Raw genomic sequence first — 72,089 nt, 5'->3', positions numbered from 1 at the left:
CTACGATCGCGGGGGCCATTACCTAGAACATGACTACGGTACCGCCTATGCCATCTATGCAGCCTATTGTGGCTATGAATACAAGCGACTTGTTTGAGCGCTTTCAGTGCTTCCGTCCTCCTACTTTTGCGGGTACTCATCGACCTGAGGAGGGAGAGTTTTGGTTGGATCATATATCCAAGATGCTAAAGCCACTGCACTATACTAAGGCAGAATAAGTGGAGCTAGTTATGTAAATGTTTGAAAAGGAGGTTAGTCTCTGGTGGGACAGCATCCTACGGACCGTCCCCACAAGATACGTGTGGGCGTGGGATGCGTTTGAAAATCATTTCTACGGAAAGTATTTCCCCCTCACTTATCATAATAAAAAGGAGGATGAATTTCTCCACCTTCAATAGGGGAAATGACAGCGGTTGAGTACGAGAATCTCTTTACATAGCTAGCTAGATATGCACCATTGATCCTAGTGGACAAGTCGATGAAGATGCGGTGATTTTCAGAGGGTCTGCGGCCTGACATCCGCACAAAGATGTGTTGCACTAGCATTCCCAACTATGCTGAGCTAGTGAACATGTCCCTGTGAGTTGAGTAGGATGGAGATAGGGTGACACAGACACGTATGCCGATGGGCCCAAGGCCTCGACCCGAGCTGCCAAATCGACCATTCCTCGGCAAGAGGCCCCGTGCAGATTCGCCTCCCAGGCTAATGGCTCCATCGACCTAACCGAGGCGATCAGATCTTTGGCGCACCTACTATAAGAGGGCGGGCCATACAGATACCTATTATTTTACTAAGATGAAGGACAACGACTTTATGCCGCCTCAGAAGATCAACCGCTAGCTGCCACAGGCTATTTCAGCTCCACCCCTACGATCCACACCAACAGCATAACCATTCTGCAGACCACCTGTACCTCGAAATAGGCCGCCTCAATGACGTATGGCAGCACAACCTAATCATTCTCAATAAGCATGTGTACAGCTGAAGCATCTGAGTCAGCAACTGCAGTGCCTTTAGCCTTCGAAGTCACTGCTCACATTCAAGGTACGCCTGTATTTCTATTGGTGAACACTAGGTCCACTATTTTGATAATATCGTACTCTATAGTTAAGCGCTTAGGGCTGAACACTATCCCTATGGTTGGGGTGAGAGTCCTTACCGCAACAAGGACCTTCTCTGATGCTACTAAGCTTTGTAAAGGTTGCCCGATAGACTTAGGAAGCAGAACGGTGTGCATTGACCTGATCATCACCCCGCTGTATCATTATGACGTCATCCTCGGCATGGATTAGCTCACCAAAATGAAGGCAGAGATCGACTGCGAAACCTGATTGGTGATAGCACATGGGCCTAAGGGCACGGCCTTTACTTTTCCAGTTCAGGTTAATTGGCCCTACCACATAAGTTGTTATGCTTCCTTATTGCAGAATGTTGATGGTCTAAGGCTTGGGGACATGCCTGTAGTCCAAGATTTCATAGACGTGTTTAGAATGATACCTGGACTACCTCCTCGGTGCGAGATCGACTTTACTATCGACTTTGTGCCTGGTGCGATGCCCATTTCCTTACCAACATACCGCATGCCTCTGTGTGAAATGGATGAATTAAGGAGGTAGATAGATGATCTGCTGGAATCAGGTTTTATACGGCCTAGTGTATCCCCTTGGGGAGCACTGGTATCGTTTGTAAAGAAGAAGGATGGGTCGCTACAATTGTGTATTGATTATTGTAGGTTGAATCACGTCACGGTCAAGAACAAGTACCCTCTGCCCAGGATAGATGATTTGTTTGACCAGTTGAAAGGGGCATGATATTTCTCTAAGATCGACCTGTAATTAGGGTATCATTAGTTGTTCGTCAGGGATGAAGACGTGCTTAAAACAACATTCAGAACCAGTTTTGGGCACTATGAGTCTTTTGTGATGTCATTCGGACTTACGAATGCACCAACTATGTTCATGGACCTCATGAATCGGGTGTTTCGGCCGTATCTGTACCGATTCATTATCATGTTTATAGATGACATTTTAATATACTCAAAGAGTTGGAAAGATCATAAAGAACACCTGCGAGCAGTCTTCGATACTCTCAGGAAGAATCGGTTGTTTGCACAATACCGAAAATGTGACTTTGGAAGGAGGAAGTCAAGTTTCTGGGACACGTTGTGTCCAAGGAAGGAATTTTCGTGGACCTTGCCAAGGTGACTGCCATGCAGGGCTAGGAGTAGCTCGGTTTCGTTATAGAAGTGAAGAGTTTCCTCGGACTTGTTGGCTACTATCGTTGCTTCATTAAAGACTTTTCCAAGATAGCTAGACCGTTATCGCAACTCACTCGAAAGGATCTTAAGTTTTCCTGGAATGAGAAAGCAGAAGCAACCTTTCAGGAATTAAAGAACAAGCTGACGTTCGCACCCGTGCTAGTATTGCTAGAGCAGGGGATCAAATATACTATATACACCAACGTGTCTCGCGCTGGTTTAGGTTGTGTTCTTATGCAAAAGGATAGGGTGATTGCCTATGTATTACGCCAGTTGAGGAAACACAAGGAAAACTACCCCACACACGACCTGAAATTAGCGACGGTCATTTTCGCATTAAAAGCTCTAGAGACATTGCCTCTATGGAGAGGAGTTTAAGCTCTTTTTCTACCATAAGAGCCTCAAGTACATCTTCACGTAGAGAGACCTGAATATGAGGCAGTGATGTTGGATGGAAACCTTGAAAGACTTCAAGTTTGAGGTCTCCTACCATCCTGGCAAGGCCAACCTTGTGGCCGACGCTTTGAGCCACAAGAAGGAGATAGAATTTACAACTCTGCTGATGATAAAAGAATGAAATATGGTAGAATTTGTGCAAGACTTCAAACTAAAGCTTACAGTAGAGGAGCTATTCGAGAGCGTCGCGCACATCCATGTACATCTACTTATTGATGACTGGATCCTTGTGGCTCAGAAAGCTTGGTTTTTGGTGAAAGTTTCTCCTTAGAACTTAGTTTGTATCAACCTCTCAAGGCTAGTGCATTTGAGGTTGCTATTTAATTGTGCTATCTATCTTTGTATTTCGTATTTCTCAGCCTTTTCAAGTGGTATCAAAGCCTAATAGCTCATTTATTTGGATTCATTTGCTGAGCCAACCGATCTCGAGCTTTTAATATGTCAAATTTTGATAGCCTCTCAATTACTAGGCCTCCACCTTTTAATGGCTCTAATTATGCTTATTAGAAAGAAAAGATGAGGATCTTTTTGAGGTCCATTAATGAGAGCGGGTAGCAAGCCACAGTGACTAGATGGAACCCACCCACGTCTGAAGTTCTATGCACTAATGGAATTAAATCGGTTAAAGTTACACCTTATTATTCATGGACCACTCTTCAGAAAAAATGAGAGTAGTGTCAATGTCAAAGCTTTAAATGTAATCACTTGCGCACTATCCCCAAATGAATTCAAAAGAATTATATTTTGTGATACTACAAAGCAAGTCTGGGATATCTTAGAAATAACACATGAGGGTATGACTATCATCAAAAAGTCAAAACTTCAAATCCTCAACACTAGGTTTGAGGAAATACGTATGTAAGAAAGTGAAACATTCATGGACTTCTATACTAAATTGAATGACATAGTCAACTCAATGTGGGGTCTTGGAGATAGAATCCTAGAAAGTAAAGTTTGTGTAAAGATACAACGCTCATTGCCTAAAAGGTTCAATTCTAAGGTGACTTCCATTTAGGAACTTCGTGACACGGATAAATGAGGGTTGAAGAGCTTGTCGATTATTTACAAACTTATGAGTTAAATTTCAAGTCTCCTAAAGGTAAGTCCATAGCCCTTAAGTCATTTAAATATATTTCTTAAGATAATACTAGTAATTCTGATTGTGAAAATTTAAAGGATGATATGACACTATTAGCCAAGAAGTTTTATAAGATTTTCAAAAGCAAAAAGAAAGTTAATTTTCAAAAACCCTCTGAGAATAAAAAGAGTAAATCTAAAAGTTGAAAATCTCATAAAGACAGCCAATGCTTCAACTGCCATGAATACGGGCATTTGGTAAACAAGTGTCCAAAGAGGGACAAATTAAAGAAGAAAGGTATGTTGGCTACATGGGATGAATCGTCTTGCTCTGAAGCTTCTTCTGAGTCAGATGATTTTGAACCTGAATCTTTTAATGAGGTTAAGGCCTTAATGACTCTAGACAGAGTCACTTCCTTAAATAGTTGTGATTCAACTTATGATGAAAATCTGAAGAGTGACCCAGAAAACGATGAAGATTTACAAGATGCCTATAATGCCTTATACAGGGAAAGTTGTATGATAGCTGTAAAACTTAAACTTCAAAAAGAAAAGGTTTTAAAGTTAAAAGAAGATTTTGAAAACCTAGTTTTAGAAAAATCACATCTTTCTAATTGTGTTGAAAAGACTAAAGGTGATTTAGATTTCAAAACGTCCTAAATTGAAAACCTAAAATCAGAAAATGAAAAACTAAAAATAGAAGTCTCTTCTCTCTTGAGTTCCAAGGATACTTGGAGGTATGCCCAAGGTGATCCTAAACTAGAAAAATTGTTAACCGGATCAAGGAAATGTGGAGATAGATCTGGTCTGGGCTATGATAAAAATACGCCTCTAAAAAATAAGTTTACTCCTCCTAAGTTTGTTAAAGGAGAGTCCTTCAACTCAAAAGGGAAAAGTCTTAATCAAAATGGTTTTAAAAATTCTAAAACTTTTCTACCTATAAAACCTAAAAACAACCATATCAACTTTAAAAATCAGAATCATAACCCCTTAACTAAGAAAATTGTGGATTTACTCAAGGAGCTTCTAAATGTAACTTAAATGGTAGAACTTATAACAACTACAAGTGTAGAAAAACCAGCAGTGCTCTAAAATAAAAAATGGTAATGAAATGGGTCCCTAAGGTTACTTATCTAGTTTCCCACACCCCTTTCAAGGCTTTGAGTCAACCAAAGTAGTACCTAGACAGTGGTTGCTCTAAACACATGATAGGTGATAGAGATTTGTTCACCAACTTCAAAGATATGACTGATGGTTCAGTCACATTTGGTGATGGTAGCAACTGCAGAATAATTGGCCAAGGTGCGGTTCAACTCTTCAATCTTCCTCCTTTTGTGAATGTTTTATTTGTAGAAGGTTTTAAACATAATCTCTTAAGCATTTCTCAAATATGCGATAATAAACATAACGTTAAATTCACTAACCAAGGATGTGAGATTTCTAATGAGAAAGGTTTTGTGATATTGACTTGTCGTAGAACATTTGAGAATTGCTATATAGTCAGTGACTCTAGCTCATCTAAATTATCATGCGACTTGGTCCAAACCAATGAGACCAAATTATGGCATAAACACCTTGGACATGTTCACTACCGAAATTTATATAGACTGAGCAAAGGCGAGTTAATAAGAGGTCTACCCAAATTAAAGAAAATGGACAAAATTTGTGGCGAATGTCAAAATGGTAAACAAACTAGGAGTTGTCACAAGAAAGTGAACTCCAGTGTCACATCTAAACCCCTTGAACTCCTGGACACGGATCTCGTTAAACCTACTAGAATGGAGAGTCGAGGTGGAAAGAAATATTTTTTGGTAATTGTGGATGACTTTACCAGATATACATGGGTAGTTTTCATGAGAGAGAAGTTTAAAACTCTCGATGAAGTGAAAAGGATACTCAACTGTATCTAAATTGAGAAGGAATCAAATGTTTCGAAAATCTAAAGTGAACATGGATTGGAATTTGATAAAAATAATTTTGAGAAGTTCTATAGTGATCATGGAATATTGCATGAATTTTCTGCACCTAAGACACCTCAATAAAATGAAGTCGTTGAAAGGAAAAACCATGTGCTTCAAGAAATGGCCAATGTTCTCAAAAAACCCGAGTGTTAACCTTTAATGATAGTTAAATTCAAGTAATTTTTTCTTTTTCTTTTAGAGTTAGCAGTTTAGCGAAAGATGGACAAAAAAAATATAAAAGAAAATTTTATTTGCATTTAGAATATACGAGCGGCTGCCCATAATGACTTTTACAAACCAATGTCTCTATATTAAGAAATACAAGAATTATGTATTTACACATGACAAATAATAAAATGCATATAAATTTGAGCCATAAGATTGGGCAGCTTCTCTTGGCAGATACAGCCATGCATCTCTGGCACTTGTACCCTGCTCCTCATCAAGTCTGAACATGCATATCATTTAAGTCACCTATACGGTCATCCAAAACAATACATGATGCAGTCTTATTTAAATGCATGGATGTGTGAATGCACATCGACCTAGGGATGCTCATCCAGTCGGATTTGGGCTCATCACCCATGCATATGACCGGTCATCAGCGCAACACATCACGTGCATACATCACGTACATCATAATGACTAAGCCATCATACCTCATGTACATAGGTCGATAGTCGATGGTCAGGGAGCTAGCAAAATGATATCCCACTAAGCCTAAGGCCACATGCTACAGCATTCAGAATTAGCCACCCGTCATCGCCAGTATGCTATAAATGCATGATTAACCCATCCATTATTATTCCGATTACAACCAACCAATTTAAGAAAGCTCAAATGTCAATACGGGGGGCTCGTCACCAAGCGTAGGCTGACAGCTCAAGCATAATGTCTCATTCCCACAATCCCCAGCTCATGAGACTCCAACATTAGGATGTATAATGGTAATCTCCACGACTAGTGGCCAGTCGTAGTGCAACAAATGGATCTTACCATCACATAGATGTACATGAACAATCCATCAAGCCACTTAGGGAAAAGATCATTTCGAAGCTGCAAATGGCAAATATTATATCAAAGCCGCAAAGGTTAATTATCACATCAAGGGCGCAAAGGGTAAATATCACATCAAATGCATAAAGGGCAGATATCACATCAAAGCCACAAAGGGCAGATATCACATCAAATGCACAATATCACATCAAAGCCACAAAGGCACAAGGGTCTGCAAGATGGTAAGTCCATAACTACTTAGCTAAAATGGCCACTAGGTCGGGGGTCCATTATAGTCACAATCATCGAGTTAGATCCCAAGTATGGGTGTACATATACAAGTGGGGTTTCCCACTGATAGAAGTACTAGTTTAAGTTCCATAGGCAATCCATAAATAATCCACAGGTATGAGAAAGTATATAAGTGCAATATACATATATTTATACAAGATAAATGTTGAGCATATAAGTTAGAAGTCAAATCCAACAACTAACGTAAGTAATAGAGATATCAATTATCAACTAAAATTTAAAACAAAAACTATCACTTAAACTAATAGGAAAGTGGAAAGCTCGAGGAGAAGAAATCATCACCTCACGAGTCGAATCACCAACTAATGTTGCTAGGAAATGCATGCACCCTTAGAATCAAATCCTACCATGAATTATAAATTTGTACATGAGATAAATGTTTTATAAAGTATCTATGGTCAAGATTAATATAACTTAGGGCTTAGATTAGTTATTTTCAGGGTTTTGATGTAGAACTAGGTTTTCATCCTAGAGTTTAGTTCTAGGCTTAGATTTTAGGTTTTGAATGCTAATTGATATATAGTTGGTCGCGGTGTTGATTATATTAAAAATAAAAATAATCATCATCAATATTAATGATATAATTAATATTTGCTATCATGATAATAATAATCATTATGATGGTCATGCATAGTATGACCTGCTATTACCAATAATATTTCAGAGCAATGAATATAATATAAATATCTCTAATAATCGTAACTTTGTTTATAACAACTAATATTAGCGTAAATAGTCTATTAATGGCTAATCATGTTTGTATTAAAAATTATTATGATGATAGTAATAAGGATGATAATAGTAAATCGAAATACTTCTAGTTTGAGAAGAACATGTCGACTTACCATAGTCAACTTGATAACTCAACCCGGCGACTTGACTCAGCCTCGATTCGAGCTTCGAGCTCTAATGCCAATTGACTAAACCCAACTGAAATTATCTGAACTCAACCACATTGGGTTGAACTTGGTCGAACTCAGTTGGACTCGCGTGATCTTGACAAATCAACCCATCAAGGTTGGCAACATTGATTTCCTTCTTCTTCTTCTTCATTCTTCATCATTGGGATGTCAACAGTTCTTCTTCTTCATTCTTCATCCTTGGGCTGTCAGCAGGGTCTAAACTTAACTAGACAACCTCACATTGTTGGACTCAGCCCACCAACTCGACGACGCTTAACCCAACTCGGTAGCGAGTTGTCATAGTGGGTCACGAATGGCCGAATAAGAATCCCCACTCCGACTTCCTCCTCTTTATATCTCTTCCTTTCTCCTCTTGCCCTCCCTTTAAACTCAGCTGAATCTCAGCTCAGGAGTAACTCAGTGAGTCAGTTGCCCCACAACACGATTTTGACTCAGCAGTGCAAATCAGTGAACAGACTGCACCCCAACACTAACCAAAATCTCATCCATCTCAACTTTTCTTCTCTCTTAAGGGGGATGTGGATGTGTTTGGGCAGCACCTCAACCCAACAAGAACCAAACCAAGTCATGCCAATGAGTTCCGAGCCAGCAACTCAGTGAGACACTGGATCGACAGAAATGACTTCTCTTTCTCCCTTCTCTCTCCTATTTCCTCTCTTATTTTCTCTCCTTTCTCTCGAGCTTTCTCTCCTCATTAATCCCTCTGTCTCGACTCGAGTTGGAGTTTAACTCGGATGGGTCTTGCGTGGTGGGGCACCACCACCCGCCCGATTCTCACTCCCTCTTTCCTCTCCTATTCTCTCTCTCTCTCTCTCTCTCTCTCTCTCTCTCTTTCTCTCTCTCTCCCTTTATCTTTCGCTTTCCCTTCCTGGATATTTGGTGTCAATCCTGAGAGAATAGGGCTCGCTTTATAGGTGGAGAGTTTCCCTAGCCGTTCCAGTGAACGGTTGAGATTGATGCAGTCCTACACACGATCCCTCTGATTCTAGCTTTCATGGGTCCAATCTGCCATGAGGGATGAATTTCCATCATGGTGGCCCACTAAAAAAGCACCTCTGATCCAAAAATGAGGCCCATGCCATGATGGTGGGTCTTTGGGTTAGACAGAGAAGATGGCATGGCCTCTAATGGTGTCTTTTTGTTGGCTAGTTAAGGTGGCAATCCAATCCTTCTGGATGGATCAAATGGGGCCTCTGATCACTACAGGGCCCACTTATCCCATCTGTAATTGTGATCTCGATAACATCTCACGAGAAATTCAGCCGTAACTGCATCTCGTAGGATAAGGACTCGCTTTTGGATAGAGTCGTTGTCGCCCTAGTAGGGACGATTGGGATTGATCCACGGGGTCTGGCAGGAGGTTTGGATCGAGCTAGCAAGATTTCCTGAAGTTGAGCTGGCTCCCACACCTTTCGTTCCATAATGGGTGCCTGCTCATTCTTGGCAATAAAGGAAAGGCGCAGATCATCACTCCAAAGGACGGTTGGGATGGAAAGGAGGGGTGTCACGCCCCAAACTCGGAAACCGGGCTCACATAATTCTCGATCGCCGAATCCAACACTGACAGCCGCCGTAGTACCCCATTCTCAGCTCCCGGCACCCATATGCCAGGTTTCGATCCTAGGATCCTACAAGGAGGATTTTGTATATGATTTTTTTTAAAGGAGCATAACCACAAGCATAACCAAGTCACCAAACAACATTACCACATATCCACTATAATAAATCATTTTAGCACAATGTGGAAAGGGAAATACATAAATAACAAAATCTCCAAAATGATCTGCCATAAACTCTTGCCTTAACGCTATTGCGACCTAGCGTCACCTGCATGCAACGGTCGTATATAAGCTCACAATGAAGCTTAGAGGGTGGGTGCGTATGTGTGCAATGCATGTACTAAACATACAATATCAGAGTAAACGAAAATACTGGCAAGTCCATGAATGCTATCAGACATACTAAGGCTATGTGATGCATGGCCTACGTAACCAAATATCATATGCAAGATGCAATGCATGCATGCCAGTCCTCATCAAGCACATATATCAGTACAGTTCATCACTGGGATATCACCGGGGTCAAGTACACTCCACACTAGATTGTCGCCCCAACTGGCACGCACAACCATGCAAGTGGAAAAGACCTCACTACCCGCCTGCCAATAGACTGCCAATATCTACCCAGCTCATCGATAGTGGACCCATTTACAAGTTGGTCAATCTCAGCCTAGCTTTGCCTCTACCCTCAGGCGAATAAGCCACACCTCCTTCCAACCAACTACGATGTAGTAGGAGACGCGACCTACTGGTATTCAGCACTAGTGGGCCCATGTATCCACTCGGTCTCGATGTTGGAGCATCTCCTAGTACTAAAAGGGTTCTGGGACTTTCACCTAAGGACATTCTAAGCGCGCACAATGCTAGAACTATATATTTTCGGTATCCAATCTGACCATCCACGATGTGTCTGTGGAGGCCATAGCCCTGATATCGCTAGGGCGCCAAGTGATAATGTCACACAAAACGCGAGATGCATGAGTCATACCATCCAGTCATGCATCAAACCTGCACGTACCGCGCGATCATGTGAGGCAACTTCTCGCACAAGGAATTCCCTAAATAACTCAGCCTAACAGTAAATGTTATGATCAATCATTCCTTACAACAGGCATACAAATGATGCGTATGGGCATGTATCATGATGTAATACTAAGCATATTCTCAGTGTGTCCTACTAGACTAAGTACACTAGCATGATTATCAGATACAAATAATAATCGGCCTAAATACATGGTGAGGTCCACAAAGGGATGGCGGATCTAGTCTAAATATCCAGATAGGCTCTAAACAGTGGATATACCAAATCTGATACCACATATTCTTCCATCTACGGCAAGGAGTGATGATGTACTAAACAACCAGGTGATTGAGGGGGTGAAACTATATACTACAAGTGGGCTTCCTCACCCTCTCTATCATGCAATAAACTGGGCCTTCTTATGGGACCTGATCCGTACACGAGGTGGGCTCCAAGGTTTGGATAATTCCTACAAGGCATGGTGGGAAGCACCATCATCAATGAGGGCCCAACGGTTTGGGTTAGCCCAATGGGTATCACTAACATAGGCGGGGACCCAAAGTTTGGGTTAGCCCAATAAGGTAAGGGTGGAAGTGGACTTAACAATAATAGGCCCTAGGGAAGTTTACAGCAGTGGATATTTAACCACCATTGTCCTTAGGTGCAGTCCATTTAGGACTAGAATCGGAATCACAACGGGGCTCTCGGCCCTTAAAATTTCTAGAAGGACGGATGGATAGTGCGTGTATTGCACATACATCATGATGGGCCTCTCAAGGCAGCCCTTTATTGGGCGTATAACTCATACATCATGGTGGGCCTACATAAGGTGGTCCGTATAAATGAATGGATAGTGTGCATACAACACACATCATGGTGGGCCTCACACATCACAATGGGCCTCATATATACAATAAGTGGGCCACATGCATCACAGTGGGCCTCATTCATACAAGTGGGCCACATGCATCACAATGGGCCGCATGCATTACAATGGGCCGTCTAGTGAACGGCTAGCCCACCAGCAACTGGGCCTGCTGGGCAGCCCACTGATGGACGACCTATATAAAACACGCACGTGGTGGGTCCCACAAGGTGTGGACCACCCAGAAAGATGGGGCGGTTGCTAGGCCACTCACAATCATCACAATGGGCCTAGAAGATTTCAATGGTGGGCGTCAGTCCATTGTTGTCCAGCAGCATGGGCCTGGATCAATTGGAGGGTGTGGATAAAACATCATGGTGGGTCCCACCATCCCACATGCCGGACGGCGTTCAACGATGTGGATACAACACACATGAGTAGGCCACCCCACCCAAATCAAACGATATTTGTGTTTTCCCTTCGTTTAGGCCTGCCCAAAAATGCGCAGTAGGGTGGGTAGCTGGATGGTCAGTCCAACAACATGGTGGGCCATGCCTACTATACGGATGGCGTGGATGGGATACATGACATGATGCGGTCCACAAATGGGGCCCACCAGATGGGGATCAAGCTGATATTTGTATTTTCCCCCTTATTTGGGCTTGTTTGGCCGACCGGCCAATGAGCCCAAAACAGGCAGCAAGGTTGGGCTGGCTGGATGGTCCCACTTGATGGACAGTATGGATATATCATACATCAAGGTGGTCCACAACAGGGAAAGGAGAGAGAGAGAGAGAGAGAGAGAGAACGTGTGTGTGAGGGAGGAGCTCCGCCACTATGAGCTCCCTCTAAGCATTACAACATAAACATCAATTGGGTCCCACCACATGTGGGCCTACAAATATGCAATCAAGGTGGGGATACCATCCCCACCACAAGATCAAGGGTTTAGATGACCATAATATGTTGGCTATTAAAATAAGCATCACGGTGGGGTCCATGGAACATCGGCGACGATGCGGTCGTGGGGGTATAAGTTTCGAGTTAAGTCGACTCAGGTCTTCAAGATGCGACTTAAGGTCGTGCGCAATCACTATCTATAGGTCGCCTGTTGCCAGAATTCGATGGGGAGGATCGCTAGAGTTGGTAGAACGGTACAGTATCAGGAAACGAGCCTTACAAGGGGACTGACGCCGATCGCCCTCATGGCAATGTACGACGCCCGTTATTCTCCTGCTTCCAAAAGGCTTGCTACATGTGCTAGCCCATCACATGAATGACTGTGCTCATGAACGTAAGAAGGCAAGGAGAGGGTTAGGGTCCATTCGGATTTGGCCCACCGACGCAATGGACGGTTCAGATCAACCTCCAGATCGAAGATAGTGGGCCACACCTCTATGCATGGCCACTCGTTTCAAACTGTGTCCTAGTCGGGAATGAAAAAGGAAATGAGAGAGAATTTCTCTCTTTTATTGGGTCAGCCTCTGTTTGACCTGACTGGCTGAGCCTATGCGTGGCGACTGAAGATGCTCCTGGTGCACATGCGCTTCAAGTGTGGGGCCCACAGAGTTGCTTCTGACGAATCCATTCTATCCATTTGATTTATAGAGCTTTATTATGATCATACATAAAAAAATGGGTCCACTTTACAGGTCAGGTGGGCCACAATATCGGTTTTACGCATCTAAATGGTGATACCCGATGATCTTTGAGTGTTTAACAGTTAGATCTCTTCCTAATATAGTTTAATTATCTATTTGGGGTCCCAAGGGCTGATTACATGGGACCTGATAATAAATTTGATGACCAATCCATTACATTAAAGTGGGGATTGTGCGTTTGGACAGCTTGATGGACAACTGAAGGTCATTTATACCGTTTTGAGTTAAACTAGAATCATTCACTAGTTAGGTTCATGAATACTCTAATCCATGCTTTAATGGTAACACCCAAGTACTAGAAAGTACATGGTGTAACAATCTACCCCCTTAAAGAAAATCTCATCCTTGAGATTTGGTAATAAGGTGTACCCTATTTCGAGTATGCTTATGTGTGAAATTTCAATGTTATATCCCAATTTACCACAACCCTTAACTCTCCAGTCTAGCAAATCAATTGATGTGTTTATGTTCCACTAAAGGTTAGAAATCATTTCAGTATTAACTAGAACTAGGGAATCATACTAATGCATATCAACATCAAGATTTCTTATAGCACTTACTAAGATTAGTGGCTAATACCAATATCTTATCTTTCCTCTTCCCAATATCTAAAGTACAATTCAATTTTCTGGTTTCCTATATTTAAGCTGTCATGAATAGATGGTTGTAATAGGTTGGAGCCCGATGCAGGATCCTTTGCGTACGTAAAATAGAGGATTTACTATATCAGTTCCTAATCCTAGTAAATGTCCATCTTCTGCCTGATCAGGGCATTGAGATCATTAGATTTTGCTAGGATATGAAATTTGGTTCAAATAGCACAACCTCGCTTAAGTATGGTTCCATCAACCCGTGATCTTGATTATTCTAGACTCATCGGAAATATCATGTAATCTTTTAATTTTTCAATAAGAGCACCTGAAATTTATGTGAATAGACGTGAATGACCATCATGCTTCTAGCGTGCACTCTGCTCACCTAGTGCACTACTTAAAAATTTCATGACCAAAATTCCTACATGGAAATTTGAGTTTAAAATTTGCTGAGTTCACCTAGGGTTTTAAATCTAGCCTCGACATGCTCAACCTATGTTTAAAAATTTACCTAGGATTCTATAAGTTCACCTTTAACTAATTTTTACGTGCTGAAACTTGTGATAAATATTATTTCTAAGTAAAAAGATGTATTGAAAAATCTAAATAACAACTCCTAGTATGATTCCTTAGATTTAGGAAGTGCTTAGGGTTAATCTAATGTACAATGTGGTGGATAAGGAATTTCTTATGAAGTCTAAGTTCGATCCATTTGCTGATTATTGTGATAGTGTTATTCCTAAATATGAAAATTTTGGAAAGTTCATATCATGGATTTTTAGAAAATTTTCGTTTGGAAGTCAAGTATAAGGAATGTTCTTGTTTAGTCTTTTACACATCATAGTAGATATTTGTTTTCCAACGATGCCTAGGTTTAGGTCCCAAGCTTAATGACTAAACTTGAAATTTTCAAAGGGACCTAAGATCATTTCTAAGTTCTATAGTTATCCAAACAATCTTTCAAGGAGCCTAACATTTGAGTTTCTATATTCTCGTTTCCTCCTAATTCTAAGGGATTTCTACTTAAGTTAAAGTCCAAAGGTCTAAAAATTTCAAGGGAGCCTAAAGTTTGAAGTATCTATGTTCTCAAATTTTTCTTTGAAGGAAACTTTTTATAACTTCTAATGACTATTCTAATAATTTCTAAGGGGACCTAAGTTTGGGTTTCTTCATTATCAAAATTTTCCTAAGTCCAGGGGAGATTCACTTAGGTTCAAACTTCTAATTTCAGCATCCTAACTTGAGACATTTAAAGTTTGTAAAAGTTCATTTTCCCAAGGCATGGTATGTCTAAACTATGCTTTAATACCAACTATAACGCCCCGAATTTTCGGAACCCATGTATATGACTCGTTCTCCAAAAACCCGAGTGTTAACCTTTAACGATAGTCAAATTTAGGTAATTTTTTTCTCTTTTTTTCAGAGTTAGTAGTTTAACAAAAGATGGAAAAATCAAACATAAAAGGAAATTTTATTTGCATATAGAATATACGAGCAGTTGCCCATAATGACTTATACAAACCAATGTCTCCATATTAACAAATACAAGAATTACGTAATTTACACATGAGAAATAATAAAATGCATATAAATTTGAGCCGCAAGATCACGTAGCTTCTCTTAGAAGATACAACCATGCATCCCTGACACTTGTACCCTTCTCCTCATCAAGTCTGAACATGCATATCATTTAAGCTACCTGTACAACCTGTGCGGTTATATACTTGATGAATGAGTGACCAACTTAGCGTGAATTCCCCTTAAGATTACACACCACCACATTAGTCAAGCATAGTTTTAAAAAATAAAATATCCAAAATAATACATGATGCAGTCTTGTTTAAATACATGCATTCGTGAATGCACATCAACCTGGGGATGCTCATCCAGTCAGACTTGGGCTCATCACTTATGCGTATGATCGGTCATCTGCCCAACACATCACGTGCGTACATCACATACATCATAATGACCAAGTCATCTTACATCACATATGTAGGTCGATAGTTGATGGTCTGGGAGCTATCAAAATGATACCCAACTAAGAGTAAGGGCATGTGCTAAAACATCCAAAATTAGCCACCCGTCATCGTCAGTATGCTATGAATTCATGATTAACTCATCCATTATTATTTTGATTATGACCAGCCAATTTAAGAAAGCTCAAAAGTTACTACGGGGGGCTCGTCACCCACCGTAGGCCGACAGCTCGGGCATAGTGTCCCATTCCACCATCCTCGGCTTATAAGACTCTAACATTGCGATATGTAATGGTAACCTCCACGGCTAGTGGCCAGTCGTAGTGCCATAAGTTGATCTTACCATCGCATAGATGTACATGAATAATCCATCAAGCCACTTAGGGAAAAGATCATATTAAAGCTGCAAATGACAAATATTATATCAAAGTCACAAAGGTTAATTATTACAACAAGGGCGCAAAGGGCATATATCACATCCAAGCCACAAAGGGTAATTATCACATCAAAGGCACAAAGGGCAGATATTACATCAAATGCACAAAGGGCAGATATCATATCAAAGCCACAAAGGCACAAGGGTCTGCAAGATGGTAAGTCCACAACTACTTAAGTAAAATGGCCACTAGGTCAGGGGCCTATTATAGTCACAATCAGTCAAGTTACATCCCAAGTATGGGTGTACATATACAAGTGGGGTTTCTTGCTGATAGAGAGGTTCTTGTTTAAGTTCCATAAGCAATTCACAAGTAATCCATAGGCATGAGAAGGTATACAAGTGCAACATACATATGTTTATACAAGATAAATGTTGTGCATATAAGTTAGAAGTCAAATCTAACAACTAATGCAAGTAATAGAGATATCAGTTATCAACTAAAATTTAAAATAGAAACTATCACTTAAACTAATAGGAAAGTGAAAAGCTCAAGGGGAAGAAATCATCACCTCACAAGTCGAATCACCAACTAATGTTGCTAGGAAACGCGTGCACCCTTAAAATCGAATCCGACCATGAATTGTGAAGTTGTACGTAAGATCAATGTTTTACAAAGTATCTATGGTCAAGATTAATATAACTTAGGGCTTGGATTACTTATTTTTAGGGTTTTGATGTACAATTAGGTTTTCATTCTAGAGTTTAGTTCTAAGCTTAGATTTCAGGTTTTGAATGCTAATTGATGTACAGTTGGTCGCAATGTTGATTATATTAACAAATAAAAAAATCATCATTAATGTCATGCCCCAAACTCAGAAAAAGAGCTCATAAAATTCTTGATCGTCGAATCCGGCACTGACAGCATCTGTAGTATCCCATCATCGACTCCCGACACCTATATACCAGATTCTGATCCTGGGATCCTACAAGGAGGATTTTCAGTATGATTTTTTTAAAGGAGCATAACCAAGTCATAGAAACATCATCACCACATATCCACTAATAAAATCATTCGAGTACAATGTTGAAAGGGAATTACACATATGAAATAAAAACTACAAAGCTCTAGACATGCTCCTATCTCAATGGTGCTGCGACCTAACGTCACCTGCAGGCAACAGTCGAGCATAAGCTTATAAGAAGCTTATAGGATGGTGTATATGTCTGCAATGCATGTGCCAAACATATGAATATCAGAGTAAGTGAAAATACTGGCAAGTCCATAAATACCATCTTTAAGGCCCGTACCCTAGTGCCATATCATTTCTTAGCCTCCCACAATCCTCCCATTCAAATTTTGGCAACCTGCGACCTGTAGACAGCATTCGCGAGTGAGCTTAAGTTGCATCCCGTAGATCCGAGTCAACTTGACCCGAAACCTATACCATTGTGATCGCGGTGTCGCCATGGTTCCAACGTCACGTCTTGCGCACCTATACGATGCCTAGGTTAGGGGTTGTAGGCCCACATGTATTTTGAGGGAAGCCTAACGTTGTGGAATCTAAAAATATTCCAGTTTGGAGAAATCCCTAGCCAAGTCATCATTGCCTAGTCCACATAGCTACCATGCCTAGCCAATAGGTCATCATGATCTAGGCCACACATGGCCCTCTCTCTCATCATTGGCAAGCAAGCACGCTAGCTAAAAATCAACTTTCTAGCCCCTATGCCTCTTACATGTAACGTCTCGAAAAAATCCTTACAAAGGCTTGAGTACCACCTCAGGCAGAAATCCCCAAGGATCGTATCCTGTAGAAATTTAGGTAAAAATTAATTAAGTACTGAACTAGAATAATTGGTGGATTTAGCTTGAACCATTATTTATACAAATGGCAAGACCCAAAATAATCAAAATTGCTAACTCAACACTGCTTGAGAACCTAGGAAAAATCCCAAAAGCCTGTTGCTCTCAGGAGCAATTGAAACTCCGTATCGGACCTGGACCACACGTCAAAAGTCTGATGACCATGAAACTATTAGGTTATATCCACCCTACTGGGCTTGAAGACCATCACCAGAATCGAGCCCAAATAGTATCCAGGAATGCACAACTTGAGCCCTGAATGAAGTGTGTGAGAAATGTGAATATCTTTAGAAAATGTAATGAAACTTAAATAAATTGGGCTATTTGCACATGCGCGAAATTAAAGATTTTGGACCCTCAGTTTCTGATCGAACTTCACTCATGGATCAGGAAAATTTTCTCGTCATATCTGTATACTTGTGCCCCGAACGAGTAAGAACGACCGTTGATCTGATATATGTCCTTCACAGTCGATCGGCCTATCTAATCACGTTGAAACCACATCCTAGCATAGATCCATCATCAGGGAACTTACCCTACACCGTAAGTGAGTAGTGGACCTCCAGATGAACCCCGTCTGCCTGAAATAAACTCCCTTTAGATATAAACTAAGTATAGCATAGCCTTGGGGCCATTTGCATCAGTACTGGGTCTATATAAAGCCTTTAAACCACTTCATTCCCATTCCATACGAATTTCCCTAACCCAAGGAGAGAGAATAGAGAAAAGAAGAGAAAAGAGTGAGGAGAGAGGAGAGAGTTCGGGAGATCGTTGCTGGGATCCTTTCCTACAACTCCACGCACTGAATCGCCTTCCTGTTACACTACACAATCCATCTCAGCTACGATTTGGGTAATAAATCCTGACGCTAATTTTGATTTAGGGATCCAAAATAGAGTAATCGATGAAATAGCTAACCTATTTCATTACTTAGGTGCCCGTCAGTCCATTTTCGGGAACGTAGGATTTGAGCCGCATCCAAATCGAGTATTCCAATGAAAGGTGCGGACTATTAACGTTTAGATTATGGTCTTCAACACTTTCAATGTTAGCTAATGATTTATGTCTGACTTAATTACTGCCATATGATCTTAATTATGACGTTTTCAATATACTATACATGAGTGAACTATGTTGAATATAAGATGCATTCCATGTGTTTGTTGAAATGTTTTAATGAACAAGAAATAATTATTTGTGCTTTCCATGACTGTTAATCCAGGATACATGTTTGTCGTATGCATGATGATCTCCTTGTGTAAGGAATTGTCATGATACATGTCGTAACTAATCTAGTCTATGTATTTGGTGAAGTGTAACTTAAGTGTTTGATAAAATGTCTTAATGAGAAAATGTTGATGATTTGTATTTATTAAGTGTATTAAGATAAGATTATCAATTTCCTTAATCATATGTATAGTCTCTTTCATGTAATCATATTTGCTGCTGCGTAATTTATAGATAAAATGCAAGTGTTTGGTAACATGTTCAATGTGTCTGATTAAATGCTTAAATGAGGAATTCACTTGAATTGTTTGTTAAATGCTGATATGATTATCTTATGTATTTACATGCTACATCTGAGTAAGATTGGGACTACAACACAGTCCAGGCAGTCCGTAATAATTCCCATTTTGGTGCCCAAACTAGTCTCGCCACACTGGATATGTTCGATGAATTCGGGTGCACGACGATTGTCGACAGTGGTTAGGCCACAAGGGGTTCTTATGCGCTCCATGTCGATTAAGTCTACGTGTGCTCATATAATTCACACTTGCCAAATAAATCGATTGACATATTGTGTGTTTACCATGTATGGACACTACTGCTTAAATCTAAGGTACCACTTACCAATGTAAAGACCTGTTTCAAACATAGTACCACGATCCGCTAAGACACATGAGCTAGGCATGGTGGCATGGGACACTATGGTCGAGTTGTCGGCCTACGTTGGGATGACGAGCCTCCCCATAGTGACCAGTGAGCAACCTAAACTCGTGAGCTGAATATGGTGGTATGGGACACCGTATTCGAGCTGTCGGCCTACGTTAAGGTGACGAGCCTCCCGTAGTGACCGCGAGTATAAACTTTTGAATTTACATATCCACTACTTTTCTTTAGGAGTGATGCCCTACAACTTGCCTATCGTATGTGAATAACTAGGATTGACGACCCTAGATGGATCCTTCAGTTTGGGTTAATGATATAAAGGGAGGTACCTTTCCTGAACCTGTTGTATGTATAAACTTAATTAAGTACTCAGCTAACACGACCATGCACCGCATTGCATGTGCTTTGGTGAAGAAGTTGCACTTTAGGGAGGTTGTCATGTGCGAACTTAGTTGTCAGAATCGCTTATGAGGGAGCTTCATGCGAGGACATTCATCATTACTGCATACCATCTCTGCATTAATAAGAATATTTAGGATATGATTGTTGTACTGCTTTATCATTACTACTTGATTGACTTGATAACATGTTAACCTTTGCCTTATAGTACCACTCAGTTGATCACTCACTCCCACTCTGGGACGGTGTTTTAAAACACTAACCAGACTCTGGTTTAGATGCAACTGATGCCAGAGTCTATGCAGCTGAGTTAGACTTCATAGACGAGGAGGAGGAATTCTCTTATGTTTAGCTATCAGGCGGGTCTAAGTAGACCTTGTTCTGATTCGATGGGATTATAGGGATAAGTGGATTAGTTGAACACCTACATTTTAACATTTTATTTATTTTGAAACAACCCTTATATATATTAAACCCTGTTTCATCATCATACTCTGGAGGTTGTAAAACATTTACCATTCTGATATACATATATTCCAGTCTTTCACTTGCTAATTTAATTATATCTGGAGTATGATATGCTCTTTTAGTATAATCCCACTCATGTTTAATACATTGACATGGACAACATCTAAACATCATTATTCATATTGCATAAGTGATGCGTTGGATCTCGAGAGTAGAGCTTCGCTCGACCCTCGAAATCCTGGGCGTTACAAGTTAGTATCAGAGCATGATTTGAATTAAACTGGACCTGGGTTATAGGTAATATGACGCACTTTAAACACACTTTCACTTAGGAAGGGGAGATGAAATGTAGAAATGATCATCGGATCCTGTTTCACCGACGAGTGGAATAAAATGTTGTAGGTTAGTTCCCAATGAATACCTGAGGGACTTGCATCATGTGAAGTGATCCAAATCGCCTCTAGGCTGTCAATCGACGAGTTTGAACTATAAGTCGGCAAATTCCAAAACTGAATTAGGATAAAGGGCGCAAATACGCGTGAATTAAATGTCGAAGGTGGACTTGGCGGACATATGGGCCCAAATCTCAATTTCTGGTGGGGCCTAGGGTGTCCCCCACACGTGTTTAACACCTTGGGAGGAGGTGGCCACTGGCCCAGGATGGAGCCACCGCCGGACACCCCAGGGGGAGGTGGAGGCACCATCAGGCTCCACAGCGGGCCGCAGCAGCACACCACCATCTGATAAACCATGTGGGCCCTGCTCATGTGTGGGGCCCTCTATTTCACTCCCTTAGCCCCATTTCACCCCCATTTCATGTTATTCAAACCCTCTAAATCCCTTAAAACCTCATTTCTCTCTCAAATCCTCTTCTCTATACATTCCCATCTTCCAAATCTTCTACCTATTACATCCACCCACCACTATTACCTTGAAACTACCATTTTCATCTCTCCATCTTCCCTATTCCCACCTATTTGAGCACAACAATCCCCTTTTTGTGTCTCATACTTCCCAAATCTTCAAATCCACTTCATTCTCCAAGCTTTTCCACTTTCATGGCACTCTTTGAGCTAGTTACCACCATTTTCTCCATCTCAATGCTCCTTTTCCTTATGGGAAAGAGAAGAGTGGCCCCGGATGAGGCGAGGTCGAACCGTCCTAGTTGCTCGAGGAAGAAGGCGAGTGCCAAGGCTAGCACAAGGGCCGAGGGAGAGCAAAGAACAAAATGGGATCTCGATCGTCAAATCCCACTTAAAAGATCTCTACCGGCGGGCACCAGACTTGGTAAGTTTCGTGACCGCAAAGTCGTATTTGAAGCTCATGTTGATGAGAGACTATTTGGATTGTATCCAGTTAGTAACCTCCTATTGGAGACCGGGTGGGGTCCCATGTTTGAGGGAAGGGCCATGCAAGTGAAGGCACCGTACGAGCCTTCTATGCCCACATATGGAACCCACTACTAGAGCCTCTTTAGTTTACTTTCCCTTTGGGAAGGTAGGAAGCCATAGTCAATGTGGATGTGATGGCCCATATTATGGGAATTGAGCGTGGTGTGGTACATGCAAGTGTAACTCATCTCACTAGTAGATGAGGGAAAGATCACCACACATATTTTCTTTGTGGTCGACTGGCTCATTGAGGCGAGACAATAGCCTCGCATTGATTAAGATGATGACAAACTTCCACCTACTCCCCCACATATGCACGTACAATATGTATCCTATGTGGAGTAACCGTATAGAGTGCACGCACCTTGTGGTGGATTTCCTGTACAGAGATGGACAGGGAGACAAGTTGTGCCTACCTACCTTCGCCCTGTCACAGATAATCAGGACCGCATGCTCTACTCGGGGAGATGCCTCACTCCTATTCAGCTGACTTATTTGCAAGATTGCTCGTAACTTCGGTTTTAGACTAAATATGGATAATCTTGCGCCAATCCTCTTCATTAGTGAGACTACACTAAAAAATATGGGGATTGGCCCTAGGCAATGCCAAGCCTATCTCGATGAGTATGGGGATGAAATAGAAGAAAAAAGTAAAGAGGATGATGGAAGTGAAGATAAGGAAGGAAATAAAGATGAAGAAGGCAGTGAGGAAGAAGACGGTGAGTAAGGAAGCAGTGGGGATGAAGAAGGAAGTGAGGAGAAAGAGCAGGAAGAGGTAGAGGAGGACCCGACTCAGATGAGGGCCCTCCTGCTACACATGAGGACCACCATGATCAGGCCACCTTAGAAGCCCGCATGGCCATGATTGAAGAAAACCAGGCCGCCCTGAGACAGGAGTTTAAGGAGAATTAGGCCTATCTAAAACAGAAATTCAAGAAAATGTCTCGCACCTTGAAGGCCCTCCTGTGCTGTATGCAGGATAAGGGTGCCCCTCCACCTTCGCCAGAGTCAGAGGACTAGTCATATGTTGTAGTCATCTTTTGATTTTCTTTATTTCTTACTTTTCTATGTAATAGCCCTTGTCGGCTTAGTTAGATGTTAGAATAGTTAGTGTTAAAATTTTTGCTAAATTAGCTCACATGCATCTTCTGTCATAATTCATGTAATACTACATCTCATGTATTATGACAAGTTTTGGCTAAATGAAATGAAGCTTCTTTTGATTTGGAATGTGTAGAATGTTTGGAAAAGTGGGTAACATTATCCTAATCTCACACATGTTGCACCCTATGTTGTATATAGGGAATGCCTCCTAAAAATACTTGGAACATAGCACGTCTGCACTTGGCAGATCGATTAATGGGGCACCTCCTCTGAACGATAGCCAGACAGACCTTAGCTTGGGCCTGAATTTTGAGATAATGCCAGATTCACAGCCGGCCACTGACCCTACAAATGGGCCAACACAGAATGCACCACCAGTTTTGGGATAAAATCGTGCATCTTTGTTGATGCCACACATGCCTCAGGCGGCTCCTCCTCCTGATAGGTTGGAGCAGATGATTCTCCTGATGTAGCAATAACAACAGTTTTTGGCCACTATTGCGGGGGCCATTGCCCAAAACATAAATATGGTCTGGCCTATGCCACCCGTGCAGCCCACTAGGCCTATGACTACCAGTGGCTTGTTTGAGCACTTTCAGCACTTTCGCCCTCCTACATTTACGGGTACTCACTGACCCGAGGAGGCATAGTATTGGTTGGATCATATATCCAAGATGCTGAAGCTGTTGCACTGTACTGAGGCAGAGCAAGTGGAGCTGATTACTTATATGTTTGAGAAGGAAGGCAGTCTGTAGTGGGACAGCATCCTACGGACCGTCCCCATAGGATATGTGTGGACGTGGGACGTGTTTGAAACTCGCTTCCACGAAAAGTACTTACCCCTCACTTACCGTAATAAAAAGGAGGGTGAATTTCTTCACCTTCGACAAGGGGGGATGACCGCAACTGAATACAAGAACTATTTTATAGAGTTGGCCAGATATGCTCCATTAATCTTAACAAACGAGCCGATGAGAATGCAGTGATTTTCAGAGGGTCTGTGGCCTCATATCCACACTAAGATGTGTTGCGTTAGCATTCCCGACTATGCTAAGTTAGTGAACATGTCCTTGTGAGCTGAGCAGGATGGAGATAGTGTGTCTTGGACACGTATGCCCATGGGCCCAAGGCCTCGACCCGAATTATCAAACCGACCATTCCTCGGCAAGAGGGTGCATGAAAATTCACCTCTCAAGCTATTGGCTCCATCGACCCAGCAGAGGCAATCAGATCTTTGGTGCACCTACTATAAGAAGATGGGCCATAACAAGCCCTTTTTCTTTACTAAGATGAGGGAAACGGCTTTATGCCGCCTAAGAAGATCAACCGCCAGCTGCCACAAGTTATTTTAACTCTGCCTCTACAATCTGCACCACCAGTATAACCGTACAACCGACCTCCCGTATCCTAAAATATACCACCTCAATGACCTATGGCAGCGTAACCCAATCATTCTCAATAATCACGTGTACATGCACTTGTAAGCACTTACAGCTGAAGCATCAGAATCAGTAACTGCATTGCCTTTAGCCTTCAAAGTCACTGCCCACATCCAAGGTACACCAGTTTTTCTATTGGTGGACATCGAGTCCACTATTTTCATGATCACATACTCCACAGTTAAGCGATTAGGGCTAAACACTACCCCTATGGTTGGGGTGAGAGTCATCGCAGCAGCAGGAACATTTACTGATGCCACGAAGCTTTGTAAAGGTTGCATGATAAACTTAGGAAGCAGGGTGGTGTGCATTGTCCTGATTGTTACCACGATATATCATTATGACATCATCCTTGGCATGGATTGGCTCAGTAAAATAAAGGCAGAGATCGATTGTGAAACCAGATTAGTGACAGCACATGGGCCTGAGGGCATAACATTTACTTTCCTAGTTTAGGTCAGTTGCCCTTTCCGCGTCCGTTGTTACGCTTCCTTATTGAAAAATGTTGGAGCTCCGACACTTGGGAACACACCAATAGTCCAAGACTTCACAGACGTGTTCAAAAAGATCCCTGGGCTTCCTCCTTAGTGCGAGATCGATTTTACCATCGACCTAGTGTTGGGTGCGACACCTATCTCTTTACTGATGTATCGCATGCCTCCATGTGAAATGGAGGAGTTGAGGAGACAGATCGATGATTTGTTGAATTCAGGTTTCATATGACCGAGTGTATCTCCTTGGGGAGCGCCTGTGTTGTTTGTAAAGAAGAAAGACGGATCACTGCGATTTTATATTGATCATCGCAAACTGAATCACATCACCGTTAAGAGAAAGTATCCTTTGCCCAGGATAGATGACCTGTTCGACCAGTTGAAAGGGGCACAATATCTCTCAAAAATTGACCACAGTCTGGGTATTATCAGTTGCGCGTCAAAAATGAAGGCATGCATAAACAACATTCAGAACCAGTTTTGGGCACTACGAGTTCCTTGTGATGTCATTTGGGCTTACAAATGCACTGACCATGTTCATAGACCTCATGAACCGGGTGTTTCGGCCATATATGTATTGATTCCTCATCGTGTTTATAGATGACATTTTGATATACTCTATGAGTTGGAAGGATCATAAAGAACACCTGCGAGCAGTCTTCGATACTCTCAGGAAGAATCAGTTGTTTGCACAATACGGGAAATGTGACTCTGGAAAGAGGAAGTCATGTTTCTGGGACACGTGGTGTCTAAGGAAGGAATTGCCATGGACCTTGCCTAGGTGGCCGCAGTACAGGACTGGGAACAGCCCGACTCCATTACAAAAGTGAGGAGTTTCCTTGGACTTACTGGCTACTATCACCGGTTCATTAAAGATTTTTCTAAGATAGCCAGACCGTTGTCTCAACTCACTTGAAAAGAACTAAGTTTGCTTTAAACGAGAAAGTAAAAGCAGCCTTTCAAGAATTAAAGGACAAGCTGACATCCGCACTCATGCTAGTATTGTCAGATCAAGGGGTTAGATATACTATATACACCGACGCATCTTGTGTTGATTTGGGTTGTGTACTTATGCAAAAGGATAGAGTGATTGCCTATGCATCGCGACAGTTGAGGAAGCACGAAGAAAAGTACCCTATGCACGACCTGAAATTGGTAGCAGTTATCTTCGCATTAAAGCTCTTGAGACATTACCTCTACGGAGAGGAGTTCGAGCTGTTTTGCGACCATAAGAGCCTCAAGTAAATTGTCATGCAGAGGGACCTGAATATGAGGTAATGCCATTGGATGGAGACTTTGAAAGACTTCAAGTTTGAGGTCTCCTACCATCCCGGCAAGGCCAACCTTGTGGCCGACGCGTTGAGCCGTAAGAACACAATAGAATTTACACCTCCGCTGATGATAGAAGAGTGAAATATGGTAGAGTTTGTGTGGGACTTCGAACAAAAGCTGACAGTGGAGGAGCCATTCAAGAGCATCGCACACTTCCACTTACAACCACTTATTGATGACCGAATTATTGTAGCTCAGAAAGAAGATGAACTGTTAGTGAAGATGAGAGGACGAGAGAGCGACAATGAAGAATCTTAATGGAGAATTGGTTCGGATGGAGGTTTACGATATCGTGACCGCCTATGTGTCCCAAATCTCCATGACTTGAGAAAAGAAGTCCTAGAAGTCACTGACAATTCAAAGATGGCAATGCATCCTGGTAGTACGAAGATGTATCGAGACGTGAAACGTTCATACTAGTGGGACAACATGAAGGCCCAGATAGCAGACATCGTGTCCGGTTGTCTCACGTGCCAGCAAGTCAAGGCCAAACATCGTCGACCCCTTAGTTTACTTCAGCTCATGCCCATAGCTGAATGGAAATGGGATTTCATATGTATGGATTTCATTTTCGGGTTACCGAAGATGAGAAAGGGGCATGACTCTATTCAGGTGATTGTGGACCGATTAACGAAATCGGCTCATTTCCTCCCGATTAAAGTTTCAAACTCAGCAGATGATTTAGCCAAGCTGTACATCAAGGAGATTGTACGGCTGCATGGAGTTCCTATGGGGATTGTGTCAGATCAGGACACGTGATTCACGTTTATTTTCTGGACCCAAATTCAGGAAGTAATGGGAGTGCAACTAAAGTTCAGTACCATGTTCCACCCATAGACTAATGGGCAGACAGAACGGGTAAATCAGATATTAGAAGATATGTTGCAAGCATATGTGCTTGATTTCAAGGACAGTTGGGATGACTGTCTCCCCTATGCCGAGTATGCTTATAACAACAGCTTTCAAGTGAGCATTGGCATGGCCCCCTACGAAGCATTGTATGGGCGCCCATGTCGAGCTCCACATTGTTGGGTAGAAGTGGGCGAGAAGAGTTTGGTTAGCCCAGATTTAGTATAGGCGACCTCATAAAAGATCGACATCATCAGGCATTGACTTCTTGCAGCCCAGAGTAGACAGAAGAGTTGCGCAGATACCAGACGATGATAGCTAGAATTCGAGGTTGGGGACCATGTATTCTAGAAAGTTTCCCCAATGAAGGGAGTCCTTCAATTTGGTAAGAAAGGAAAACTCACGCCGAGATTTATTGGCCCATTCTAAATTCTAGACCGAATGGGTGTGGTGGCATACCGTGTCACTTTGCCCACACTAATCGCCGGCGTGCACAACGTATTTCAAGTGTCTATGTTGAAGAAATATGTTCCTGACCCTACCCATATTATCAAATGGGAACAAGTGCAGCTAAGTGAAGATGCTACCTATGTGTTGCAACCAACACGTGTTCTAGATAGGAGGGAACAAGTACTAAGCAACAAGCTTATCCCACTTGTGAAGGTATTGTGGACACACCATACTGAGGAAGAGGCTACTTGGGAAACAGAAGTCGAGGTCCATAAGAACTACCCTCGGATCCTCGAAGAATATGAAAATGTATTAATTTCTGGGACAGAATTTTTCTTTAAGGGGGGTAGATTGTAACGTCTTGAAAAAATCCGTACAAAGGCTCGAGTACCACCTCAGGCAGAAATCCCTAAGGATCGTATCTTGTAGAAATTTAGGCAAAAATTAATTAAGTACTGAACTAGATTAATCGGTGGATTTAGCTCGAACCAGTATTTATACAAATGGCAAGAGCCAAAACCATCAAAATTGCTAACTCAACACTGCTTAAGAACCTAGGAAAAATCTCAAAATCCTGTCTCTCTTGGGAGCACATTGAACTCCGTATCGGACCTGGACCGCATGTCGAAAGTCCGATGACCGTGAAACTATAGGGTTATATCCATCCTATTGGCGACCATCGTGGGAATTGAGCCCAAATAGTATCCAAGAATGCACAACTTGAGCCCTAAGCGAAGTGTGTGAGAAACACGAATATCTTTAGAAAACGTAATGAAACTTAAGTAAATTGTGTCGTTTGCTCACACGCGAAATTGAAGATTTCGGAATCAGTTTCTGACCGAACTTCACCCATGGATCAGGAAAATTTCCTTGCACATATCTGTATACTTGTGGCGCCGATCGAGTAAGAATGACCGTTAATCTAATATAGGTCCTTCACGGTCGATCGGCCTATCCAATCGCGTTAAAACCACATCCTGACATAGATCCATCGTCAGGGAACTTATCCAACACCATAAGTGAGTAGTGGACCTCCAGATGAACCCCGTCTGCCCAAAACGGACGCCCTTTGTATATAAATTAAGTATACCATGGCCCTGGGGCCATTTGCATCAGTACTAAGCCTATATAAAGCCCTTAAGCCACCCCATTCCCATTCCATACGAATTTCTTTAACCCTCGGAGAGAGAAGAGAGATAAGAAGAGAAAAGAGTAAGGAGAGAGGAGAGAGTTCAGGAGATCGTTGTTGGGATCCTTTTCCACAACTCCACGCACTGAATTGCCTTCCTGTTACGCTACACGATCCATCTCTGCTACGATTTGGGTAAGAAATCCTAACTCTAATCTTGATTTAGGGATCCAAATAGAGTAATCAATGAAATAGCTAACATATTTCATTGCTTAGGTGCCCGTCAGTCCATTTTTAGGAACGTAGGATTCGAACCGCATCTGAATCGAGTATTCCAATGAAAGGTGCGGACTATAAACATTTAGGTTATGGTTTTCAATGCTTTTAATGTAAGCTAATGATTTATGTCTGACTTGATTGCTGCCATATGATCTTAGTTACGATGTTTTCAATATACTATACATGTGTGAACTATGTTGAATACAAGATGCATTCCATGTGTTTGTTGAAATGTTTGAATGAACAGGAAATAATGATTTCTGCTTGCCATGACTGTTAATCTAGGATACATATTTGTCATATGCATGATGATCTCCTCGTGTAAGGAATTGTCATGATACGTGTTGTAACTAATCTAGTCTATGTATTTAGTGAAGTGTAACTTAAGTGTTTGATAAAATGTCTAAATGAGAAAATGTTAATGATTTATATTTACTAAGTGTATTAAGGTAGGATTCTTAATTTCCTTAATCATACGTATAATCTCTTTCATGTAATCATATTTTCTGCTACGTAATTTATAGATAAAATGCAAGTGTTTGGTAACATGTTCAATGTGTCTGATGAAATGCTTAAATGAGGAACTCACTTGAATTGTTTATTAAATGCTGATATGATTATCTCATGTATTTACATGCTACATCTGAGTAAGATTGGGACTACAACGCAGTCCAGGCAGTCGATAACAATTCCTGTTTTAGTGGCCGAACTAATCTCGCCACACTGGATACGTTAGATGAATCTGAGTGCACGACGATTGTCGACAGTGGTTAGGCCACAAGGGGTGCTTATGCACTCCATGTCGATCAAGTCTACGTGTGCTCGTACAATTCGAACTTGCCGAATAAACTGATTGACATATTGTGTGTTTACCATATATGGACACTAATGCTTGAATCTAAGGTACACTTACCCTTGTAAAGACTCGTTTCAACCATGGTGACACGATCCACTAAGACTCATGAGCCGGGCATGGTAGTATGAGACACTGTAGTCGAGCTGTCGGCCTATGCTAGGTTAACGAGCCTCCCCGTAGTGACCAGTGAGCAACCTAAACTCGTGAGCCGAATATGGTGGTATGGGACACCGTATTTGAGCTGTCGGCCTACGTTGAGGTGACGAGCCTCCCGTAGTGACCGCGAGTATAAACATCTGAATTTGCTTATCCACTACTTTTCATTAAGGGTGATGCCCTACAACTTGCCTATCGTATGTGAATTAGTAGGATTGACGACCCTATATGGATCCTTTGGTTTGGGTTAATGATAAAAAGGGAGGTACCTTAGCTTCTCGAACCTGCTGTATGAATAAACTTAATTAAGTACTCAGCTAACACGACCATGCACCGTATTGCATGTGCTTTAGCGAGGAAGTTGCACTTTAAGGAGTTTGTAATGCGTGAACTTAGTTGTCGGAGCGCTTGTGAGGGAGCTTCGTGCGAGGGCATGCATCATTACTGCATACCATCCTTACATTAACAAGAGTATTTAGGATATGATTGTTGTACTACTTTATCATTACTGCTTGATTGACTTGATAACATGTTAACCTTTGCCTTATAGTACCACTGAGTTGATCACTCACTCCCACTCTAGGATGGTGTTTTAAAACACCAACCAGACTCTAGTTTAGATGCAGGTGATGCCGGAGTCTATGCAGCTGAGTTGGAGTTCATAAACGAGGAGGAATTCTCCTATGTTCAGCTATCAGGCGAGTCTACGCTAACCTTGTTCTGATTCGATGGGATTACAGGGATATATGGAATAGTTGGGCACCTACATTTTGACATTTTATATATTTTGAAACAACCCTTGTATATATTAAACCCATTACATCATTATACTCTGGAGGTTGTAAAACATTTATCGTTCTGATATACATATATTCCAGTCTTTCCCTTGCTAATTTAATTATATCTGGAGTATGATATGCTGTTTTAGTATAATCCAGCTCATGTTTAATACATTGACATGGACAACATCTAAACATCATTATTCATGTTGCATAAGTGATGCGTTGGATCTTGGGAGTAGAGCTTTGCTTGACCCCTGAAATTCGAGGCGTTACATTACACCTCTTACATGTCATCATCACACAATTCTCTAGCAACCCCAAAGAGAGTGAAATCGTCTAAGGAAATAAAAGAGGGAAAAAACCCCATAAACTCAGCCATTCTTTACCATTGATCTCACCCATCCAACCATTAAAACCCCATCATCCACCATTAAAGAAGGAGCGTGGAAGCTAAGGAACCCTAGAAGCCAAGAATGAGATAGAGGTGGGTGCTCTTTAGGGTAGATTTCTTCATTTTCATGCATGAGATAAGTGGGACCTACCAATTAATGGTAAGGATCCCATCTTGGACCCTAGATGTGGCCAATGGCCCACCATGACTTGCATGCATGTATCCATGATGGGGCCATCCTTCATGGACCCCATCATGATGTTTACTGATGTACTATTTGTTTAAGGTCATCTAAGCCCTAGTTTTGGGGTGGGAATAGGATTTTCAACCTGATTTCCTGATATATGGTCCACCATGATGAACATCATATTCACACCCTTCACATGTAATCCTCTCTGTGTGTGTGTATACACCGCAAGTTCTAAAAATCATATAAAATCGAACATACTAAGATCAGAATTGAAACTTGGGAATAATATGAACCACAATATAAATTAAATCTGGACCAAATTTCGTAGACATCGAATGGTCCAATCATCCGTAACATTAAGTTTACTTGGTTGATGTCCAATAGCACATGCAAGATTCTAATTTGCATAAAACAAGCCTATTTTTAACTCCTTTAATGAATGTATTAAAAATATATGTTCCATTGGATTCGTAGAAAATTGAACCAGCTTTCCAACAGTATATGATATACCTCAATCAGAGTTTGGACGGCTGAGATCTTGGCCTTATACAAAGATGTATTTGGGGGCTTATTATGACCATTCTTGTGTGGTCGATAACCGTGATTCCAATGGTCAGATGCATTTGATATTTGTTCTTAACTTACTTAAAATAGTAAATAATCATATCTATGGTCCCTATGATCAGATTCTTTCAGGATAAAATTTAGAAAGTTCTGAACTGATGGATACTTCCATGAGGATAAACCTTAAATTGTTTTGTATGGTCCAGATGGATCCAAGGCTCTGTATGGTTGGAAATCTACATACAGCCTAAATGATGTATTACTAAACCATCCATTAGATTGGATTTTCTAATAGAGAATCTGATTATAAAAATTTGATTAATATATTTCACGTGCTACTAGATGTGTTTGTTGGATATTTGTTGTACATAACATTCATCCACTTATTGACCCACTTAGGTGTGGGATGACTTGTGATTTATGCATTTTATTAGTTCATCCAATCTAGAAACCCATGCATATTTTTGTGTGCCTCTTATCTATAGTTTTCTAGCATGTCAGCCCCACTTGCCATTAGATCTATTTCATCTCCCTTACACTTTCTGTTTGCTAAAATTTTTCTTAGTACTTGACTATATTACATGTAGGCCTCTTTGACACCTTATAGTGGGCCCCGCACTTTGTAGTTAAGGGTTCCACTTTGGGGGATGTTTAATCCTTATATAAGTGAGCTGGGATGTCCCACTTTTTTGTTAGGAATGATCCCTAAGTATTTGAAAATTGGGCCCTAAGTTGTGACAGACCCCATTGCTGAAAATTGTCTGATTATTTGCATTTTGTACCAACTTTGAGCCTCTGTAGTGGACCACACGCTGGAGATATGAGTAGGATACCACTTGAAACCTTAACCTATACTAATGAATAGATAAATAATATTTTACTCGGGCTAAATCAGACCCCACATGATCAGGGAGTGGATCCCAAAATGTCGTCAGGCATGGTTGTGTAGAAAATCAAAGTACCTATGTTTGGTCCTATACCAAATATTACCTGTGCACAACCAGTTGGTCCCAACTTATAGTTTTTGAAGTACATATATAGTACAACCAAGGGCACCTGATGGGACACTGAAAGGTGGTCCCCTGTAATCATGGGACGCACTCAAGATCAGGTAAAAATTAATTCTGCACCGTGTTTCCTGCACATTTCCTCCAAGTACCCATATTTGGGACATCACCGTAAATTGTATACACCAAACCAACGAGGATCGCCTTATAACTTTTAAAGTCCTCCCACATGATCATAAATCTGAATTGAAGATGGCTAGAAACCAACATTGCACAAAAATCTGTTTGATGTAAAAATTTATATGGGGCCATGTCAGTGGGGTCCACCACCTTCCCAAAGAATTTAATCCAGCATCTAAACTCCGGAAAATAACTCTCAGATATTGTTGGGCTTAAAAACCTTAAGTGATTCATCTAGTATGGACTATCTTGTACGGGCCTTACCTTTCATGTAATGAGGTCCACTTGGCATGTTTTGTAAATGGGTGTTGTATAACTTGTAAAATATTTAGTGGACAGATCTTGCTGTCCAGATGTGATCTTAAGATATAGGTGGCCTTGGGCCCATCTAAATGATGCAAACCTAAGGCCCAAGCAGGCCCAACACTAAGAGAAATCATTGGGGAATGAGAAACCCAAAATGGTAACATTCATTGAGCTTATTGGGGCAGGCCCATTGCCTACTGGGAAGCGTGCCTTTCATAATGCCTCTAGTTAAGTGAACCACACTTAGAGACACCCATTTAACAATGCATAAACTGGATAATTGGGCCTTTTCTTAGTTTATTGTGTATGTGGCTAGTGGGCCCAATATGATATATGACATAAAAGATGTTAGCATTTTATCCTTTATGTTTGAGATTATGCATTGTTTCTAGTTGGTGGAATGTGTGGGGCCCACTTTGTTGTGGAATTAGATCCACACCATTAAAAGCATTGTGGTTGGACATTTATGCCCTTGGGCTGACTTATTGGTTCACCAAGCAGGACTCACACTTGACCTATATGATCCCATGCCTTGCATGTAGTTTAAGTCCAGTGTGGAAGTCACACTAGGTAGGACGCTCCTAGTGATGGGTAAGATGATAATACATGTAAGGTAACATGATAATGATGATTGTGAGTTGTTGGTTGAAATGATACATATGATTTAATGGATGGTGAATTATAGCATATGCATTGATGATGGATGAGTAATTATTTATAGTACTTATGACATTGTTTATGTTAATCATGAAGTGAAAATGATCCTCATAGTAATGATGATGATATTTTATATATATATACGCATGATGACAAAACATGCTTAGTATAACATCATGATACATGCTCATACGCATCATTGGTATGCCTGTTATGAGGGATGATTGATTATAGCATATGCCATTGGGCTGAGATGTTTATGGGACTTCTTGTGAGATGGAGTTGGCTCGACATGATCGCGCAATATGCATAGGTCTGATGCATGACTGGATGGTTTGACTCATGCATCTCACATTTTGTGTGACATGATCGACACACTGAGAACATGGTTAGTATTACATCACGATACATGCTCATATGCATCATTGGTATGCCTATTATGAGGGATGATTGATTATAGCATATGCCATTGGGCTGAAATGTTTATGAGACCCCTTGTGAGATGAAGTTGCCCCACATGATCATGCGGTACGCATCGGTTTGATGCATGACCGGATGGTATGACTCGTGCATCTCGCATTTTGTGACATGATCATTTGGCACCCTAGTGACATCAGGGTTGTGACACCATAGGCTTATCGTGGATGGTCAGATGGGACACTGAAAATGTTTAGGATTTAGCATATGGGCACTTTGGATGTCCATGGGTGAAAGTCCCTAAACTCCCGTGGCCAGGGGATGCTCCAACATTTAGACCAAGTGGATACATGAGCGCCTAAGTGCCGAGTACCAGTAGGCCTCGTCTCCCACTGTGTCGTGGTCGATTGGAAGGGGGTGTGACCTTACCCGCCTGAGTGAAGGGGGCATAGCTAGGTTGAGTTTGACCAGCTCAGAAATGGGTCTGCTATCGACGAGCTAGGTAAATATTGGCAGACTACTGGCCAGGCAGATAGTGAGGTCTCTTCCACTCACCTGGTTACGTGCGATGGGGCGGTAATCTGGTGTGGAGTGTACTAGACCCTGGTGATATCCGAGAGATGTATGGTACTAATATTGTGTTGCCCTGTCACTGTTGCACACGTGTGCAAGGCCTAAGGGCCTAGGTGAGCTACCAGTGTTGGCAGGCTACTGTGCATATAGTGGGGTGGAACCTTATCCCACATCGGAAGTGCTGTGGTTATTATATGTGGACTTACTAAGCAGGAGTTGCATACTCAGCATTTAACTCATTCATTCACTCATTCACTATCCACTTAAGCTAGTAGTGTGCAACCAAATCATTATGTGTACCTTCACAATGGCCAGGATTTCGGTTAGGCGCGCGAGCAACTTGAGATCAGGAGTTTACCACATTGAGTCTAGCTATCCAAATTTAGGTATGATACTGGTTTAGATAGAAGTCCCTTGTGATGAACCCCACAGCTTGCGATACCACATATTATCATCCCGACTGCACACTCCAACTTTATTATTTCTTTTGCATTGCATACTGTATTGCATCCTCTGCATATAACATATTGTGACGCCCCATCACTGTGGTCACATGTGGGCTGACACACGTGGGTTGACGCTGATGTGGGCAGGGCCTAGCGGGCCTGGACGAGCTACCAATGGTTGGCAGGTTACTGTGCACACAGTGAAGGCAGAACTTTATCCCACATATTCCTGGACTCATCAGGATTTGCATATTGCATTGCATCCTCAGTATATGACATTTGTCTTACTATGCCTTTGCATTGCATAGCCAATCTACATTGCTTTCTCAATATACGACATTGGCTTATTATGTCTTTGCATCACATAGCCCGAATAAGGCTGATGGTATTTATGGATTTACCAGTATTTCTGCTTACTTTGATATTTATATGCTTGGCACATACATTTTACACACATACACCACCCTTTAAGCTTCTTGTAAGCTTATGCACGACCATTGCGTGCAAGTGACATTAGGTCGCAACAACATTGAGACAAGAGCGTGTGATAGAGCTTTGGAGTTTTTGTTTCATATGTATATTTTCCTTTTTAGCATTGTACTCGAATGATTTTACTAGTAGATATGTGGTGATGATGTTTTTGTTGAAATTGTGGTAAAGACCACTCTAGTAGAAGTAGGAATAGGTCAAAGTGTCCTAGAGGGGGGTGAATAGGACTTTATAAAATTTTATGACAATTTAAAATCCGATCATCATTATCTTAATATAATGTAACAATTTATCAAGATACCTTTAATTTAACTCTAATGGCTTCCAAGCTAAATAGAGGATCCAATCACCACACTAAGCAAAATCTGAACAATATATATAACCTTAGTCTAAGATGGATTGAATGAGTACTATGTGTGGAATGTGATACTTATCAGTTCTAAATAATCATGTCATCATGCATCATGTGAACATTCAAAGTAAACACAAAAAAGTAAAATGCAAATAGCAATCTCAAACATAAACATTTATAGTGGTTCGGCTACTTGCCTACTCCACTCCTGACGGACGCACTCAACCCTTGAGTGTACCGAATTTCACTAACGGAGGTTTCAAATAAGGTTTACTTCAAACCAGTACTACCTACACAAGGCTGATTCTAGGACCTACATAAGGTACCTAACATGTCTCCATGAGACACAAGTTTATGCCCCACACAGGAGCAAGGGTCAACACACAACATCCAGGTTTTATGCCCTACACAAGAGCAAAGGATCCACATAAGGAACCTAAGAGTTTATGCCCTACACAAGAGCAAAGGTCAACACACAACACCTAGGTTTTAGGCCACATAGGTCAAGGACCTATTCTAAGGACCTAAGTTTATACTCCCCATGAGCAAGGGTCAACACACATCACCCACACGTATTCTCCTATTGGAGGCCACCTATGAGGACTTGAAAGGGGTGAGAATCACCTGTCCTACACAAAGGAATGATCAACAGGGTCTCTAGACTCTAATGACTTATAGATAAGTAGATGAGCCCCATTAAGCACGTTGATGAAGATCTCCTCCATTGATGATAAAAAATCTTCAGCTCCCTTGATCTACAACACTGGTAATGCTCCAATGCATGGTGATGGGTTGGGTCAAGGTTATGTTGGAATCCTACTCTATTAAATGTTTTCCTATTTTAGAGACGGAGTGATTCCAAGCATTCAAGCATTCAAGGTATCCCAGTTCAATGATTTGCCATTAAGGTGGTAGCTGGATGATCCTTAAATGTGAAAGTTCATTCCCCAATCCACACTAATGAATATCAATGATGAGGGTGGGTTGGAAGATGTACGCCTATGAAAAAATGAGCTTAGGGTAAATAGTATGCAAGACTCTCTCAAGGCTCTTTATATTTTTCTCACTATAGCAACCAATAACAAGCTCTCCTTAAATAGGCAAAGAGATCTAACGGTAATAAAATAGTCAGATTTTTGACAGAGTTCGATATCATCGATCCATCTTCGATATCATTGAATGTATACTTTCAAAGACATCGAGGGACAGATCGATGAAATGAACTCTTCTGACAATTACTGATAAACCTTATTTACACAGATCGATCCTATCGAACATGCTTCGATGTCGTTGGATTTCGAACTCCGATTTCATCGACCCACGAAATGATTTCTCAGTGATGAAAAATAAGAGAGCAGGCTAAGAATGGAGACAGTGGCTTCGATATTATCGATCCTCCTATGATGTCATCGAATTTCAAATGTCGATGATATCGATACCTATTTCGATTCATCGATCTTTTTTAGAAGATTTTCCTGTAATCTCGCTGGACACTCTATTGTTCGAATTCGATGATATCGACCTAAATTTGATATGATCGATATTTGAACATCGATTTTATCGAAGGAGTTTTAATTCCTCGAATCATTTAAAGAGGATTTTCCTAAAAAGCTTGTTGGACAGTTTGGTCCGAAATCAATAACATCGAATGTCCATCGATGTCATTGGAGTTTGAATTTTGAGGATATCGAGGCTTCCTTCAAGTCATTGATAAATGTATGATTTGCCTTAAAAGCTTGCTAGACACAAACAGGCTAGGGTTTGATTATATCGAGCCGTCTCGATGATCTCGAAATTTGAATGTTGATGATATCGAATGCTCCATCGATTCATCGATAATTTAGTCCAAAGCTCAATTTAGTTGCTGGGCACAAGTGGTCCTTAATTCGATGATATCGATTACATTTCGAGGACATCGATAACTGGTTTCCGATCATATCAAGCTTCTCTCGATATATCGACAAGAGATGAAAACTTAGAAAATTTCCTATTTTGCAAACTAGTTTTCATACTACAACTCCTATGATGTTGTATCCATTTTTACGGGTTTTATGTACCTAGGTGTTTTGGGACATGGGATGTGAGGCTAAGTTTACCTTTTGACGAGTTCGGGGCGTACATCCAGTTGAGGCAGACGCTTGAATGATCTTCCTATAGGGCTCACTTGTCTTGCTGACTCAACACTCACGTTAATTGACAAACCCGGGCACTTTCAATCTCCCCCTTTATCAATTACATGACAAAACACCTGAAATCCTAGAACAACATCTAGACCAACACCCTAAATTGTGTATACAAGAACTTTACATAATTTTACAAATAAGCTATGTGAGGTTACACACAAGATTGTGACATTCAGTAGTAGCTGCTCCCCCTATCTTCTTGCAGCTACTCCCCCTAACACCTGCACTACCATACATACATAGATACACACAATTTTCTCCATGGTGGGATTTGTTCTCCCTCTTTTTGTCGGTCATTGGCAAAGGGCAGTATATCACTATGAGTTGACTGAAGTTGAAGCATAAAGACATGTGAGAATCAAGGTTAAAGCAGAGCAGTGATTTCTCAATAACATATAGCAGTATATCTGAAAACGTCAGAAATCACAACCAGTTCTCAATCTTAATGGATATTCAGGAGAAAGCAATCCCAATTTATACTAGCATTCCATAGAGATCAGTGAAGAATTGAGAGCAGATAGACATGGCAACAAATATATATAAATTATCAATCAACCATCAAAAATCCAAAATAAAAACTTCCTAAGCTTGGCATTATTTCAACATCCATCCCAAACCAACCCAACCAAATATCTAGGCCAACCATGGGCATACCAAAATACACGTATTTTCCTCATTTAGAGTATATCCATAAACCACAAAAAACTTGTTAGACTTTTCATGTTAGCTATCCACCACATACACACACAACAACGCAGGGCATTCAAAAAGATACCCATGCCTATACGTGCAGATGAGTAGTCAGTGTATGTGATGGTAGGAGAGCTGTCAACTTTATGGTGCTCGTGCCAATGAGGATGGCGCTGTATTGTCTCGACTACACATCAGTAGATCAACAAGCTGTTGTATTGTGTGTTGCAGTATATCAATTTTGTCCTCAATCCCAATCAGGCGCCTCTCGCAGTTGTGAAGACGCTCTTCGATATTAGCTTGACCTCTTAGCAGGTAGTGCCCAATTTTGGTCTGATTGTTCCTTTAGTGATTGGCTGAGACCGGACTCTTAAGAGGTGTGCAATTCGAACCCAATGGAGTCAGATGTTGACTGTTTTCAGCATCATGAATTGGCAAAGAAGGACTAATCAATTGAGAGAAGGTGGTTAGAAATAATAGCTGAAGAGTATCATTATTAAAACACACCACCTGATGTATTGCATCGGATGTGGATGGAAGTCCCAAAAATTTTGCAAGCTTACAAATGAGGGATGGAAAAGGCAGTGTGGTAGGGCCTTCGCTTTTGATAATGCGAATCAATTGTCCTAAAATGAGAGTAGGCAGGCACATAAGAATCTCTAGATAGACGTCATACAAGACGTTGAGCATGAAAGGAGAGAGATGTTTTCTCGAGATATGACATGGATACACATGGGTGCCAAAAATGTTGTGCACGATCTTATAGGTAGTCTCAAGATGATTAAGACAGAGGAGGTTTCTCTCGGTTCTAGGAATAGTGAGACCATTACATAGAGCACGCGTTATCTCTCCCCACACCCCTAACGCATTCAGATTACGTTTCGTGACGGGTACACGTGTGACTTCCACATCCAACACGAGTCCGAGTAGCATAGGATGGATAATTCTATTCTGATTTCCAACTCCAAGACTGATGCTCAGTGGATCTTCACAAATGGAATGGCAACATTGAAAGAACTGGTGGATAAGTTCATATTGGTAGGTTCCTCCCATTTTTAGTATTTTCTCCCATCCGATGACTTCTAGCATTAGGTCTATACCACATGGTTCAATACAGCTGAGAAGGACAACACGCTTAGCAATAGCAGCCTTCTCCCACTGAAGGCGTTTGGGAGGAGATCCATGAACTACAGTTTTGCCCTTCCTAAATTTTCTTCCTTTCGAAGGTTCATTAAGGACTTCCTTACCCTTTCCTTTCACCATCCTTCCTCTTTTCATATGGATTTTCCTCCTTTTTGAGATGGATGTGCTTGAGATGGGGGAAAGAGGATGAAAAAACCCTCCATGGAACATTTTGATTTGGATTTTCTACACGTCATCCGGGTTTTTATACAGAGGTCATCGATGATATTGAATTGTGTTGATGTCATCAATAAAGAACTAAAAATGACATTGAATTCTGATCCCACGACCATTGGGAATAATAGAAGGTCTTTCCAACATTTTAGCTTCCCGATGACTTCGATGCAATCTAGCATTACTCGATAACATCGATTCTACATCGATCTCATCGACCACCTTAGGTCAAAGTTATTAAAGAGGTCTTCGATTACATTTTATAATGTGTGATGCTTCGGATTTTGAACGGTCATCGATGATATCAATATCTAATTGATATAATCGAGGATTAGTCTGATTCATCGAATAACTTATCGAAGAGTAAGAGTATGACATTGATTTGAGCACTTCAATGATCTTTCATATATGCATATCACAGTATATTGTCATATCAGCTTGTATACATAACAAAATTTATACAAAAAGTTGTAACCTTCAAAATTATAAACACTTGTAGCATTTATTTTCAAAAAGAAATTTTGACACTACCAAAAAAATGACCAAAGGCTATGGACTATTCTGGTTTTTAGCTACGGTTATAAACCGTAGCTAATTTACTACGACTTAAAACCGTAGCTAAAATTGTAAAAACCGTAGCAAAAAGCTAACTCCGCTAGATGTACGTACAACCTTAGATACATCATAAGGGACTCCATGAGGCCCATTAAAATGTGTGTACTCCATCTAATACGATTATCAATTTTTTAAAAATATTTTATGCAAGAACCCAAAAAAGGAAGTAGATCGAAAGCTCAAGTGGACCACACTGTAGGAAAGAGTGGAGATTAATCCATTGATCGATGGTGTGGTTCAATTACATGATAATCACAAAAAAAAAAAGCATCTTTTCACATATGTACGTCCAAAGCTTTAGATGTTGTAGCCAGGACATATTCTCTGTGTTCCCATACTAGTAGGCAAAAGGATCATCCTTCTTGTTTCCTCTAATAACATAGCATTGATCAGTAGTGCGAAGACCGTTCATGATTAGCTTTCTTGATAGGTCCATGATCTTGCACTCTTGTGTGGAGAATGTTACCATATGCTTGTTATCACATATTTGAGAGATGCTTAGAAGGTTGTGTGTTAGACCTTCTACATAAAAGGCATTCTCATTTTTGAGCATCTCTAATCTAACAATAGTTCCATGCCCTAGTACCTTAGCGGTGCTTCCATCACCAAAAGTGACCTTCCCATTATCAAGAGGTGAGTAGTTTAAAAGAAGAGTCTTATCACCTGTGACATGTCTTGAGCACCCACTATCTAAGTACCACTTAGTATTATTGCCTGTTTTAGGACTTGAATGAGTTACTAGGAAATTTTCCTTTCCTTTAACCACCCATTTTGTGGCAAGTTTCCATGAGGATGGTTCTTCCATTTTGCTGGGAACTTGTTTGCGTACATTGGGTAACTGAATCACTTTTCCTTGGTTCATCAATTCATTTGTTTTTTGATTCAGTTGAGCCACCTGACTTAGTAGTTCCTCCATTTTCTTAGTAATCTTAGGTGGGGACGGATATGCCTTACCTTTGGGTATAAACCTTGGTGGGCTCTTAACATTTTGCATTGTTCTTCTGATTGGTGTATATTTACCAGTAAGGTTCAAACCAAAGTCAGGGAGAGTCCAATCAAAGGTATGATATTCAAATTTGCAATGTCTTAAATCTCCACAAAAGTGATAAATAGGAGTATCCCTTGTATTACTTCTTGAAGCAACTATTTTCTTAGTTGTTATTATTGCAGGGGTAGGAATTTGTTTGAAGTTTTCATATCCTAACCCCCTTTTGTCCTTTTGAGGTCTCCCCATTCCCAAAAGTTTTTCTAATTTTTCACTGCTTTAGGAGAATTTGTAACTCAACTCAATAGATTTTTTGGATTTTTCTGCATCAAATGTGAGTGTGTGATTTTCATTCTTAGGACGCATGTTTTCATCTTTCAATGACTCAATCTGTTTGCTCAGTTTCACTAACTAAGATTTTAGAAATGAGTTAATTCTTTCAAGCCTATCATTATCTGAGTGGTATTACTGAAGATCATTAATTATGTGTGTATTGGTCTCTAAAGTTTTATCTAGATCTATTTGTAGTAATTTATTCTTATTTTCACTAATGCCAAGTCTTTTAAGGATATTAATGCTATGTATGTAAAGTTGATTATAGGCATCCTGTAAATTATCATTTTCTTCTTTTTTCTCTTCATCTGATGGAGATGTCTATTTATCAATTTCCTCGATAACCAATGGAATGTTGGTGGGTGTGGAGGCCATAAGTATTTTCAGGGATCTCTGGTCTCCATCACTTTCCGAACCACTGAAGTCTGAGTTTGATTCTTCAGTATCATCCCAAGTGGCTGCCATAGCCTTTCCTTTGGTTTTTCTATTGGGGCATTCAGTGGACAGGTGCCCAAACTTTTGGCAAGTGTAACACTATGGCTCTTTGGACCTTTTAACAGGTTTACCTGTAGAAATGCTTGTTGTCCGACTGTTTCCCTTTAAATGGTCGGCCACGGTTTTTATGGAAGAATTTTCTGAACTGCTGAGCCAAAAGGGCCACTTCTTCATCTTCATTTTCCCTTTCACTTTCATCATCTTCATTAGTAGTGTGATTTGAAGTTTTAAGGATAGTATTTTTGGGTTTAGGAGTTTGCTTGATGTGTCGTTCAAATGTTTGTAGGGAACCTACTAGTTCTTCTACTTTCATTTCATCCATGTTTGTACATTCTTCAATGGTTGTAATTTTCAAGTTGAATAGTTTTGGTAAGGATCTCAGAATTTTTCTATAGATTTTTGGAACTGGAACTTTTTCTCTCAATCCACCCATGGAGTTGCAGATGATGTTGAGTTTCGTGAAGAACTTCATGAAGGTCTTATGCTCTTCCATTCTGAGACTTTCAAACTGTGATGTTAGGAGTTGCAGTTTGGATCTTTTTACTGTTTTGGTTCCCTCATGAGTTGTTTCCAACAAATCTCATGCTTCTTTAGCTATTCCACACATACTGATCTGATTAAAGACTTCTTGGGACACAGCACAGTAAATAGCATTCATTGCTTTTACTTCAGCAGTTTATTTTTTTTATCGAATCTGACCATTTGTCTTTGAATTTTGGTTTGGATATGGTTGTGCCATTTTCAAGTATTATTTGTTTAGTTGGTGGTACATATTCATTTTCAACAATGTCCCAAACATCATGATCCAAGGATCTCAGAAAGTAATGCATCCTAGCCTTCCAGTAAGCATGATTTGATTTATCAAATGCAGGAAGTCTAATTACGGATGAACCCTCTCCTTTGGCCATGATTCCAACTTTAGTCAAGATCACTCTCTAGGCGGTGAAGCCCTTGAGAGAGAGACACTCTGATACCAATTGAAATTGTGGTAAAGACCGCTCTAGTAGAAGTAGGAATAGGTCAAAGTGTCCTAAAGGGGGGTGAATAGGACTTTATAAAATTTTATACAAGTTTAAAATCCTATCATCATTATCTTGATATAATATAACAATTTATCAAGATACTTTTAACTTAACTCTAATGGCTTCCAAGCCAAATAGAGGATCTAATCACTAGACTAAGCAGAATCTGAACAATATATATAACCTTAGTCTAAGATGGATTGAATGAGTGACTCTGTGTGGAGTGTGATTGAAAAGGTCGAGCTAAGAGTCCTAGAAGGGGAGGGGGGGTGAATAGGACTATGCCAAATTAAAATTTAAATGCAAAATTAGAAAGAAAAAATAAAGATAGCACTTATCAATTCCACAAAGTAGAAATAAATAGCAACCTCAAATGCACAAGTATTGAGAGGTTGATACAAATGTTGTTCTAAGGACAACCTTACACCAAAAACCAATGGCTTATTGTAGGACAACCTAATTTCTAGAACGGTCTGTGTATTAAAATCCCAAACCAATATAGAGGAAAATAAAAATAGCAAAGAAAATAAACTAAGTTATTACAACATTCTCACAATTGCATAAAACAGATTATAATATTCTCCAAAAAGGCTTAAAGAGAACTTACAACATTCACACAAAGCCATAATCAACCAACCACCACTACACCAGATATTATAGTGGTTCGCTTGTGTGTACACCAACTGTTAAAAAAACAGCCACACAACTACTCCACTCCTAATATCCTCTCCCTCGGGATATTGGCTTTCAATATGAAATAGGTTTTTCAAGGTCCACCTAAAACCTTCACAATTGTGTCTTTCAAGTGGGCGTACACAATTCAAAAACCCTACACTCTGAGATTTTCTGGATCACCTCAGACAAACCAAAAAGAGATTTTTCCTAGTACAACCTTAAAAACCAAAAGCGATTTACAAAAATGTAAATATACTTATCTGGATATTCTCCTTCGATGAAGCCTGATAGAACCAATTCGAAGTAGATGTTCAATGTCCAAACTAACTTATGAAAGGGTTCTAAATGATTTTTAGATTAAATCACCTTGGGCTAGCTTGATTTGATTTTGATCTCAAGAAAGGGAAAAAACTTAAATCCCTTCTTCAAATAAGATTGGAATATATAACTCAAAATCAAATACAAAAGAACTAATTAAAAGAGAACATTAAATGAGCACAATATAGCTTAGGAATATCACAAACTTATCTCTCAGAGTGGTGCCTTGATTTTGTTTTAATGACTTACCAAACTTTGAAAATCGTTCTCTATTTATAGGTGAAAAAGTGTTCACTTGACTGGCCTAGAGGCCAGCTCGACTGGTCGAAGGACCAACAAGAATTCAAAATTTCAGGTATGATAAGATAAGATTGATCCACGACTAGTCGAGTGCCCTGCTTGACTAGTCGAGTGGGACCCAGAAAGGTTGTTGGGCTTTGAGTCGAGCCCGCTCGACTAGTCCAACACTGTTCACTCGACTGGTCAAGCAGTCTCCAGGACTGGTCGAGGGTCCAACAAAAATTTTAAAAATCTATAAAATTATATAATGACCTAAATTAAGAATGCAAACAATATGACCTAAACTATGGTCAATCTAGGGTCATTCATATGTTATAGGTGAAAATTGAACATTGAAACATTGTTTGCTTTGGTTAATAGTTATCTTAAAGTACTTTAAGCTTGTCATTGTATATTCGAAGATGAGCTTGAAGTAGTGACCTTGTGACTTTGAGTTTCAACTTGAGAAGATTATTTAAGCTTGAATTCTTTAAGTAAAGCACATTGTCTTGATATAGTGGAAACTTGAAAACTTGATCTAGCACTTGATGTTGTACTTGAATCTCTTATTCTTGTACTGGAAGTTCTTGATGTAGAGTCTCTTGTTCTTGTACTTGAATGTAGGTAGGGATGATATAAAGTTAAACTACACAAGATATAGATTTCAAGAGATTTTAGCACTACAAAATTTGACAAATCTAAGACCTAGATAAGATAACATTCATAGTGATACTTATCAGTTCTAAATAATCATGTTATCATGCATCATGTGAACATTCAAAGTAAACACAAAAAAGTGAAACGCAAATAGTAATCTCAAACATAGTCATTTATAATGGTTCGGATACTTGCCTACTCCACTCCTGGCAGACGCACTCAACCCTTGAGTGTACCAGATTTCACTAATGGAGGTTTCAAATCAGGTTTACCTCAAACTAATACAACCTACACAAGGCTGACTCTAGGACCTACACAAGGTACCTAACATGTCTCCACGAGACACAAGTTTATGCCCCACACAGGAGCAAGGGTCAACACACAGCACCCAGGTTTTGTGCCCTACACAAAAGCAAATGATCCACACAAGGAACCTAAGAGTTTATACCTTACACAAGAGCAAAGGTCAATACATAGCACCTAGGTTTTAGGCCACACAGGCCAAGGACCTACACTAAGGACCTAAGTTTATGCTCCCCAGGAGAAAGAGTCAACACACAACACACACACGTATTCTCCTATCGGAGGCCTCTTATGAGGACTTGAAAGGGGTGAGAATCACCTGTGACCCAATCCTACACAAAGGAATGATCAACAGGGTCTCTGGACTCTAATAACTTACAGATAAGTAGATGAGCCCTATTAAGCACGTTGATGAAGATCTCCTCCTTTGATGACGAAGAATCTTCAGCTCCCTTGATCCGCAACACTAATGATGCTCCAATGTATGGTGACGGGTTGGGTCAAGGTTATGTTGGAATCCTACTCTATTACATGTTTTCCTATTTTAGAGATGGAGTGATTCTAAGAATTCAAGCATTCAAGGTATCCCAACTCAATGATTTGCCATGAACGTGGTAGCTGAATGATCCTTGAATGCGGAAGTTTATTCCCCAATCCACAGTATTGAATATCAATAATGAGGGTGGGGTTGGAGGATGAACTCCCATGAGAAAAATAGCTTAAGGTAAATAATATATAGACTCTCAAGCTCTCTATATTTTTCTCACTACAGCAATCGATAGTAAGCTCTCCTTAAATAGGCAATGAGATCCAACGGTAATAAAATAGTCATATTTTTGACAGAGTTCGATATCATCAATCCATCTTTGATATCATCGAATGTATACTTAGAAATGAATTCTTCTGACAATTACTAATGAACCTCTTATGCACAGATCGATCTTATCAAACATGCTTTGATGTCATCAGATTTCGAACTCCGTTTTCATCGACTCACGAAACGATTTTTTAATGATGAAAAACAAAAGAGCAGGCTAAGAATGGAGACAATGACTTTAATATTATTGATCCACCTATGATGTCAACGAATTTCAAAGGTCAATGATATCAATACCTATTTCGATTCATCGATCTTTTTCAGAAGATTTTCCTATAAGCTTGTTGGATACTCTATTATTTGAATTCGATGATATCGACCAAGATTCAATATGATCGATATTTGAACATCAATTCTATTGAAGGAGTTTCGATTCCTCAAATCATTTAAAGAGGATTTTCCTAAAAAGCTTGCTGGACAATTTGGTCCGAAATCAATAACATCGAAGGTCCATCGATATCATCGGAGTTTGAAGTCTGAGGATATCGAGGCTTCCTTCGAGTCATCGATAAATGTATGATTTGCCTTAGAAGCTTGCTGGACATAAACTAGCCAGGGTTCAATTATATCGAGCTGTCTCGATGATCTCAAAATTTGAATGTTGATGATATCGAATGTTCCATCGAGTCATCGATAATTTAGTTTAGAGATCAATTTGGTTGTTGGACACAAGTGGTCCTTAATTCGATGATATCGATTACATTTTGAGGACATCAATAACTGGTTTCTAATCATATCAAGCTTCTCTCGATATATCGACAAGAGCTGAAAACTTTAAAAAATTCCTGTTTTGCAAACTAGTTTTGATACTATAACTCCTATGATGTTCTATCCATTTTTAAGGGTTTTATGTACCTGGGTGTTTTGGGACATGGGATGTGAGGCTAAGTTTACCTTTTGAGGAGTTCGGGGTGTACATCTAGTTGAGGCAGACGCTTGAATGATCTTCCTATGAGGCTCACTTGTCCTGCTGACTCAACACTCACGCTAATTGACAAATTAGTGCACTTTCATCTGTGACTTGGTATGCTTGTGTTTATGCTCTGCTTATAAAAATCATACTGAAAATCCACCTAGTAGGATCCCAAGATCAAAATCTAGCATATGGGTGTCGGGAGCTGATGATGGGATACTACAGAGGCTGTCAGCAATGGATTCAGTGATCGGGAATTTTGTGAGCCCGATTTCTGAATTTAGGGCACGATTGAAAGTGCCTTGGTTTGTCAATTAGCGTGAGGGTTGAGTCGGTAAGTCAGGTGTGCCCCATATGAAGATTGATCAAGCTATTGCCTCAACTGGATGTGTGTTCCGAGTTCGTCACAGGTAAATCAAGCTCACATCCCAAATCCCAAAACACCCAGGTAAACAAAAGCCTTAAAAGACTTAGAAAAACATAGGATGAAAAGTCTGAAAACTTAAGCTTTAAACAAGAAAAATCTTCTAAGTTTTTCAGCTAAGTTCGATGACATCGAGTCTATATCATTGACATCGAACACCTATGTTCAATGACCTCGAATTAAGCCATTATACGTCCAGCAACCACCAAGTATCTTGGACAAAATGTTTAATAAATCAAAGTATCTTCAATAACATCGAATTTCAAATATTGATGACATCAAAGGATAGTCGATGATATCGAAGGACTTAGAGTACTGTCCATTGAACTTCCTTGAAAAATATTTTGACATTACTCAAGGAATCGAATCATCCTCGATATCATCGAAATTCAAACTTCAATAACATCAAGAGCTGATCGATGATATCAATTCTGGACAGATTGTGTCCAGTGAGCTTAACAGGAAAATCAAATGGAAATGACCAAGGAATAGAGACAACCTCGATAACATTGATATTCAAACTTCAATGATATCGAGAAAGTCTCGATGATATCGAATCCGGGCAAAATATATCTAATAAACTTTTAAGGAATATATTCCAAAAAGATCAAGGAATCGAAATTGGTTTCGATGATATCAGAATTTGAATTTTGATGACATCGAAACAATATCGATGTCATTGTGGTCAACTATGAAATGTCCTGTAAGCTCTTGTGTTATAATGTCGAGGAATCGAAACATGAATCGATGACATCGAAATTCAAATATCGATGAAATCGAATCTGATTCGATATCATCGATAGTCTATCAAAAAGTTCCCAGAATATTTTTTAAGAGAGTTTGTATCATTGAACAATGATTCAATGACATCGAAAGTATACATTCAATGACATTGAATCAGGATCGATGATATCGAACTCAGACAGATTCTGACAAATTTATTTCTGTTGGAACTTTTTGGCTATTAAGGAGAGCTTGTTCTTGGTTGCTAGAGATTGAGAATAATAGAGAGAACTTTAAGAGAGTAATTGCATATCACCTACCCTAAGCTCATTTTCTCATGGAAGTTTATCCTTCAATCTGCCCTAATCATTGATATTCAATAGAGTGGATTGAGGAATGAACTTCCCCATTCAAGGATCATCCAGCTACTATCTTAATGGCAAATCATTGAGTTGAGATACCTTGAAAGCTTGAAAGCTTGGAATCACTCCATCTCTAAAATAGGAAAACATTTATTAGATTAGGATTCCAACATAACCTTGACCTAAGCCGTCGCCTTTATTGGAACATCATCAAGTGTTGCAGATCAAGGGAGCTAAAGAATCTTCATCATGAAGGAGGAGATCTTCATCAACGTGCTTAACTGGGGTCATCTACTTATCTGTAAGTCATTAGAGTCCAGAGACCCTATTGATCATTCCTTTATGTGGGATTGGGTCACAAGTGCTTCTTGAAAGTGGCCTGGTTTGTCAATTAGCGCATGTGTTGAGTCAGTAAGTCAAGTGAGCCCCATAGGAAGATCATTTAAATGTTTGCCTCAACTGGATGTGTACTCTAAACTCGTCGAAGGTAAACTTAGCCTCACATCCCATGTCCCAAAACACCTAGGTATATAAACCCTTAAAAGTGGATAGAACAACATAGGGTTTAAATTATGAAAACTATTTTGCAAATAAGAAAAACTCTAAAGCTTTCATATTTTTGTCAATATATCGAGATCCCTCGATGTGATAGGACACCTGTTATCGATGTCCTTAGATGCACTCGATATCATCGAATTGAGGACCTCTTGTGTCTAGCAACCAACTTGATCCTTGGACAAAATTCTTGATGAATCGATGGAAGAAACGATATAATCAAACTTTGAGATCATTGAGACGGTTCAATATAATCAAATTTTGGTTAGTTTGTGTCCAGCAAGCTATTAAGGCAAATTATATATTTGTCGATAACTCGAAGAGAGCCTCGATATCCTAGGAACTTAAACTCTAATGATATCGATGGATCTTCGATGTTATCGAATTCAAACCAAACTAGTCCATCAAGCTTTTAGGAAAATCCTCTTTAAATGTTCGAGGAATCGAGACTCCCTTGATGATATCGATATTCAAATGTTGATCATATCTAAACTAGGTCAATATCATCGAATTCGGACAATGGAATGTCCAGCGAGCTTATAGGAAAATCTTCTATAAAAGATCGATGAATCGAACTAGGAATCGATATCATCGACATTTGAAATCTGATGACATCATGGGAGGATCGATAATATCGAAGCCAATTGTCTCATATTTAGCCATCATTCTTGTTTTCATTGTCGAGGAATCGAAATGTGGTTCGATGAAATAGTAGTTCGAAATCTAATGACATTGAAACATGTTCGATATGATCAAGTTGTCTATAAGATGTTCAGTTGTAATTGTCGATAGAGTTTATATCATCAATCTATCCCTCGATGTCTTTGAAAGTATATGTTTGATGATATCGAACTCTATAAAAAATTGACTGTTTTATTACTGTTGGATCTCTTTGCCTATTTAAGGAGAGCTTGCTATTTGTTGCTTTTTTGAGAAAAAGAGAACTTTGAGAGAGTAACTTCATATCATTTAACCTAAGTCCTTTTTCTCATAGGAGTTCATTCCTCAATCCACCCTCTTCATCGACATTCAAAAGAGTGGATTGGTGAATGAACTTCCGCATTCAAGGATCTTCCAGCTACCACCTTAATGATAAATCATTGAGCTAAGATCCCTTGAATGCCTAAAATCTTGGAATTACTCTGTCTCTTCAATGATTATCATTTAATAGAGTAATTACCAACATAACCTTGACCCAACCCGTTACCATACATCGGAGCATCATCAATGTTGCGGATCAAGGGAGCTGAAGATTCTTCGTGATCAAAGGAGGAGATCTTCATCAGCGTGCTTAATGGGACTCATCTACTTATCTGTAAGTTATTAGAGTCCAGAGACCCTGCTGATCATTCCTTTGTGTAGGATTGGGTCACAGGTGATTCTCACCCAGGAGGCCTCCGAGGGTAAAGTATGTGTGGGTGTTGTGTGTTGACCCTTGCTCTTGTAAAGCATAAATTTAGGTCCTTAATGTAGGTCCTTGGCCTGTGTGGCGTAACACTTGAGTGTTGTGTGTTGACCTTTACTCTTGTATAGGGCATAAACTCTAGGTTCCTTGTGTGGATCCTTTACTCGCGTATAGAGCATAAAACCCGGGTGTTGTGTGTTGACCCTTGCTCCTGTGTGGGGCATAAACTTGTGTCTCATGGAGACATGCCTAGGTTCCTTGTGTAGGTCCTAAAGTCGACCTTGTGTAGGTTGTGAAGGCTAAAGGTGAAACCTCCTTTAGTGAGATCTAGTACATTCAAGGGTTGAGTGCATCCGTCGGAAGTGGAGTAGGCACGTAGCCAAACCACTATAATTGACTATGTTTGAGATGGATATTTTCACCTTACTATTTGTGTTTACTTTGAATGTTCTCATAAAGCATGATAAAATGATTATTTAGAACCGATAAGAATCACATCGCCCCCACACCCACACACAATCGTATCGTTCATTCATCATAGACTAAGTTGCCATATTGTTGAAGTATTGAATAGTCTTATAATTGGATCCTCTGTCTGGCTTGGAAGCCAGTAGAGTTGAATTGAAGATGTCTTGATAGTTTCATATTAAATCAAGATTAGGATAATAGGATTTTAAATTATCATAAAATTTTATAAAGTCCTATTCATCCCCCCTCTAGGACACTTTGTAAAATTCTGACTTCTACTTACGCGGTCATTACCGTAATTTCACTTCTCACCCCTTCAAGTCCTCATAGGAGGCCTCCGATGGGAGAGTACGTTTGGGTGTTGTGTGTTGACCCTTGCTCTTGTGTAGGGCATAAACTCAGGTCCTTAGTGTACGCCCTTGACCTGTGTGGTCTAAAACCTAGGTTCCAAGTGTGGATCCTTTGCTCTTGTGTAGGGCATAAAACTTAGGTGCTCTATGTTGACCTTTGCTCTTGTATAGGGCATAAACTTATGTCTTGTGTAGGCATGTCTTAGGTACCTTGTGTAGGTCCTAGAGTTAACCTTGTGTAAGTTGTAACGGTTTGAGGTGAACCTGATTTGAAACCTCTGTTAGTGAAATCCAATACACTCATGGGATGAGTGCGTCCGCCAGGAGTGGAGTAGGCACATAGCCAAACCACTATAAATGATTGTATTTGGGATTGATATCTGTTTGATCTTGTATTATGTTTATCTTTGAAATTACATGCAAACATGATAACTTGATTGCTTATAACTGCTAAGAATCACATCCCACACACACATTGTCACAAAGCTCATCCATCATAGACTAATTACTGCATCTTGTTTGAATATTGAGTAGTCTTGTGATTGGATCCTCTATTCGGCTTAGAAGCCATTAGAGCTAAAATGAGTTTATCTTGATAACTATATGATAAATGAAGAGTGGGGTTAATAGGATTTTAAATTGTTAAGAAAAGTCTGTAAAGTCCTATTCACCCCCCTCTAGGACACTTTGACCTATTCCAACTTCTACTATAGCAGTCCTTACCACAATTTCATTTGGTATCAGAGCGGGTCTCTTTAAGGGTTTAACCACCTAGAGAGTGACCTTGACTGAAGTTGTAAAACAATGCCCATTAGAATGAGACCAAAGGGCACAAAAGCGACTACTGTAAAGTCCCAAAACCAATTGGTTACTAAAAATCCTAACCTATTGGGTACTATCAAACATCAAAACAATCAAAACATATGACAACGGATGCTCCAGACACATGACTGGTGATCAAACCCACTTTTGCGATTATTCAAAGTTTGATGGTGGGTCAGTCACATTTGGAGATGGGAGCTCCGTAGAATAATTAGGCATGGAATAATTGTTGGTCCTGGACATCCCAAAATAAAAACGTTCTGTGTAGAAGGGTTAAAACATAATCTCCTCAGCATTTCCCAAATCTGTGACAAAGAACATTTGGTTTTTTTCTCAAAATATGTGTGTAGAATCTTAGATCATTCAGGAAAACCTATCATGAAAGGTCTACGCACGAGTGACAACTGTTACGTCATAAAAAGTAGTAGGGAAAATGTACTATCCACAAAATGTCATATGGCTATGAAGAATGAGTCCAAGCTATGACATCAAAGACTGGGACATGTCCACTATCGAAACCTAGCCAAACTAAGTTCTAATAATCTGGTCAGAGGACTTCCCAAGATTAGGAAAGAAGAAAAAATTGTATGTGGTGACTGTCTAAAAGGAAAACAGATAAAAGTTGAACATAAAAAGACAACCACCATAGCAACATCCAAGCCATTAGACTTGCTACACATGGTCCTAGTGGGCCCCACCAAAGTTGAGAGTCACGGTAGAAAAGGTATTTTTTGGTGGTAGTAGATGATTACTCCAGGTTTACCTATGTCTCGCTTTTCTTCGAGAAAAATCTGATGCATTTGATGAATTTCTGATTTTAGCCAAATGACTTCAGAATGAAAAAGGATACCGCATAAACTGTATCAGAAGTGATCATGGTGGTGAATTTGAGAATGATCAATTTCAAAGATATTATGATGAGAAAGGGATTCGGCATGAATTCTTAGCCCCAAAAACTCCACAGCAAAATGGAGTTGTGGAAAGAAAAAATCGAGTACGACAGGGGATGGGCTCCATAATGCTGAATGGAAAAGATATGGCCAAGAGTTTCTGGGCTGAAGCTGTCAATACTACCTACTATATAATAAATAGAGTACATATGAGGGCTGGATTAAATAAAACACCATACGAGCTATGGTATGGAAAATAACCTAGTGTGGAATACTTTCGAGTCTTTGGTAGTAAATGCTATATTCTTAAAGATAGAGAACATCTAGGAAAGTTTGATTCTAAAAGTGACGATGGCATTTTTTTAGGGTATGCCCTGAATAGTCATGCTTATAGAGTATACAATCTGAGAACTCTCACTACTCTAGAATTTGTCAATGTGGTTGTTGATGATCAACCACATGAAGAAGAAAGTCCCTTGAATGACTTAAAGGATGATGTGGATTCATACATTCTAAGTAAATCATATAACAAAATTCCCTCCTCTAGTGAACCTCAACCATTGACCAACTTACCCACCACTAAGGACCATCCCCTCAATAAAATCATTTGTGATCCTTATGATGGTGTAAGAATTCGACGCTACATAGAGAGCATCTACAGCCATCTCTGCTTCACCTCAAAGATTGAGCCCAAAAATATTGCTGAAGCCCTTCAAGATGAATATTGGATCGATGCTATGCAGGAAGAACTTCAACAATTTATAAGAAATGATGTATGACAACTGGTTCTTAGGCCAGATGATATAAACATCACTGGAACTAGGTGGATCTACAAGAACAAATCTGATGAGTCTGGGAATGTAATCAGGAATAAGGCAAGATTAGTAGCACAAGGCTACTCACAAATAGAGGGCATTGACTTTGATAAGACATTTACCCCTGTGGCTCACCTCGAATCAATCAGGATTCTCGTGTATTGTATGTGCGTTAAAGTTCAAATTGTTCCAAATGGATGTCAAAAGTGCATTTCTAAATGGGGTACTTGAGGAAGAAGTGTATGTAGAACAACCTAAGGGATTTTTCAGACCCCAAGTATCCCCAACATATTTATTGGTTGAGCAAACACTTTATGGTCTTAAACAGGCACCTCGTACATGGTATGTGTAAGGCCCGTATCATACTCCATACTGTTCCGTAGGCTTTCGCGGTCTTTCCGGTCGAATTCCGACAACCCTCGACCTATATCCAACGTTTGTGCTTGATCCTAAGCTGAGTCCAACATATCGAAGTCTGCTCGACTTAAAACTTGTACCCTAGCAACCGCACCATCATCGCGGTTCGAACACCTTGACTCACGCACTTATCCGATAACTGGGCCAGGAGATGTGGGCCCACGTTCATTCCGAAAGAAACGCCCCGCGTTGCGATTTCGAGAGAATCTCTATAATATGTCCCATCAATCAAGTCAAGTACATCCTCCATACCTTAATGCTACCTCACCCTATCCCAAGTACAAGCACACATTCCCTCTTTTCCCCAAGTCAACTCTCTCTCTCTCCCTACCCATTCCTCTTTTACACAATTTTCAACTAAACTCATACCTTCTCATCCCCATTCGTTACAACACCCATTTCACCGTTCTTTATCAATCCATCATTCTTGTCTCCCTCTCTCTCTCATTCTCTAAGCAATCTCCCAACTCCCAAGAGAGCTTCCAACGTCCAACTCGCCAAGCTTTCCAAAGTCAAGTGTGGCCCACCCTCTCATCTCCCATCTCAACCATTCATTCTTCATCAACCTCCACAAAAGTGAAGGCACGAAGCATACGAGTACAAGGAGCTAAAGAAGAAGGCCGATAGGTGGGTAATCCACCGTTGATTTTGATTTTTAAGGGCCCACTTGTTGTGGGACCAACTTGACGTATCCATTGTATAAAAGAGGCGCCCATAGTGGCGGGGTCCCTCTATCTCACCGTCTCTCTCTCTCATGATAGGTGTGGCCTACTTGATCCATGTCATACAAGCCATGGGCTCACCTGATATATGCTTTCCATCCATGCCATCCAACCGTCCAGATGTTTTGACGGTGGAGCCCTGATTCATGTTCTGTCAACACTGTTCATCTAGGATGATGGATGAAGGGAATATATACAAAAATCAACAGATCTAAAACTCTGGTGGGCCACACTGACGTGGGCCCACTTGGATATATGTATTTTATCCTCACCGTCTATTTGTAGATGGTGGGATGGAAGCAAATTTGATGGAGTATCCCACGTAGCAAGGTGCTGCTATTGATGTCAGTAAGTTCTGTGGGGCCACCCTGATATATCTATTGTATCTACATTGTTTAGAACGCTGAACGGTGAGATCTACCTTGATGGCATATGTGAAACCCACACCGTTCAGATCATGGGACCACCAAGACATGTGTTTCATCTAGGCCATCCATCCAGGATGCTGGACGTTAAATCCCAATAAATATATATATATATATATATGATATATTACATCGTATATGTGTACATGGTGGGCCCCATGTGGGACCCACCTGCTGAATAGATTGGCTGGGTACCTCATACTCATTATATAGCTAGCATATTGATGCCACCAAGCTATGTGGGTCCCACTATTGATGACGTCAGCAAGCTGCTTGGACCCACCATAATGTATGTTTTGTATCACACCATCCACTTCTCGACGGTGCTGGATGGGCCACACCTGATGTAGGGGTCCTATCCACACCATCCAGATGGCTGGACGATGGGCCCTTCATGATGTGTATATTACATCTAAATCGTTTATACATTTGGCGAGACTGTCCAGGGTGGGCCACGTACGTGGACCCCACCTTAATGTATATGGTTCATCCAACCGCCCATCCATTTGGTGAGCCAGTCCTAAGGCTTGGGAAGAAAAATAAGACAGATCTAGTATCAAGTAGACCACACTACAGAAAGCAGTGGAGTTGAACGTTTACCATTGAAACCCCTTTGGGTTACAGAAGTTTTGAATCAATATAATATTTGTTTTTCCCTCCCTGTTTAGGTCTTTATAACCTTATGAACAGTCTGGATGGGAAATAAATGCTATGGTGGGCCCTCTAAATTTTTAACAATGGGAATCATTATCACCACTGCCATTTGTGGTATGGTCCAGATGATCCTTTGGATATGATTCTTTTTTTTTAATGCTCTATAATGATCTCTAACAATGGATGAATGGTGTATTAGGATCGGCCCATTGATTCGGCCCATTTGATCATCCCATTCAACTCGGCCCATTCGACTTGGCCCATTTGATTCGGCCCATTGAATCGGCCCATTTGACTTAGCCCATTTGATTCGGCCCATTTGATCTGGCTTATTGATTCAACCCATTCGAATCAGCCAATTTGATTTGGTCCATTTGATATGGCCCGATGTTATATATACATATATTGGCCCGTGGGTGAGGCCTAATGTGATGCGTATATGCCCCACAAGCGAGGCCCATGATAATGTATATTAGGCCCTTGTATGAGGCCGTGGGCCCATTATATGATTGGCCCCATGAGCGCCATTCCTTGGGAGCAATGTTGGTTAAAGGACCACATTGATGGGCAATGATGGTTGAACGTCCACATTGTGACCTTCCTTTAGGCCTTGTTAGGCCGATCCTTATCATTCTCTAGTGGGTTAACCTAAACGCTTGGGCCCCATTGATCCATCATTGGTCGTCCATTTATGGACCCCACCTTGCGTCGAGGTTAATTATCAATGCTAATTATCGGTGTCGATTGCCGATACCAGCTACCGCTGCCGATTATAAGTTGTGACAGCATAACATCGTGATACATGCCCATACGCATCATCTGCATGTTTGTTATGAGATGTGATTGGCCATTACATATGCCATAGTATAGGCAGTTTATAGGACTCCCTGATAGGCTGAGTTATCCCACATGATCGCACAGTATGCAAAGGATTGATGCATGATTGGACTGCGTGACTCATGCACCTTTGCATTTGTGTGATTGTGATTACTATATGCCCTAGAGACATCAGGGCCATAACCTCCACAGGCACATCGTGGATGGTGAATTGGATACCAAAAATACTGTTTCTAGCATCGGGGCACCATAGATGTCCCTCGGTGAAAATTCCTAAATCCGATGGTACCAGAGGATGACTCCAACATCGAGACTGAATGGATACATGAGTGCACGAGGGCCAAATATTAGGAGGCCGCGTCTCCCACTGTGTCATGGTCGGTTAGAAAGGGGTGTGACCTTACCCACCTAAGGGTAAGGGGCATTGCTAGGCTGAGTTCGACTAGCTCGTGATTGGGTCTGCTATCGATGTGTCGGATAGGTATTGGCAAACTATTGGCCAGGTGGATAGTGAGGTTTCTTACGCTCACTTGGACTGCATGCCTGTGAAAGGGGCAGTATCATTTGGAGTGTACTAAACCCCGGTGATTATCCAGAGTAAGAACTGTACTGATATTTGATGCTCTAGTGATGAGCTGCATTGATGTGTGGACTCGGATGAGGATTGGCATGCTTGATTTGCATCTCGCATCGCATGGTCTTGATATGGCCGATAACATTCATATTTTGCACCGTATAGCCTTGGTACGGCTAATTACATTCATGTACTCATCAGCGTGATTCCACATTACTTTGATATTACATTCTGAGCACGTTCATATTATGCACACACTTACACCACCCTCTAAGCTTTCTATAAGCTTATGCACGATTGATGCCTGCAGGTGACGCTAGAACGTAGCCATAGCCTCGCCATAGTAGGAGTGTGTAGTCGAGCTTCAAGAGTTTCTGTTATTATCATTATCTTATATTTCCCTTCATACGCATTGTACTCAAAGTTTTTTATCATAGTGGATTTTGTGATGGTGTTCTTGTGATTATTGTTTATGGGTTCTGCTTATGGTTATGCTCACTACAAATTAAAATCATGTTAGAAATCCTCCTTGTAGAATCCCAGGATCGGAACCTATTTTATGAGTGTCGGGAGCCGAGAATGGGGTACTACGGAGGCTGTCGGCGCCAGATCCAACGATTGGGAATTTTGTGAGCCTGATTTTCGAGTTTGGGGTGTGACAGTATGAACACTTAATGTAATTCCTCTTAGACCATCATTTCTGTAGGGGCAGTGTTGATAAAATATTATTCACACAAAAGACAGAATTCATTACCTAATGCTCAAATCTATGTGGATGACATTGTCTTTGGGTCTACGTGTGAAGATACTTAGGGCTGTTCACAAGTCAAGCTAGCTCAAAAAATTGGCTCCACTCGGCTCGAGTCAGCTCGGATTGACTCGGCTTGAATGGCCGATTCGAGCCGAGTCAAGCTAATTATTTGTAGCTCGAGTTGAGTTCAGCCAAGTTCGACCAGGGGGCATTTCAACTCGACTCGACTTGAAGCTCGAACTCGAGCTCGACTCAGCTCAATTAATAAATATATTAAAGTTATGGGGAATGCGAAGAAAGTTGAATTAGGATCTCTTTGCTTTCACCTCAACAGTGAAGAGTTTGATGTTAGTGTTGACGAACTCTTGAATCTAAAATGGTATTTGTATGGAGCACTCACATGAATAGACATATCCTTCCTGAATATGTTGTGAGCTACAAGTCCTCAAATCATCTGCAAGGTAACGGAAACTACACTTTTGTCTGAGAAGCAACAATACAGGTGGGTCCCACCTTTTTGTGGTCCCAGGTCTGTTCAAAATCTTATTCATTGGAAAGTATGGCCTTGATGATGGGTAATTCAGAACATACAATTGAGGATGCTTTTGGCCCATGGTTCTTCTATCATGAGGCCCACACAGATGGATTTTCTAAACTATTAAAAGATGGACTACACCCTGTTTCAATTGCCAAGCCAAACCAAAAATGAATTTCGCTTGGTGGAGCGTCATGTAAAATGCATCTTTAAAATTTTTTTATTTAACTTCTCTTCTGAATTAATGGAGGAGGATCAAGAATAGAATCCATTACTGCTCACAACTTTGCCGAACTCATGAAATCTGAATTTGAAATGATTATGGTCGATGAGCTGAATTTCTTTGTACGGCTACAAGTGAAGAAAATGTGTAATGGAATATTTGTATGTCAGTCCAAATATGCAAAAGACTTAGTAAAAAGATTTGGACTTGAATCTGGCTGCACCTATCATACTCCTATGAGTACCACACTCAAACTCTCCAAAGATATAAATGGCAAGAGTGTGGACCAACACCTATACCGCAGTATGATAGGAAGCTTATTGTATCTCACTAATAGTCATCCAGATATAACCTTTAGCATTGGTGCATGTGCCCGGTATCAGGTAGATCCAAAGGAATCACATTTGCCAGCAGTCAAAAGAATCATCAAGTATGTGGCTGGAACAACCACCTTCGGTTTGTGGTACCCTTTCAAAACTTCAACCCTTATTGTTGGGTACTCAGATGTCGATTGTGCTGAAAATATAAATGATCATAAATCAACCAACGAGGGATGCTTCTATATCAGAAATTGTTGGTATCTTGGCAGAGCAAGAAATAAAACTTGGTATTTTTATCCACTGTCGAGGCTGAATACATCGCAGCAGGTAGCTGTTGTGCACAACTCCTTTGGATGAAACAAATGTTGCAAGATTACGGGATTAAGCAATCCACGATAACTCTATTCTGTGACAAGACAAATGCCATCAACATCTCAAAAAATCCAGTTTAACATTTAAGGAACAATCATATTGACAGCCGACACCACTTTATTTAAGAGCTTGTTGAAGACAAGACCATTGTATTGAATCATGTTGAAATTGCGATAAAGACCGCTTTAGTTGAAATAGGAATATGCTAATATGTCCTAGAGGGGGGTGAATAGGAATTTTTAAGAATTTTATAATAGTTTAAAATCCTATCACTCTAAACCTAACAACAAGCATATATTAGAATTACTTAAGGGTAACTCTACTGGCTTCCAAGCCCGGTAGAGGATCCAATCACAAACTATTTGAGAGATAAACAATATGCAGACTAGTTTATGATGGATATGGTTGTGAGTGTGTGTGAGGTGTGATCTCAGATGATCAGATAAGAAAGTATTTAAGGAAATCACATAAACAAATGAAAGACAAAAATAATATCAAACACAGTCATTTTTATAATGGTTCGACTACTTGTCCACTCCACTCTCGGTAACCGCACGTAACCCTTGAGTGTACTGAATTTCACTAAGGAGGTTTCACACGGTTCACCCCAAACCCAAGGTTTTAAATCAGGTTCACATTTAACCTTTACAACCTACACCTAGGCTGACTGTTTATGCTCTCACGAGTAAGGGTCAACACAACGCACCAACTTTTAGGCACACTGGCCAAAGATCTTTCATAAGACCCTAACTGTTTATGATCTCCATAGAGCAAGGGTTAACACAATGCACCCACCATGTACACTCCCGCCGGAGGCCTCCTAGAGGACTTACAAGGGGTGAGAAACACCTTAGACCCAATCCAACACAGGAATGATCACAAGGGTCCTCTAGACTCTAATAACTTACAGATAAGTAGATGAGTCCCTTCCAGCGCATTGTTGAAGATCTCCTCCTTTGATGAAGAACTTTAGCTTCCTTGATCCGCAACTCAGAAGATGTACCAATACATGGTGACGGGTTGGGTCAAGGCTATGATGGAATCCTACTCTTCTAAATGTTTTCCTATAAGGAGATAGAGCGATTCCAATCATCTATGCATTCAAAGTATTCCAGCTCAATGATTTGCCATTAAGATTGTAGCTGGAGGATCATTGAATGTGGAAGTTCATTCCCCAATCCACTCTATTGAATGTCAATAATGAGGGTGGATCAGAGGATGAACTTTCATGAGAGAAAGGACTTTGGGTATATGATCTAAGGTTAAACACACTAAAGCACTCTCTTCTTTCTCTACCAGCAACTAAAGACAAGCTCTCTATATATAGGCAAAAAGTTCCAACGGATATAAAACGGTCACATTTATGATAGATTCGATATCATCTAGCAGGATCGATATCATCGAGCGTATACTCTCGATTGCATCGAATGGCCGCTCGATGACACAAACTCAATGTCATATGCTTTTGAAACCTTTTGCTAACTGGTCGAGGAAATCGAGACAGGTGTCGATATCATCAGATTTCGAACTCTGATAGTATCGATACGAGGTTCGATTCCTTGATATTTGAAAATCAAAGAGACAAAGCCTTTGAAATTTTTTAGGTCAAGGATATGATCGAGGTACACTCGATATCATCAGAATTTGAATGTCGGTGATATCGAAGGTCGTGTCGATGCATCGATAAATCCAAAGATTTTATCAGTGAGCTTGCTGGACAGCTTATGTCCTCTCTCGATGTCATTGATACGACCTCGATATCATCGATATTTGAATATCGATTCTATCGAGTGACCCTCGATCCTAGATAAAAACCACCTGAAAAATGTTCCTGGGAAAACTTTGTCCGAGACCGATATCATCAAAGGCCTTCCGATATCATCGATTTTTTAAGTTCAAGGATATCGAGGAGTGTTTTGATATATCAAAGGTCTATATGATTTTTTTATAAAAAATAAGGACACCAAACACTCTGTTGTCAATTTTATCGAGTCAACTTTGATAGACTCGAGTTTCAAATATCGATGATATCGATAGGGGTATCGATACATCGATACTTCCATCCAGATGAATATGTGGTTGCTGGACATCTTTAGTCCTCATTTCGATGGTATCGATTGATCATCGAGGACATCAACAACCCTTCTCGATTATATTAATAAGTCTATCGATAAATCGGCAGAGGTAGAAAACTTAGAGATTTTCTAATATTTAGAAAAGTTTTCTAACTCAAAAACCCTATGGTATTCTAATTAATTTTTAAGGGTTTTAAGTACCTGGTGTTTTGGGACTTGGGATGTGAGGCTTAGATTTACCTATGGCGAGTTTGAGCACACATCCGATTGAGGCAGACGGTTGATTGATCTTCCTATAGAGCTTCTCTGTCTTGCTGACTCAACACTCACGCTAATTGACAAACCAGGGTACTTTCAATCTTCCCCTTTTTCAATTACGTGAAAAAAATACCAAAACACCCTAGAACAGCATCTAGACAAACACATCCTAAATTGTATGTACATGTATTTTACACAATTTTACAATGTCTAGTAAAACCATACACACACTCAGTAGTTGTTCTCCCTAACAGCATTCTCCCCCTATCTTGATGCAGCTGCTCCCCCTAACACCTGCATTACCATTTAAGTAGATATACAATTTTCCTTTCGGGGTGTTTGAAATGTTCTCCCCCATTTTGTCAGTCATTGACAAAGATGAATATAACAGTTGATATTAACTAAAGTTTGAAGTATGTGAGAGAACCAACATTCAGAGAACATAAATATATAAAGGATAGATGTATAATGATCAAATCAATTTAATCAGACATCATTTTTAGAAACTATGTATGCATAACAGACCAGATAGAGTAGTGATATGGGTAGATAGAATCAATCATTAAAAAAAAACATCACATGCATTCCACATATCAGAAACTAGATAGAACCAGGGGATCTTAACACATAATCATGGCAGTAAATAGGAGTGAATTATAACCGGCCATATCTAGAAAATATCCCAAAATGTATATACTGCCCCAGATTTGTAGCAGTTCAACAAGGAATCTAAGAAAAAAAATATTCCTCACTCAGAGGATATTACACCAAAAAGAGACTTTTCAAACTTTGTAAGTTAGTAATGCATCACACCTATATATGAGTGAAGGGCATTTAAAAAGATATTTATGCCCTAGGCATACCAAGGAGACTCCAGGTATGTGATGCATTGGACGTACTATAGACAATCAAAAACCTTTACTGTGCTGGTATGAAATTCAGAATTTATTGTGTAGCATGTTGCTGAGTTACCAGCATGGTTTTGATCTCCAATAGATAGACTTCACAGTCATCCAGCCGTTTCATTATGTAGGATTGAGATATTTAACATGAAGCACATTTTTTGCATTTCTCGGTATAGTAACATCATTACATAGTGCTCGAGTAACTTCTCCCCATACACCAAGACCATTCATATTTCGTTCTGATATAGGTGTCCTAATGACTTCTACCCCAATCAGTCCTAAGAGACCGATGATCCCAAAGGGCTCAATGCATTTTCTCTGAACAATTCATTCTCCCACAAAGTTTAAGTTGGAAAATGGAGATGAGCCAGTTGTATTCTTCTTACCTTTCTTACTCTCCATTGAGAAACGTTGTGAAAGAACCAGTCCTTTAGACATTTTTCCTTGAGATGAAAGAAGGAAAAAAAGACCGTTCTGAGAAATGCACTGCCATACTGAGATCAACAAGTGAGCCTCTTTTTCCGTTCTTCCATTTTTAATTTAGCAGTGACTTTCGATATCATCGAACATAGTTTCGTTGATATAGAAATACCTTAACTGATATTTTCAATGAAGATCAGAGGGAAGACCAACCGACCCGATGATATAATTGCTCGAGAGTTCGTTGATGGTATTAATTCATGTTCGATGTAATCGAACCGTTCACTCGATGTATCAACAGGTATATCAAAGGTGAGTGTTTTCAAATTTCAGAATTCAAACAACCCTATATGTATACTTTAGTATATCTATGAATCAATAGTATACACAGTAAAATTTTGTACAAGCATTGCACAGATCAAAATTACAAACATTAGAATGTTTATATACAAAAAGATTGAGGTGAGAAACCTCAGATGTATCATTAGAAGCTTGGAAAAAATTGCATCTTTTTAGTACATATCCAGATCTTGACGCATGACTTGGACTTGTTTTTCTATGCTCAATATTTCTAGGCATAGGGATCATCCTTTCCTTTACCTTTGATGACATAGCAGTGGTTATTTGTGCGAGAACCCTTCCTTACTGATTTTCCTGAGAGGTCTAGGATTTCGCATTTTTCTTTGTTGAATGTAACCACATGCTTATTGTCACATATTTGAGAAATGCTTAGAAGATAGTGTGTTAATCCTTTAATGCAAAATGCATTCTCATTTTTTACCAAATCTATTCCTTTAATAATTCCCTGTCCAACTACCTTAGTGGTGCTACCGTCTCCATAGGTGACTATCTCATTATTAAGATCTAAATAATTTGTAAGGAGAGATTTGTTACCTATGACATGTCTTGAACATCTGCTATCTAGGTACCATTTAGTTTCACTGCTTGGTATATGGCTTGAATGAGTAACCAGACAATTCTTCTTTTCTTTTGGAACCCGTTTTGTGATAGGATTTTTTACTGTGGTAGATGTTGTTTTCTTATTCAATTCGACCACTTGATTCACTAGCTCCTTTTTAGTCATTTTAGGTAGGGATGGATGAGTATTTTAACCAATCTCCTAGGTGGACTTTTGACATTCTGTATTTCTCAGGTCAGTTTGAATTTACCAATATGATTTTGACCAGGGTTATGTGGAGTCCTTCCAGGTGTCAAGCATTCAAACTTATAATGACCTAAATCACCACATAAATGACAAACAGGAGTAGTTCTTGTATTACTACCTGAAGCAGCATATTTTTCAGTTGTTGGTGCTGCATATCCAGTCTTTGTTTTAAAATTTTCATATCCTAACCCGTTCTTGTCCTTTCCAGTCTTCCCATACTTAAGAGTTTTTCTAACTTCTCACCACTATGGGAAAACTTATAGTGTAGCTTAGCGATTTTTCTAGATTCTTATAAATCAAACATTAGTGTATGATTTTCGTTTTGAAGGAGCATGTTTTTGTCTTTTAATTGCTCAACCTGTTTGTTTAGTTTTTCAGACTCGGATTTAAGGAAGGTGTTAATTGTCTCAAGTCTATCATTATCTGAATGATTTTGCTGTAAATCATTGATTAGATGTGTATTAATTTCTAGAGTTTTATCCAAATCTTTTTGCAGCAATTCTCTTTTGTTTTCAGATATTCCAAGTCTTCTAACAATGTTGATGTTATGGATGTAGAGTTGATTATAAGCATCTTGTAGTTTATTCTGTTCTTCTTATTCTTCCTTTTTAGTTTCTTCCTTGTCTGATGGAAATGATTCAGTGGCTTGGTTCTCGTTCTCAGTTTCACTGGGAATAATTGGAGTAGTGGAGACCATAAGAATTTTCAATGATTTCTGGTCTCCATCGCTCTCTAAGTCGCTGGATTCTGAGTTTGACTCTTCTGTGTCATCCCATGTGTCAGCCATTGCCTTGCCCTTAGTTTTTCTATTTGGGCATTCAGTAGACAAGTGTCCAAACTTCTGATAGGCGTAACATTGTGGTTCTTTAGTCTTTTTACCAAATTTACCTGCAAAAGGTCTATTGTTCATCTTTCTTCCTTTAAATGGATAGCCACAATTTTTCTGAAAGAACTTCTTGAATCTTTGTGCCAGTAATGCCACTTCCTCATCTTCATCTTCTCTTTCACTTTCAATGTCCTCATTAGTTACTTTCTTTGAAGTTTTGAGGATAGTATTTTTAGATTTTTTAGTTTGTTTCAAGTGTAGTTCAAATGTTTGTAGGGAACCTACCAGTTCTTCTACTTTAATTTTGTCTATGTTCCTACATTCTTCAATGGTTGTTACTTTAGGATTGAACTGTCCCGGTAGGGATCTTAGAATTTTCCTGTAGATTTTTGGTATCGGAACTTTCTCTCCTAATCCACCCATGGAGTTGCAAATGATATTCAACTTTGTGAAAAACTCCATGAAGGTCTCATGCTATTCCATTCTGAGACTTTCAAACTATGATGTCAGGAGTTGCAATTTTGATCTCTTCACAGTGCTTGTTCCTTCATGGGTTGTTTCCAACAAATCCCATGCTTCCTTGGATGTCCCACACATACTGATTTGATTGAAAATATCTTAGGACATAGCACAGTAGATAACATTCATAGCTTCAGCCTCAGCAGTTTGATTTTCTTTATCGAATGTTGTCCACTTCTCTTAAGATTTCTGTTTGGTGATAGTTGTGCCATTTTCAAGTACTATTTGTTTAGATGGTGGCACATATCCTCTTTCAACTATATCCCAAACATCATGATCCAATGATCTCAGAAAGTAGTGCATTCTAGCCTTCCAGTATGCATAATTTGATCTATCAAATACTTGAGGTCTAAAGACCGATGAGCCCTCTCCTTTGGCCATATTCCTAACTTCAGTCAAGATCACTCTCTGGCGGTGAAGCCCTTAAGAGAGACCCACTTTGATAACAATTGAAATTGCGGTAAAGACCACTTTAGTTGAAATAGGAATATGCTAATATGTCCTAGAGGGGGGTGAATATGACTTTTTAAGAATTTTATAATAGTTTAAAATCCTATCACTCTAATCCTAACAACAAGCATATATTAGGATTACTCAAGAGTAACTCCATTGGCTTCCAAGCCCGAGAGAGGATCCAATCACAAACTATTTGAGAGATAAACAATATGCAGACTAGTTTATGGTGGATATGACTGTGAGTGTGTGTGAGGTGTGATCTCAGACAATCAGATATGAAAGTATTTAAGGAAATCACATAAATAAATGAAAGACAAAAATAATCTCAAACACAGTCATGTTTATAATGGTTCGACTACTTGTCTACTCCACTCCCGGTAACCGCACTCAACCCTTGAGTGTACCAGATTTTACTAAAGAGGATTCACACGGTTCACCCCAAAACCAAGGTTTTAAATCAGGTTCACCTTTAACCTTTACAACCTACACCTAGGCTGACTGTTTATGCTCTCACGAGCAAGGGTCAACACAACACACCCACTTTTAGGCACACTGGCCAAGGATCTTCCAAAAGACCCTTACTTTTTATGCTTTCCATAGGGTAAGGGTCAACACAATGCACCCACCACGTACACTCCCGCCAAAGGCCTCCTAAAGGACTTGCAAGGGGTGAGAAACACCTTAGACCCAATCCTACACAGGAATAATCACAAGGGTCCTCTGGAATCTAATAACTTACAGATGAGTAGATGAGTCCCTTTCAGCGCATTATTGAAGATCTCCTCCTTTGATGAAGAAATTCAGCTTCCTTGATCCGCAACTCAGAAGATATACCAATACACGGCGACGGGTTGGGTCAAGGTTATGATGGAATCCTACTCTTCTAAATATTTTCCTAGAAGGAAGATAGAGCGATTCTAATCTTCTATGCATTCAAGGTATCCCAACTCAATGATTTGTTATTAAGATGGTAGCTGGATGATCCTTGAATGTAGAAGTTCATTCCCCAATCCACTCTATTGAATGTCAATGATGAGGGTGGAATGGAGGATGAACTTCCATGAGAGAAAGGGCTTTGGGTATATGATCTAAGGTTAAACACAGAAAAGCATTCTTTTCTTTCTCTACCAGCAACTAAAGACAAGCTCTCTATATATAGGCAAAAAGTTCTAATAGATATAAAACAGTCACATTTATGGCAGTGTTCGATATCATCGAGCAGGATCGATATCATCGAGTGTATACTCTCGATTGCATCAACTGGCCGCTCGATGACACAAACTCAATGTCATACACTTTTGCCAGCTAGTCGAGGAAATCGAGATAGGTGTCGATATCATCAGATTTTGAACTCCGATAGTATCGATACAAGGTTCGATTCCTCGATATTTGAAAATGAGAGAGACAAAGCCTTTGAAATTTTTTAGGTTAAGGATATGATCGAGGTACACTCGATATCATCGGAATTTGAATGTTAATGATATCGAAGGTCGTGTCGATGCATTGATAAATCCACAGATTTTATCAGTGAGCTTGCTGGACAGTTTATGTCTTTTCTCGATGCCATCGATCCGGCCTCGATATCATCGATATTTGAATATCGATTCTATTGAGTGACCCTCGATCCTATATAAAAACTACCTAAAAAATGTTACTGGAAAAACTGTGTCCGAGACTGATATCATCGAAGGCCTTCTGATATCATCAGTTTTTGAATTCCGAGCATATCGAGGAGTGTTTCGATATCTCAAATGTCTATATGATTTTCTTATAAAAAACAGGGACACAAACATTCTGCTGTCGATTTTATCGAGTTAACTTCGATAGACTCGAGTTTTAAATATCGATGATATCGATAAGGGTATCGATACATTGATAATTCCGTCCAGATGAATATGTGGTTGTTGGACATCTTCGGTCCTCATTTCGATGGTATCGATTGATCATCGAGGACATCGACAACACTTCTTGATTATATCGATAAGTCTATCGATAAATTGACAGAGGTAGAAAACTTAGAGATTTTTTTATATTTAGAAAAGTTTTCTAACTCAAAAACTCTATGGTATTCTAATCAATTTTTAAGAGTAATACCTAATGTTTTGGGACATGGGATATGAGGCTTAGATTTACCTATGGCAAGTTTGAGCACACATCCAGTTGAGGCAGATGGTTGATTGATCTTCCTATGGAGCTTCTCTGTCTTGCTAACTCAACACTCACGCTAATTGACAAACCATGGTACTTTCACATGTGTTAACAGAAAGACAACTTGCTGTTATCCTAACAAAGCCACTTGATGCAAACAGATTTTATGATCTCCAAAAATCAATTGGATTGTGTGCAATCTGATAGATTGCACAGTAAAAAAAAACAAAATGTGCCATGCAAACAGATTTTGTGATCTCCAAAAATCAATTGGATTATGTGCAATCTGATAGATTGCACAGTCAAAAAAAGCAAAATAGGCACATCTTAGGACTAAGGTCCTCCTTTTTTATAAGGGGGAACGCAAATGTTCCCTGGGCTTGGTTAAATGTGCATGTGTAAAATGACATATTTTCATGAACTAACCAATGCCCACTTGGTATGTCAAAGTAGAACATCAATTCAAATTATTGAAAATTTAACATATTCGATGTCATCGAGTCTGTCTTGATGACATCGGCACTATCTGGAACATGAACCCTCAGTGTGCGAAATGAGACATTTAGACACACGCCTCGATGACATTGAATCCACTCGATGTCATTGAAACTTCTTGGGAATATGAAAAGTTGCACCCCGGGAATGTCCGTTGGTTTCTTCCAACGGTCATCAACACAGACTTCAATACCATTATGAGTCTGTATTCGATGACATCGAATGATATTCGATGTCATCGATGATCTGTGTTATAAAAAGAAGGCGAGTGCACGGAAAATCCAAATCCATTTTTCTCATCCTCTCTAGATTCAGACTTCCTTCATTCCGTCCATCTTGGGGATACCTCTCATCTGAGGAAGGAAGCATGGTGAAGGGAAAAGGTAAGGAACCACTTCTTACTGAATCTTCTAAGAAGAAATCCAAAGAGGGCAAACCGAAGGCATATGGTTCTCCTCCCAAACGCCCAGATTGGGAGCAAGTCACAGTAGCTGATCGTGTTGTCCTCAATAGTATTATTGATTCATGCGGAGTGGACCTCATGTTGGAAACTATCGGATGGCAAAATGTACTCAATCTTGGTGGTTCATACCAATATGATATGATTCACCAGTTCTTTAAATGCTATCACACCATCCATGATGATCCACCATGTATTGAGCTTGAATTTATGAATCAAACCAAACTCATCAATCTAGTGTTGCTTAGACAACTCCTTGGTGTGGAGATTACGGGGATACCTGTCACTGCACGCAACTTGAACGCTCTAAAAGTATGGGGAGAAGTGTCGCGCGCTTTGTGTGAAGGGGCCACTATTCCTATGAATGAAGGGAATGTACTATAGGCTAAGGATCTTGCAACAACTTACAAGATTATCAACAATATTTTCAGCACAAATGTGTATCCCTGTGATGTGATGGGAAAAGATCTCTCTCCCTTTCTGCTAAATGTCTTGTACGACATCTATCAAGAAGTTCCTGTGTGCTTGCCGACCCTAATTCTTGTGTAGTTGACTTGAGTCGTCAAAGGGGAACATCTTGAGAAACTCCCCTTCCTTCCTTTATATGCAAGCTGGCACACTTTGTGGGATTGCCACCCATGTCTGATGAAATGCAACTAGCGGTATGGTTCGAAAATGCTACGTTTCAGCAACTGAACCTAACCACCTCTTACCAACCGAACAGTCCTCCTCCGACGCGTGCCACAGAAGATAGTCCTCATCCGACGCCATGGGGCTCAAATCGCACGCCACTTATCAGTCTGATGTCTATCAGCAACCGCCAGAGGTGCGATCAGAACGAGATTAGGAGACATCTGCTAAATGGACAAGCTGACATTGAAGTAAGTCTTCGACATTGTGAGATGCGTTTGACTAGGATAGAAGAGAATCTCAGTGCATTGCAGCACACTACACAGCAAGTTGTTGACTTGCTCACTGATGGTGAAACTTAAGCACCTTAGTCAGTGTGTTTTCGCCAGGATGGTCCATCTGCGAAAACATTTGTGTTTGTTCCCATGAATGGGCACATTTGCTGGATGATATTTTTGTCTTTGGATTTATGGGTGCCCATGGATGGACTAGTTCTCTTTGGGATGAATGATGATTTTTTCTTTAAGCTTAGTATCGAATGTTTATGGGATAAATGATAAATATAACATGATGATGGGCTGACTACTGTTATTGCATGCCCGTGAAAGTGTTTAATTGCAAATGATCATTGATGATTTTAGTTCTCTAGATTCAAAGGAAAATATGTTCTCTGAAATGAAGAATATCCTGCTATCTATATTATGCATTTTGGAGTTATGGTTATTTGTTAAAAAATGAACTCTATTGCTTTATGAACTAAGACTTCCCTGCATGATTCTATTACATTGTTTCTCATAGTTTCTTTAATTACAACTTCAATCATATTCTCTGCTATTGGTATATACTAACCTTTGCCAATTGAGTGACAAAAAGGGGGAGAACAAATCTAACCATAT

The sequence above is a fragment of the Magnolia sinica genome, chromosome 3 (genome assembly GCF_029962835.1).
Source record: "Magnolia sinica isolate HGM2019 chromosome 3, MsV1, whole genome shotgun sequence".
NCBI classification, from domain to species: Eukaryota; Viridiplantae; Streptophyta; class Magnoliopsida; order Magnoliales; family Magnoliaceae; genus Magnolia; species Magnolia sinica.
Note: the sequence above shows the minus strand (reverse complement) of the source record.